Source organism: Acomys minous (genome assembly GCF_964271855.1).
Source record: "Acomys minous genome assembly, chromosome: 20".
NCBI lineage: Eukaryota > Metazoa > Chordata > Mammalia > Rodentia > Muridae > Acomys > Acomys minous.
In genome coordinates, this window is record NC_140502.1 from 21,213,090 (window position 1) to 21,281,576 (window position 68,487).

The following is a 68,487-nucleotide window of genomic DNA, read 5'->3' on the forward strand; positions in this document are numbered from 1 at the left end:
TCTCCTCTGTCTCCCATGTTCACTTAATAAACCGCTCTCTCTACAGTATCTGTTGCGTGACAGCTTATTGTTTAACCATTAAGTTGGTGCCATGGCTCGGATATAAAACCCAAAGGGCCATTCTGTTGTCTTCACAGTGGAATCCCATCGCCTGCCCCTTACTGTCTGCAACAAATCCCTTTCTCTTAAGTACTCTCGCTGCTCTCCTGCTTCCCGCTGCGTCTGGCTGCCCTTTCCAGGCCGACTTGCCTTGTCGTCAAAGCCATCCACAGGGTGATCCAGTCTAACCTCGCAGATCTAGCCCCCTGGGCCTGCATCTTCCCTCAGACCCTGCACAGCGAATTCAACAGCCTGTTCTTCCTGGACCTGGCCAACATTTCAGCCTTTGAACCCTTGTCGCTGCGTCCTACTACTGTCAGCAGGAAGCAGTCAAAGACGTCGATTTCTTCATCCCTTATCCGTTTACAAAAGGCAGAAATAATGTGCTTCAGACCCGGGACAGACAGCTCCAGCTTCTCCCAGGACTCCTCGGTCCCTGGCTGCTGCAGGCCATGGCTGACACACCCTGCCCTCCACCCTGAACTTTCAGGACAGAGCTTTTCCTTCCCTTTCACCACATCATCTGGACACTTTGTTACTTTTGCTTTTTCTCTCTCTTTCCCCCTTACTTACATTTATATAACCTACTTTACCTCAACAACAATCCAATGTCCTCATTTTATTAACTATAGGAAAAGGGAGGATGTTACGATCCTGCCCCAGTCTCCTCCTCAGGGCCCTTTCTCTCCTCTCTCTTCCCCTTGTCCTGTCTCTCTCTGGGGTACCCCTCTCACCTCCCTGCTCTCCCACGCTCATTTAATAAACTTCCACATATCGTATCGGTTGCCTGGCGTCTTATTTTTTTAATCATTAAAGTTTCCTTATCTGAAAAATGTGTGTTAGAGATGGCACAATAGGGGCTCCTCTTCAGCACTGAAACTCCACTTCAAGGCTTGAAACATACACAAATCACACATCTGGGTAGGTGAAATGGATCAGTGGATAAAAGTGCTTGCCGCCAAGCCCAATGACATGAGTTCAATCCCTGGGACCCACATGGTGGAAGGCGAAAACACATTTCTGAAAGTTGTCCTTGGACTCTCACCACTGCTCCATGCGCGCGCGCACGCGCACACACACACACACACACACACACACACACACACACACACGCTCTTAGTAACAAATCACAAATTTTATTACTTATGTAAAATACACACGCATCCTCCTTCTCTCTTCTTCAGCCCCGCCCCCTTCTTCAAGCTGGTGGTCAGCAGACAGAGACCCCCTCAAGCCTCAGAGCCTTCTCAGCAGAAGTGGGTGAGGGGCAGCAGCGCTGCTGGGAGCAGGAGCTCCAGCACCAGCAGTGAGGTGTGCAGCCACGAGGCCCCACTTTCTGCCTTTCGGGGCTGAAGGAATGGGCGGTAGCTACAGGTCTCCTTCACTGCCATGGGGCCCACCGACACCATCCTCGCCATCAGCCTGCAGCCGATGACGGTGGCGCAGCCTTTAACCTGCACGATGGAATCCACGCCTCCTATGCGCCAGAAAGGAATGAAGCAACATGGAGTTTAGGGAAGGGGGGGGGGACCCCTCTCTCCCTCAGCTCTGGAACCCTGAGCACCAGAACCCCGAGGGGCCTTTACCTCCATACAATTCAAGTCTTCCTTGATAGCACTGGGTTGTCCCATTGGCACAGGGCAGAGTGGGGGCGCTGGAACAGGACCCCAGAGCCACACACGTTGGGCAGCGTAAGGCTCCTGACAGACTGGAAGTTGCTGGATGTGGACAAAGAGAGGAAAGTTAAGGCCATACCCAGCACCTGGAGATGCCTGTCCTGGACGCCTTCTCTTCCCCACCTGTGTCCTGTAGAGGCCACACTAACCAAGCCCACATACCCTTTCACTGATTTCTTTTCACCAGAGCCTCAGCCGTATAGCTGTTGAGATGGTGCAGCAGGAAAAAGCACTTATTGTGCAAGCTGGGGGACCCAAGTTCAGGTCTTGGCATCCATACAAAGGTGAAAGGAGAGAATCAACTCTCCAAAGGTGTCTTCTGACATGCGCGCGCACACACACACACACACACACACACACACACACACAAACACAAACACAAACACACACCAAACCAAACAAAACAAAACAACCCAGTGACCACATGGCTTCCACAGTCTGCTTAGACATGGTGAGACTTGTAGGTAATTAGTGGTATTACAAGTCAGGGACTGCATGCAAGGTGTAGTCAAAGAAATGGAGAGACACCTACCAACCGAAGATGACACCTAAGTGCCTTCAAAGAGCAGAACCCAAGTCAAGAAAGAAGCTGTATTTGAACATGGGCTGAGACAGAGATGGTGACAGGATCACTGTTTGGGTGGTAGGCGCAGGAAGGGATGGACTATCTTATTTTATTTTTTAAAATAAAAATAATACCTATACCATCTACATTAAAAAAAAAAAACCTATCACCTTTTAGGTGTCTTACAGTGTGTGCATGTTTGTGTGTGTGCACATGTGGGTGCATGCGTGTGGAGGCTAGAGAGCAGCCTCAGGTGTCATCCTCAGGAATATTGCCACCTCCTTTGAGTCAGGGTCTCTCACAGCTCTGTGCCCCAGTGATTAGATCAGACCCAGTGGCTAGTAAACCCAGTAAACAACTCCTGTCTCCCTCCACCCCCGAGAGCTGGGATTACAAGCTCACGACACTATACTTGACTTTTTGTTTTGTTTTGTTTTTTCGAAACAGGGTGTCTCTGTGTAGCCTTGGCTGTCCTGGACTCACTTTGTAGACCAGGCTGGCCTCGAACTCACAGCGATCCACCTGCCTCTGCCTCCCAAGAGCTGGGATTAAATGCCCGGCTATACCTGGCATTCTTATGTGGGTTCTGAGAAGCAAACACAGGTTCTCAGGCTTGCCAGGCAAGTACTTTACCGACTGACCCATTTCTCCAGGCCCCATTCATTTTAAAAAATGTGAATATGAGTCTAAGAAGGGCGTGGGATTCAAAGGCAACAACTCAGAAAAGGGCTGGGGATTCTTTTGCATTTAGCCCACCGAGGCCTACTTCAAGCAGTAACACTGAGAAGCCAGACTGACATCTTAGTGCTCAGCCCCCATTTCCCAGGTACCTGTGGGATCTGTATTTCGTGGCTTCCAGAAGGAAGATAGACTGTCTTTGTTGTTGCAGAGGGTGCCATTGCAGTAGTTACTGTAGGACAAAGCAACCAGGCCAAACTGTGCAGTATAATGGATGAAAGTCATTGACTCTTCTCCTTGGGTGCAGCTCTTACTGGCCAAAACGACAGTCTTGGTTCCATCTGTGAAACAGGAAGTGGAGAAGGCGGATGACAGTGCCGCCATGCTGAGCGGGGAGAAAGCAAATGGCAGGCCCATCCTCTCTCGCAAGCCCAAGGGATCCGCCCCCCCCCATCTCTGCCCCCCCAGTGTCAGGACTGCAGCTCAGGCTACCATGCCGGGCATTTTTATGTGGGCTCCTGGGAATCGACCGAGAGATCCTTATGTGTTCAAGACAAGCACCTCACTGACTGAGCTGGCTTTCCAGCCACCATCTATATTGCCACAGGGCTGTGACATTAGTGACAGACATCACTCAGTGAGTATGAGAGGGAGCAGGGAGAAAGGAAGCTGAAAAGATGGGGGAGGTCAGGTGGCTTGAGGCCTGGAGATCAAACTGGACACCGGGGCTGCTGTTACCCAGCAATGAGGACCCAGGAAGTGATATCCAGTACTTGGTCCCCACCTTACCTGCTTTGATCAACAGTACAGTCTCCTGGCAAAGTTCTCCAGGATCACACGTCTCAGCCTTTGAAGTCCAGTTAAAGGTTCGGCCTGGATCATCTTCTAAACTCACAACTGTGCCCACCTGACAGCGTAGATTGTGGACCACTGGGAAGATGAGATTTAAAAATTAAAGCAATTGCCCTTCTCCATGGGGTGACCTTTTCCACCCACAAATCCACCCCCTGTGGGCCAGTTGTTCCTCCTATGTATCCCCCACATACAAGTCCAGTGGGAGGCTCCCAGCAGAGAGAGGAGCAGTAAATACTTGATGCGGCAGGCTACCATGGCTTCTCTGAGGTTGGAAAGAGCTGATCAGGACCTGGGAACTGACAGAGAAGAGGAGACAGTTCAACCTGACAGAGAGGGGTTACATCTCAGTTTTCTGTAAGTGTCCTCTTTATGGTAGACTTATGGTATGGCTCTTCAGGACAGACCATGAGGCCATGAGGTCTGTCCTGAAAGAGCTTGTGAGTTAGCAGCAAGGCCACAAGTTTATTGTGGCCTCCGTTTCCATAGCTCTACAGTCAGCCACCTACAGTTAATCAATAAGAATTTGACAACTCTTTCTTCACCCTCTAGACGTAGGATAATGGGCCGAGAGCCCTCTGCTTTAAGCCTCAGAGGTTCAAAGCCATGGCAGAAACCTCTCAAGGGCTCAGTATCTCAGCCCTTAGGACCTGGCTCCACTAGAACTTGAATTCTCAGAGCCCTCACCTGTTCACCCTAGGATTCGGGAGTTCCAGTTCCAGCTACACACTACGCCCCGCCCCTCCACACCCCGCCCTCACCCCCCACATGCTCCAAAGGACATATGATTCTGGGCAGCCAGCCTATCCCCTCAGACTCAAGAGTCTAGGTCAGTTCTGTTCCTAGATACACAAGTATAGACTCCAGGCTCCTCCTTCAGACCCTAAATCCAGAACCCAGCACTCAGAAAAGACCCAGAGGAAGAGGCTCCGGTTCTCCGTCCTCAGACACAGGGGTTCCACTCCCGCCTTCTCTCCCTCAGAATACAGCCAAGGGCCTCGAACTCCGACCCAGCGCTCCAGATTCCCCAGCCCTCCTCCCTCAGACTCAGTCAGCCGGCCTCCCAGCCTCCTCCGTCAGACAAAGTAGCCAGACTGCAGCCTCCTCCCTCAGACCCATGACTTCAGACCCCAGTCCTCCTTCCTCAGACTTGAGAGTCCGGGATCCAGCTTTCCTCTTTCAGACTCGTTGTTCCAGAACCCCAACTTTCTTCCCTCAGGCACAGAATTCCAGATCCTCTCCCTCCCTTCCCCCCCCCCCTCCCTCGGACCCAGGAGTCCGGGCGCCAGCTTCCACCATTGTGACTTAGCGTTAGCGTTCCGGACCCCCAACCTTCCTCCCTCAGACACAAAATTTTAGACACCCCCCCCCAGGCCTCCTCCCTCAGACCCAGGAGTCTGGGCCATCAACCCTCCTCCCTCAGCCCGAGGGGTCCGGTGGTCTGTCTTTCTCCCTCCCTCCCTCCTCATTCCATCTGGCTTCTTTCCTCAGGCTTGAGGAATATGGATCCTCCACCTTTCTTTTTCTTTTTTCCCTTTTACAAGGCAGCAAAATTCTATCGGGCCGCAGCGTGTCCTCCGCGCGCGCCCAGCTTCGATGGCGACCGGTACCTTGTGCTGCGTTCTGGTGGCGGCTGCAGGAGGCACGGAAGGCGGGGCCAGCCCGGCCAGGACACTCGAAACCCCATTGGCCGAAGAGGACTTGTCGCCTAGTCTGATTGGACCAAGCTTGGAGGACCACTGCATCTCATTGGTCCACTGAGAAGCCAATTACAGGCGGCTTTCTGAAGGCGCATGCGCACCGCGCCTCCTGACCCGAGGTGAATGTGGAAGGGGTTTGCTCCAGCCCACAATGCTTCCCTCAGTTTTTGGGGCGTTCCTGTCTCTGCTCCCCCAGCAGCTCTAGGTAGTAAACTTGGCCTTTGCCCATGCAACTAACCGCCTACCGGAAGGGTCTCTCATACTCCTCGCCATGCCCCTGTTCCGGGACCCACCCAGTGGCCCTAGCTACCACGTGTGGACTTGTTCTTCCTCCCTCTCCATGCAGCAATGGAGGCTTTATCCTCTAACCCTGCCCCGGACGGCTGCCTTCCCCGTCGCCGAGGATGCCGCCAGATAGTGCACTCACGCACGAGTGGCAACCGGGTGATGGCGCAGGGTGCCTGCGCATCCAGTGAATCCGCCTCCTCCTTCGTTAGGACTGTGATGGAGACAGACGTTCGGACACAGGGGTTTAAGTTCCTGGATTACACTTCGTTTTGTGTGCATGTGTCTTCGTGTGCATGTGCATGCTTGTGTGTGGGTGTGTCACCATTTATGCAGCACTAGGCGTGGAAGCCATGGCCTTGTGCATGCCAGGCAAGCGCTCCACCAGCTGAGCCCCAGCCCAGGGTTTATGATTATGCCTTCTAGCACCTTCCACCTTCACACCAGCCTTTCACTTTCTTCTCCCTCTCCCCTGTCTGAATACCACACACACACACACACACACACACACACACACACGGGAGGACACGGGAGCCTTTTGTCTTTACGACTCTAGCTGAGTTGGCTTCACACTGTGTCCTCCTGAGGCGGGAGTTGGGGGGGTGGGGGGACAGGAGTTTGTTGGTGATGGCCACCTAGCGCTGCACTCACACCCCGTGCTGTCTTTCTCTGCTGTTGTGGCTGTTGAGGCGTTTCCCTGGCTCACAGAGGGCTGAGGTGTTGCTCTTCGGCCCAGCTGCATTGAATGGGGGCTCAGAAGCGATCATGCTGTTTCACCTGCTGGGACTCGGACTCAAGAAATAATGTGCTAAAAAAGTACATGATATGAACTTCGGAAAACGTCACAAGGACACGAATTACTTTGTAATTTATTGTTGTTGTTGTTGTTGTTGTTGTTGTTGTTATTATTATTATTATTATTATTATTATTATTATTATTATTATTATAATACACAAGAAGTGAGAGCCAGAGAGATGACTCTGAGGGTACAGGCACGTGTTGCCAAGCATGACACCCCGAGTTTGAATCCTGGGACCTGCATGTTGGAAGAAGTAAACTGATTTCCCAAAGTGTTTCTCTGTGCTGTGAATCTTGGCAGACGTCCATCAGCGTACAAGCACACAAAATTCGATATAATAGAAGAATTGACATCTGAGTGTTCATCTTCACAGGACTGAGGAGGGTATCCGTGACAGCAATCTGTGCTGTCGCCTGCTCGCTGCTCATTTGTGCAGCTTGGCAGCATCTCCAGTGACACGACACAGGGCGTTCCTCACTAAAACAAAAAACAAAATACAACAACAACAACAACAAAACAAAACCTTCAAGATACCACGTGACTCCGCAATTGGAGGATGCTCTCAGCAGCAACCGCCAGAGACCGTTACCCAGAACTCACTCTCTGCGCATGCGTGCATTCTGAGGCCGCCAGGCATTGGCTTCTCCGGCGACCAATGAGACGCAGCGATTCTCCAGGGTTGTCCAATGAGGCCATGAGAGGAGTTCTCTCATGGATGGACCAACTTCGACTGTCTGCTCTGGCCAACTTTGCCTCCTTCGCTTGCTTTGGAGCGCGTCTGCAGGCACCTTCCAAGCCCCAGATTCTGGTGAGCACAGTCTGAAGCCAGGAAGATTTTTTTTTCTTTTTTTCTTTTTTTTTTTTTTTGCTGCTTACAAGGAAGAGGAGCAGTGAGGGACCAGATCTCCGAGCCCTGAAGAGGGAATCCAGAAGCAGGGAAAGGAGGAAGAAGCGGCCTGCGGGAGTCTTGAGTCTGAGGGAGGAGGCTATGGCGTGGACGCCTGAGTGTGATGCAGGGTGAACGGGCACTGAAGGAAGTCTCGGGTCTGAGGGAGAACTGGCTCTGGGCACCTTAAGCCGAGGGAGGAGGCCTTTGGTCTTAGGAAGCTGGGTTTACTCCCTGGGTCTTTGAAGAGAGCTCAGCTCTGGACCTTGTGTCTCCGGGAAGCATCTGGGGTCTGGCCACCCAGGACTGAAGGAGGAGGCCGGGCTTGGTTCTCCTTCATGGCAAGGTGCTGGGGACCGGACGCTTCGGCCTGAAAAGGATGCTGGGTGACCAGATCCTGAGGCGTCCTGTGGGGGTGGGGGGTGATGCCACACCTAGGCTAGACACACCAGGGCCCTGAGAATCCGAGGTCTGGTGGAGCTGGTCCAGGGGCCTTGAGAAGGTTCTACCCGGGATCTCAGGTCCCGGAGACTTAACGCACAGGCCTCCTGGAGCCATCACCCTCCTCTGGGCGCTGCAGGGACACAGTCGCTGGGCTCCTGGTGTCAGGGAACCCACAGCTGACTGAGAACTGCAACCAGGGAAGCTGAGGCACGGTAAGCCGCCTGTAACTCCCGAGTACCTCAGGACAGACTGGCTCCAGGGTCTTGTGCACCCTGAAGTTGTCTCTGGCTAGAAACGGAGGATTAAGCCCTCTCTGCCTGGCTGCATTGTCGGCTGTTCTGCACAGTTCCAGGTGCTGAGCAGCTGTCCCCAGCCTCAGAGAAGCCATGGGAGCCTGCCACCTCCAGTGCCTCCTGCTCCTCTCTCTGCTGGCCTTCCCTCCCTGCCCAGGTAAGCGTGCGGAAGAGCAGCCATCGGCACGTCGTGATTTAAGTGTCTCTTAACTGATCGGAAGAGGAGAAAACAGTGTCGGACAAGCGGGGGAGAAAACGTGTGCAAAAGGCCTGGATGGACCGTGGGTCTGTCACACCTAACTCGACCGCCCACTTTTACTCACCAGAGTCCTGCCAAATGTTCCGAGACAAAATCAAACTTTTCTTCAGTAAAGGATGCTACCGTATTGTCCCACTGACCTCCTCTTCTCTTTGCCTCTACCTGAGTAGTCTGGTCACCTTAAAAATGTCTTCCAACTTCCAGTTGTCCCCTGACGATATGTGATGTCCCTCTAGCCTGAGGGACCGTACCTTTCTCATGGAGATGGAGAGGGGTGGATTACGTGAAGAAGAGTTGGATGAGACTGTGAGCCATTCTAAGAAGTGAGAGTTTTTAGATGTATTTTAATACTATTAATTATGTACAGGTGTGCCTGTCTGTCTGTCTGTCTCTGTCTGCCTACATGAGGGTCGGTCCTCACAAGTGCCAGGAACCCCACTCAGCACTTGGAGGAGCAGCAAGGGCTCTAACCACCGAGCCATCTCTACCACCCTTTAAAATCAGAATTTTATTCTGGGGTGAGACGGGAGCCTTCCAGAAGTTTCTGCCATCTCAGGCCTTCTCAATTCCCCAGAGGCCTGACGTGATTGCCCAGCCCTTTAAGAGGACCCCGAGGGCTGCTGGGTGGTAAATAAGGTGGGGGGGGGGAGAAGTGGAGGGGGCTCAGGGAGACCCACAAAGGCTCGGTGAAACACTAGAGGGGGCGCCACAGGGCTCAGGCTCTGCAGAGACCTTACAGTGTGAGCCACAGGGTTTCCTGGGGACTGCAGCACGGGCTGGAGAGAAAGAAAGGCTGAGAATGGGAGCAGCAGTGCAGCTGTGCACCTGGGGGAGAAGGGCAGCTTCCAGCCATGGGGAGGGCGTGGGTGGGGGTGGAGCAGGCAGAGTGCAGGTCGACTCTGCAGGAGGAGGGCAGCCAGAGCTAAGCAGCTGTCACCTGAGAAATGAGGAAATTTGCAGCCTCCCACTGTGGCCTGTGGACACCTTATCCCACCTCCCAGAATTTGTACGTCATGTGGCACACGTGATTCTGTGGTGGCGTTCCTAGGGCAGCCCTAAGTTCAAGGTCTTCAAACTAGACTGTGTTCAAGCCTGACCCTAAGGGGACAGAAAGCCCAGAATCTGAGCCCAGCTCTACCACTCACTGCCTGGTTGACTCAGGGCAAATTCCTCACCACTTCCTGTCTGGGTTTACGTCCCTTGTGGAGAGCCCTTTCCGCGTCCTCGCGCCTAGCAGAGCTCAGTGGTCACTAGGTGTTGAGCGGCTTTGTTCGGACTCTGGGGCTTTGCAGTCAACAGAAAGACGCTGGGCCGTGGAGACGGCTCTGTTGGTAAAGCATCTGCATCCTCAGTGCTGGGAAAGACCCCCGAGCTTACTGATCAGTGTGTCTGGCCAAATAAGTGGTCACTAATTCCAGCAAGAGATCCTGTCTCAAACAGGAGGACACCTGACATTGACCTCTGAGCGTGCGCACGTGTGCGCACACACGCTCCCCGCCAGCACCAACACGAGTACACACGGAAAAATGCAGCCATCAGTGGAGGAGCAAACTTCTTCACAAGGCTGGGACAGGACGTCCCTGCAGGGGTTCAGGCAGGAGCAGGGTGACCCAGGCTGCTGGCTTTGGAGGCTTTGAGTTCTGACAACCCTTCTTCACGCGGACGGGATGTCCCAGGCAAGGCACGGGGACATGGTTCAGACTGATGGGCTCCCCTGGGGTTTTCCTTGCCACACGTGTTCTGACCTGTCGCAACGGGGTCACGTTCAAGTTTGGCCGCCGGTTCTCTAAGACACCAGTTGAATGGAAAACATTTGTGACCAGGCAGGCTGCACTTAAGGAGATCTGTCAGGAGACGCACCTGCTCACCGACGTAGGTGTGTGCGGAGCTGGAGGGGCCACCCTGTGGCACTGGGTCAGGCCCCAGGCCTGTCCTGGATTCTATGTCCTGCAGTTCTGTCCAGCGTCCCTCGTGCCTACAATCTCCTCTTGCTGTGCCACGTCTTCCTAGGACAAGATGTGGGTATAGAAGGTAGCGTTAAGCTAATTAGAAAAACAAAAAAACAAAACCAAAAAACCGCCAGGGTCGATCCCTAGTACCACATGCCCTGGCTGTGGAGGCATGTGCTGTGATGCCAGCATGGGGCGGTGGGTGGAGACAGTCAACTTCATCAGCAGCGATGTAGGGAGTTCAAGAACAGCCTGCACCAGATGAGACTTGGGGACAGGAAGTAGGAGGAAAAGAAGGAAGGAAAAAGAATGGATGCTGAGTGCCGGTCTCGGGCTCTGCTGAGCCACCGAGACCTTTTTTTACAGGGAAGTGGGAGAGGAGAGAGAAACAGGACACACGGAGCCCAGTGTGGGCCTGAAGGGCAGAGTGTAGAGAGGAAGCCAGCAGGATAGAAGAGAAGACCAGAGTGAGGCTGCAGCATGCCCTGTGGTGGTGGGGGGGGGGAGCAAGGGGGGAGGGGGTGTGAGCTCAGGGGACATGTGTGGAGAGGCCCTAGCAAGCAGAGCTGCAAGGGGCAGAGCAGAGGAGTCTGCCAGACTCGGGACAGGGTCTGTCTTCTTGTCACTGGGCACTGTGTTCTGCCTGTGCCCGGGAGGGACCAACAGTTGGGCTCCCAGGTCTTGCCACCCTCCCCTTCTGAGCATGCCTTCCACTCTTGTACCACCCCCCCTTAGGTGAAAAATCTCTCATATTGGGGAGCAAAGGCTGCAGCAATGCCGGGGATGAGGAGATCAAAGATGTCAGGGTGTATTCCAGTGGACCCGAAATAGTGGCTGCCTCCTATGTCAACTTCTGTGACACTGATCTGTGCAACGGAGCTAACAGCAGCAGCGTCCTGCTCGCCTCCCTTTCTCCTTCAGGTATGGGATGTGGGGACACAGAATACCAGCACTTGGTCTGCAGAAGAAGTCGGACCTCTGTCCGTTCGAGGCTAGCCTGGTCTACAGAGTGAGTTCCGGGACGGCCAGGGCTACACTGAGAAACCCTGTTTCAAAGAAAACCGAAAATCAAGCCAAACCAAACAAAGACACCCCGACGCGTGCTCCCCCACCCCCCCAAACCAGGAACTGGAGGGCATACAGGAGGGGCAGGTGTTTTTGAGAGGACTAGGCACAGGAGAAGCTGTGTTTGCACCCCAGTTCGCAGGAGCCTCAAGGGTATTCTGGAGCTTTCGTGCCTTTGCTGAGTCGGTTCGTTGGGTACGATCTTTATGAAGCAGGACAGACTTTGGCAGCAGAAGGCGAGAAAGCAACTTAGAGGAAATGAGAAAAAGGGCAAAGCGGAGGAAGAAGATGTCTGTGTTATTTGAAGACAAACGTGGCGGGATGTTTGTCATGCTGGAGTTCCTAAGGGATGAATTTCTAGAAAGCTAACCTGTGTGCTGATGAACTGCTGGAAGGCCCTAACACCGAAGGAGCTGGTCACAGAAAACACCCTTGTAAGAACAATTGGGCCCCCAGACTGAGAAGGGTTCCTGCCCTCCAGCAAAAGGTTATACTGGGTGGGAGATGGTTTGCCCGGCCAGAAACAACCCCAACAGCCAGATGGGAGAGGCTGAAAGGACTGGTATTGGCACAAGACACCCCAAGTCCAAGTCCTCAGCTCAAAGGGGTTTTATTTTCCCAAGAGGACAGAGGGCAAGGGTGTAAGAGAGAGTAGACAAGGGATGAGGGAGGAGGGGAGAGGGTGGGGGGGGGAGGGGAGAGGGTGGGGGGGTACTTGGGGAGAGGGTTGGGGGAGTATCTGTCCTGAAGGGGGACTAAGGACTGCCTCTGGATAGAGAGGTGACAGATGTGACACATAGACAAATGGCGGCTTATAAAAAGTACGAGGGGAAACCCCATTTTAGGATGAGGTGTTTAATATCTAATTTGGCATGTTAAATAGGTGAGTCAAAGGAGGCTTTTGATTGCTGGACTTCAGTGCTTTGATAGCTGGACCTCGATGGTCAGCGTCAGGAGGAGGAAGTGACCAAATAAGGGAATAGACTTCTATGACTAGCTTTAGGGATGTAACCGGAACACTTTTCTTCTCTCTCTCTCTCTCTCTCTCTCTCTCTCTCTCTCTCTCTCTCTCTCTTCTCTCTCTCTCTCCCTCTCTCCCTCTCTCCCTCCCTCCCTCTCTCTCTCTCTCTCTCTCTCTGTCTCTCTCTCTCTCTCTCTCTCTCTCTCTCTCTGCAGGGTAATAGAAGAGGAGCAAGGTCTGCCAGAGCCGTGCTTGGCATGCTCAGGCTGGCGAAAGGCCCTTCATTCCCACCATGTTGTTTTATTATTGGGCCATTGGGTGCTGGATAAGTGGGCATTATCCGCTGACATTGGGGCATCATTGTTAGAGGACCCAAGGAAGCTGGGTTTCTGGCCAAGGCCGGGAAGAACAGGATGCGCCCGTTGATGCCCAGGTTCTGTGGGACCATCTGAGTCTAGGCAAGTGTAGTCCAGTCTGTGAGGCTGGACCAGCATGTAGATTCTGAGGAAACAGCTGGGGCTGGCGCTGGAGTTGCTGGAGCATCTGTAGTTGATTTGAAATCTGTTGAGACAGAGAGACTAGGGTCAAGGTAAAGTTGAGTTTAAGGGGGAAATTATCTTGGATGTACATGTGAAACTTGTAGGTTCATGGTCCTGGTAGTTGGGGAGAGCAGTCCCAAGACCAGGGAAAGGGGGAGATCCCAGGGAAAGGGGGGGGTCCCAGGGAAAGGGGCATGGAATCCCACCCTTAGGAATAGGGAATAGACTGGAAAACTCAGGCTGTTGATTCAGTAGTACTGGTCTGGAATAGAGCTTGAGAGCTCTTGAGAGGATTCTGGGAAATTTAGTTTGTCTAAGGTTAATTGGGGAACTGTTACTGTTAAGAGTTCTTCAGTCGGCCTACCTATGATGTCTTTGCTTACCTGCCATAGGGGCGTGGCTCTGACAAACAGTCCACCTGGCCCCTTCTCGACCCATGGGGGCGGGCGGTGTCTCATTTTCTCACTGTCCTTGTCTCTGTCTCTCTGGGGTACCCCTCCCCCCATGCCCACTTAATAAACTCCTATACAACATACCTTCTGCTGCCTGGTCCCTTATTACCTTATATCTTATCTTACCTTATATCTAATTATTAATCATAACAGTTATCGGACAGCAGGGTCTGGTGGTGTTGGGGAGCAAGCAATTTGAGAGGCTTCCGTTTCACGAGAATAGTGCTTCCTGGGGGTTCTGAAACTCAGATTATTTGGGAACGTGGGTGGTTGAGGAGGCTCACGGTCTATAACAGGTTCTGAGGTTGCTATGGGAAGGTTGAGACAACTTGCTTTGGTTCCCAAAGGGGGGACTTGGACGGTCAAGGGGACAGGCAGTCAGTAGTGGAGTTGAGGCATTGGCAACTGGAGGGAGAGGCTCACAGCCATCTATAATGTGATCTGGCGCCCCCTTCTGGCCTGCAGGTGTACATGCAGGCAGAGCACTGTATACATAATAATAAATAAATGTTTTTTGTTTTTTTTTTTTAAAAAGACCTGATAGATTGAGGAGAAAGGTGTGGGGGAGGGGTAACCTTAAGGGAGGGGTCGGGAGGAGAGGCGGGGGTCAAGGGTCACATGTAGGAGCACGGCCTGTGTCAGGCTGCAGAGGAGCTGAGAAGGATTTTTCAGACTTGAACCCTTTCTTGGATTTACATACCTTTCTCAGACCCGTAAATCACTTAACCGTGCATATTTTCAGACTTTAAAATTACATAATTACACCACCACGGACCTATTGGAGTCTCTGTATCCTTAGGCCTGCATAGCTTGTACCGTCCATTTTCCCTTGACCTGCATAGTTTGTCTGTTTCTCATAACCTTTAGACGCTCCGGTCTTTGTTAGTGGAAGCCGGTCAGCGAGGCCAACTGAACACGTGAGAGGGACTGAGCAGGCAGCTCACTGTGGATGAGAAACTTGAAGAGGGAGTGTACAACTTTAGTGGTTCTTGTATAATTAAAGTGGCAGACACTGACTTAGTCTTCTGAGGCTGCAGCAGCTTCTCGGGTCTTTGGGCCATCAGACAAGCGTAGCATTTAACCTTCAGCTGTCACGCAGGGCAGCGGGCCTTTAGCTGTCAGACGGAGGACTCTTTTCCTGGAAAGGAAGAACGTGGGGAAACTGGCCTTACTTTTGACCAGGGAGAGTACAGCAGGTTCCTGACAACAGATGAGGCCTGGGGCAGGTTCGCCAAGTGGTTATTGTCACCCCGGTTCAGGTGGAGTCATCAGTGTGGTGGTGTTCAGTCTGTTTTCTTTGGAGACTTTACTTTTGTTTTTGTTTTGTTTTTGATTTTGAGGAGGTCTCTGTTTATGGTGGGAAGTCCTTATTTGTTGAACATTTAAAATGCCATATTCAGCAGATCTCTGAGGAGTTTGAGGACCAAGTATTTATTAAGTATAGCCAATGTTAGGCTTAACCTTGAAAAGCACATATAGCGCGGTCCGTCCATTCGCCAGAAAAAAAAAAGAAAAGAAAAGAAAAGCACATATAGGAGGCTAAATAAAGTTTCTCTTTGCAATTGATAAGTATAGATCTGAACATATTAAGGAATTTTATTATAAGGTACCTGACTATTAGCTAGCAAGTCTTAACTACCTTTAACAGTTTATAATAAGTTAGTACAGCTTTATTCCCGTTAAGTTGGAGCCTTACAGTTTGAGTTGAAGATTTAATTGGAGATCCTGTAGCATCAAAATAAACCATACATGCAGTCAGTAAAATTTTGCCATTACAGAATAGCACACCTTTTGTGTGACTCAGCTTAAGCTGTAGGCAGTGTCAGGACAAGAAGGGTTAACCTGGGAACGCGCCATTGGGCCTCGGTGGCCCATTAAATGGGGAGGGGAGGGGGGGATGCCGGGCTGGCAAAGGAGCCGGTGTGACCAGGGCTGTGGGTGACAAGCCGGGTAATTTGGTTTCAAGATGGGGAGGAGGGACTTTGGGAACTGTGAGGGTGGGGTGGGGTGGGGTGGGGTGGGGTGGGGTGGGGTGGGGTAGGTGGGGTAAGCAGTAGTTCAGACACTGGCCTAAGGAAGCCGCAGTTCCTAGAGGGAGAAAAGGTGTGAGTTTGTTTGGAATTTGGTTGCTGGAAAGGGAAAATATGAAGTCAAACTTGGGGCTGCTAGTGCTTGGGCGCCCTAGAGCATTGACTCCTCCCCGCCCTACAGGGCTGGACTAGGCAGTGCAGAGTGGGCGGGGCTGATTGGCGGTGGGGGCTGGAGGAGGGGATCTGGAGAAGCCTGGGACTTCGGGTGGTAGCAGGAGGAAAAACCGGGTGCCTGCTGTTCCTTTTGCCTGCAGTAAAAAACAGCGGCTGGGGGGGCGTGATCACGGCAGCGACGATGGGCACAGTGGGCGTGGTCGGTGGCGGTAGCCTGAGGGGCGTGGCCTGCAGCATCATTGTCTGTGGCGCGGATGCAGTGATGGCGAAGGGTGAGTGTGTAGCCGCGCAGCTGTACAGCAATGGTGGCTGTTGGGAACTTTGAGGTGGCTCGGGCTGTAAGGACAGCAAGGCTGGCTGCATGGGTAGCGTGCTACTGCGGTGGAGGCGGGTCTGTGCCGGCCGATTGGACACAGGGCAGGATTTTGTTGTTGTGACTCCTACCCATGCCAGGGCGCAGGCATCGCAGCTGATGGGCACAGAAGGCTGGGCTGTCAGTATTCCTGCAGTTCGCAGAGCTTTCTGGATCTGTCATGAAACAGATTGTATATGAGACAACCGGGTGTAGAAAAGTTCAGCGGGTGTAGGAGTCACGCAGAGGGCTTGGAGCAGACAGAAGAGAAAGCAGACGCGTTCAGGTGCCAGAGCTATTCTTAGGTGCTAAGGTGCACAGTTAATATTGAGTATGACTTTCCTGGGTGGAGGAAGCTATTCCATCACCGGCAGAGGCTGGTGGGCCGAGAGGCGATAGGGAGATTTGTGGGAACGAGGGGTTATCACCAAGAGAAAGGACATAGTTGTCCCCTGAAGAAGTCCGGGACCTGTCAGTGTCATTTTTGGATAGAGGAGGGGCTCCAGACTCTGGCAGTGCGGCCAGCAACGGTGAAAGGACAGCTCGGCAACCAAGCAGAACTGAAGAGTGTGTGCTCATCAGAAGCGCAGGGCTGCGAGGAGTTTAGGGGAAAACTCACCCATCAGCCGCCGTTGGGGTGCCTGGAGGTCCCAATGTACAAGGACTGGGCTAAGGAAGAGGTGGGTCCTGTGGGCTAACCCCAAGCTATGGCGTTGGCGAAAGGAGCAATACTGGCTCAGGACACCCCCTAGACCAAGTTCTCAGCACAAAGGGGATTTATTTGTCCCAGACGGGCAGGGGACAGGGAATAAGAGACAAAGACTGGAGACAGAGGACAAAGGAGAAAGAGAAGAGAACAAAGGAGTATTTCTCCCAGAGGCGGAGAGGGGAAAGGACTGCCTCTGGAAAGAGGAGACAGACATGGCCCATAGGAAAATGCTCATTTATAAAGGTACCAGGGGGGAAACCCTGGGTTAAGAGAAGGTGTTTAATTTTAATTGGGCATGCTAATTGGGTGAACCATAGGGGATTTTTTCTTTTTTTGATTTTTCCAGACAGGGTTTCTCTGTGTAGCTTTGGCTGCCCTGGACTAGCTTTGTAGACCAGGCTGGCCTCGAACTCACAGCGATCCGCCTGCCTGTGCCTCCTGAGTAGTGCTGGGATTAAAGGCGTGCGCCACCACGCCCAGCTACCAAAGGGGACTTTTGATTGCTGGACTTCAATATTTTGACAGCTGGACCTTGGCAGTCAGCCTCAGGAGGAGGGAAGCGGCCAGATATGGGAATAGACCTTGGTGGGTAGCTTTAGGCATGTCATCTAAATGGTTTGTAGCAAGGCGGGGAGGGGCAAGGTCTGCCTGAGCCATGTCTGCCGTGCTCCCGTCCTGGTAGAGTTCCTTCAGCAGCTACAACAGGCTCCGGGGCAAGTACGCCATCCATTTCACAGAGGGAGCGTGTAAGGGTTGGAGAATTATGCGATGCTGGGGAAACACACAAAGGAGCCCACAGAGGACGAGGTACTGAACCTAAGCAATAAGAAGACACTATTGCTCAAGACGCTGTGGACTGCAGGACGCGAAGAGCTTAAGCTGGCTGGCTTCCTCGGTGCAGGCTGCTGGTGGAGAGCCTTGGCCAACCTTTCTTCTTGGCTGTGAGCCCTGTGGGCTGAAATACCAGCATGGCATGCAGAATGTGCCTGCCTGTGCAGTCGTGCCTTGGTGATCACGGGTAAAGCCTTCTGAGTGAATTTAAGACCGGTCCCACAAAAGGAAGGTCACATCTGCTGCTGTAAGCCAGGAAAAAACCTGTAGCTTGGGGGGGGGGCCGGGGGGAGACCATAGTTCCTGTGGGGAAGCAGCAACTCTGGTTTTCCTAGGTGGGTATGATTGATGGGTAGGCCCATCAGACCGCCTTCTCAAGGCGTGTTTATACATGCTGGCCTATTTCTTAGCCATAGGTGAACATCTATAGTCACCCCCTCTAAAGCTCTGGAATCATTGCGGAAGAGGAGATTTAAAAAAAAAAAAGCTAGAGAAAAGGGTGGAGCGCTGTGTAACAGATTCTCCAAGATTGAAACATCCCACCATGCCGGGAAGCTCCTTAAGCTGAAAGATGAACAAAGATGAACACTCAAACTACCTTCAGGAAGTCCCTGAAACCCAGCAGACTCAAAAGACCCCTCTCTGCCTGGCTTAACAGGAAAAGGCTCCTCTCAGACAAGGCAAGGTGTAAAGGAAACGCTAACAGCAGACCTGCTGCTTCCTCGAGGAAGTAGAACCCCCCAGCTGAGCTGCAAGAGGCTTCCACCAACTGAGGCACCAGACACAAAAAACAAAACAAAACAAAACAAACAAACAAAAAACAAAAACAAAAAACCCCAAAACAAAACAAAACAGAAACACCCTCCAGTCTCTTGACCTGCCTGCAGGCTGTGCGGTGTTCCAGGTTTCTAGCTTTCTGATTTGTCACTCAGGCTGGCGTTGGCTGCGGTGATACAGCTGCGTTTGAGGCATTTCTGCTCCTGTAAGTAAGCCCTCCCCCATACGGATATGAAACTCATTAGTTTGAGACACCCAAGCACGTGCCATGGGCACCACTACAATGGGATGGACGTGTGGTGGGGAGATGGGAAAGATGAAGCAGGAAAGAGAAAGTGAATGCTGAGGGGTTGGAGAGCAGCCGAACTGGAGACTATGGCAGTAGGGAACAAGGCAGACGTGAGGGCGTCTCGGTGAGGTCCTGGCCTGGGCTGCTGCCAGGGGGACATGTCTGGGTGCGTGGCCCTATGGCAGCCTGGGTCTGTGTTGATGTCCCAGGCCCATGTCACCACCAAAAAAAACCATGCACATGTCCCTGGTCTGCACTGCTGCCTGAGGCACTGTATCGAGCTGGCCCTGCCCCTGGCCAGCCACCACCCACAGGAGAACTGGCTGAGCTTAAGGCCCTGAGTGTGGGAGATGTGTCCCTAACCCCTAGTCTGCCAAGGGGTGGTTTTAGGCAAAGGAGAGATGCCCCTGCCTCTTCCTGCCTGCAGCAGGTGGGAGAGCAGGTCTTGTATCTCTCCTGGGCAGCACAGTAGAGCTGGCCCTTGTGGTGAAGGCTCCGGTGAGCTGGGCTTGAGGACTTGAGAGCAGGAGAGCTGACCCTGCTCTTCTCCGGCTGCGGCACTGGGTGGGCTCCCTGAGGCAGTGCTGCAGAGGTTGCTCTTGTGGTGGGGACACAGGAAAGCTCACCAGCTGACCAGCTATCTCCCAGACCCAGATCCAGGGCTTGGAGTTGTTCCACCCCAACATCTGCCCCATCTATGATCTGTAGGAGCATGTGAAGTGTGTGTGCTGCAGATCCAAAGCTTCAGGGTCTCCATGACTCAGGGCAACAACAGGATGTCCAAGAGAGGTCCCTGTGAGGATGCAGTCTTGACAGTGAGGCAGGAACCAGAGGCCTCAAAACAGACCGCATTGCAATGAACAACTGCACGTAAAGATATGCACACAAAAGGGTAAACTGTGTGACACACTGGAACACACTACAGCTTCCACGACAAGGTGTTTTTTTTTTTTTTAATTCGATCTTATTTTATATTCTTTTGTGGGGGAGGTGCAAGGGCGGTGGGCAGATATGACAGGATGAGGGAGATGAGTGGGATTTGGGTGCATGATGTGAGGTTCACAAAGAATCAAAGAAAAAATTTAAAAAATTAAAACAATGAAAAATCAAAACAAAAAACAGACAAACAAACCAAACAAAGACAAACACAGGGGCTGAAGCGATGTCTCAGGGGTTAAGAGCACTGGCTGCTCTTCCAGAGGACCCAGGTTCAATACCTAGCACCCACATGGTAGTTCAAAACCATCTGTAGCTTCCTCCCCGGGGGATCTGACTCCCACTTCTGGCTCCCACCAGGCACATATGTGGCACACAGACATACATGCAGGCAAAAGATGTATATATAATTTCAAAAATTAAAAAAAACAAACCAACTCACTGTTTCACCAAGTTTGATTTGGGTGGCATCTGTACTTGGGTCCTAATATGGGGTGAGCAAATGTGTGTGTTGTCACACAACACCATGGAGGCCAGGCTATACTTACTTGAGGGGCCAAGGTCCCCTGATATGACCACAAGGACTTAAACTGGGCCGGTAGGCGGGGCCACAGCAGGACTTAAGCTGGGACAACTTTATTGAGAGCAATCAGACTTTGTAGACCTTTATCAGAAACAGAACATAATGGCAATTGCCAGGGCAAACACATTTGTAGTTGCTAGGATACAATGATGTTTGCAGGCTACACAGGGCATAAAAGAGTATTGTCTAACACCAACTGCCTGAGGGAGTGCACCAGCCTTTCAAGAACTAGAAGGCATCTTGTGCCCCAGGAGCCAGGGACCTCTCAAGGCAGATAGGTCAGGCCAACTCCATGGATCCCTCACAGGCCTTGGCAGCTGGTCTCTCAAAGAATCCTACCGAGTACCCTCATGTCCTCACAGAGAAACCAGAATGTGGAGAAACAACAGTGACTTTATTATTGCGCGTCTGTGGCCGATGTGTGGTGTCCGCCCTGGAGCAGGGTGACTTCAGAGGCTCCCGGATACAAACAACAGGAGGCGGAGGTGTGAGGGGGAGGGGTGACTGAGGGATGACAATGGCACCCGGACAGCGCGGGCTGACAGTTCCGAGTCTTCGGTCCTTAGGTTATGAAGCCAGGGGAGCGCTGGGTAGGGGTGGCCAACAAGCAAAGAATGGCAGGGAGAGGGGTTCAGCAGAGAGGACAAAGCCCTCCAGACAAAGGGAGGAGAGGAGCCCCAGCCCTAACATCAACGCCCGGGAGGTGCGAGGGACAAGGATATGGGACACGGAATCTCCAGTCAGTAAATCAGGGGCTTCCGTCACGGTGAAAATCCCAATTGGATTTTGGTGTTCGAATAAATTGTTGGCAGGAAAGACCAGGCATCCGTCAATGCTAAAAATGGCATTGAGCCCACCTGGAATAGGAAGATCCAGTCAGGGGCTGGGGGCAGCAGGGAGGTATATAGTTTAGTCAACCTAAGAAAGGACCCAGGAGTCTGAGGACCCAGGAGCCTAGGTCCAAGTCCTGAACCCCTCCTCAGACCCAGGGTTCTAGACTCCAGCCACACCTTGTCTGCCACAGCAGTGCAGGCCTCTGCCCTCCCTCCTGAGACCCAGGACTCGGTCCCCGTCCCTCCTGCTGACCCCTGGAGTCATGGTCACATGACCCTCACCCTGGAGATGCAGCCTTCAGCACTCACCTCCCTGAACCTTGAGCTCACTTGTGTAGCAACCAGTGCCCTTAGGGCAGAAGACAATGTTGGACTCGTGGGAGCAGGAACTCTGAAGCTCCAAGCAGACTGGACACTTGGTGGTTCCTGGCTCAAAAGTGGCTGAGGAGAGAGGAGGACGGGACGGTCCAGCGCTGCCCTCAGCTGCAGCCACAGGCAGCTCCCTGAGCTCCTGTGTCCCCACATCCCATACCTGAAGGAGAAAGGGAGGCGAGCAGGACGCTGCTGCTGTTAGCTCCGTTGCACAGATCAGTGTCACAGAAGTTGACATAGGAGGCAGCCACTATTTCGGGTCCACTGGAATACACCCTGACATCTTTGATCTCCTCATCCCCAGCATTGCTGCAGCCTTTGCTCCCCAATATGAGAGATTTTTCACCTAAGGGGGGGTGGTACAAGAGTGGAAGGCATGCTCAGAAGGGGAGGGTGGGGAAGCCCAGATGTTGGTCCCTCCCGGGCACAGGCAGAACACAGTGCCCAGTGACAAGAAGACAGACCCTGTCCCGAGTCTGACAGGCTGGCTCCTCTCCTCTGCCTCTTGCAGCTCTGCTTGCTAGGGCCTCTCCACACATGTCCCCTGAGCGCCCCCCGCCCCCCAACGCGGCATGCTGCAGCCTCACTCTGGTCTTCTCTTCTATCCTGCTGGCTTCCTCTCCACACTCTGCCCTTCAGGCCCACACTGGGCTCCGTGTGGCCTGTTTCTCTCTCCTCTCCCACTTCCCTGTAAGGTTACAGGGCCCCAAACAGGCACTCAGCATCCATCCTTCCTCCATCCCTCCCTCCTTCCCTTTTCCCTCACTCTTCCTCCCCTTCCCCCCCTCCCTACCCCCCCCTCATCTAGTGCAGGCTGCTCTTGAACTCCCTACATTGCTGCAGACGTAGATGACCGTGCCCACGCACAGCCCCATGCTGGCATCACAGCACATACCTCCCAAGGCTTGCCCCCTAATTAGCAAAGGGCCTCCCTTCTGTACCCTCACTGTAGGGCAGCAGAACAAGGCATAGAGAGAGGCGGCCCCGGGCACTAGGGAAGCTGGGCAGAACTGCAGGGTATAGAATCCAGGCCAGCGCTGGGATGGGCCGACTTAGGAGGGTGGCCCTCCAGCTCCGCCCACACACCTACGCCTATGAGCAGAAGCGTCTCCTGACAGATCTCCCCAGGTGCACTCTGTGTGGTCCCAAATGGCTTCCATTCAATCGGCGTCTTCAGAAAGTTACTGCCTGATTTCAACATGATTCCTTTGTGACAGGTCAGCGCATCTGTGGAGAGGAAAACCCAGGGTGGCAGAGAGTCAGGGAGCCCACCATGTCTGTCGCCTGCAGTTTCTGGGCTAGGGGAGGGCACCAGTCTGAACCGCGTCCCCGTGGCCTGGCTGGGACATCCTGTCTGCGTGAAGGAGGGACTCAGAGCTGAAAGCCTCCAAGCACTCCCACTCCTCACAGTGGGCGCAGTGGGGGGCGGGGCTTGGTCATTTCCTCATTTCTCAGCTGCCCTCCTCCTGCAAAGCAGACCTGCACTGTCTGCTCCACCCCCACCCACGCCCTCCCCATGGCTGGAAGCTGCCCTTCTCCCCCAGGCGCACAGCTGCAATGCTGCCCCCAATCTTAGCCTTTCTTTCTCTCCAGCCCATGCTGCAGTCCCCAGGAAACCCTGTGGCTCAGACCCCGCTGCAGACCCCAGGAAACCCTGTGGCTCACGCTGTAAGGTCTCTGCAGAGCCTGAGCCCTGTGGCGCCCCCTCTAGTGTTTCACAGGGCCTTTTGCCCGCCTGTCGTGGGTCTCCCTGAGCCCACTCCACTTCTCCCCCGACCTTAGTTACCACCCAGCAGCCCTCGGGTTCTCTTAAAGGGTTAGGCAACCATGTCAGGCCTCTGGGGGAATTGAGAAGGCCTGAGATGGCAGAAACTTCTGGTAGGCTCCCGTCTCCCCCAGAATAAAATTCTGATTTTAAAGGGTGGTAGAGATGGCTCAGTGGTTAAAGCCCTTGCTGTTCCTCCAAGTGCTGAGTTGGGTTCCTGGCACTTGTAAGGACCGACCCTCATGTAGGCACACACACACACACACACACACACACACACACACACACACACACACCCCTATACATAATTAAAAACATTAAAATACATCTAAAAACTTCTCACTTCTTAGAAAGTCCCATAGGCTCCCGTGTGACTTGGCCTCTCTGTCACTATGAGAAAGGTGCAGAGCCTCGGGCTAGGGGGCATCACAGTGTCAGGGAAGAAATGGAGGATGAAGGACATTCGAGGGTAACAGAAAAACTCAGCAGAAGGGGATGAGAAAAGAAACTCAGGGAGACAATATGGCGGCAGCCACTGTTGATGATGACCCAAGGGACATGTCATCTTTTGATTTCCTCTCTAAATATTTGGCAGGACTCTAGTGAGTAAAAGTGGGCGGTTGAGTTAGGTGTGACAGACCCACGGTCCGTCCAGGCCCTTTGCACACGTTTTCTCCCCCGCTTGTCCGACACCGTTTTCTCCTCATCCGATCAGTTAAGAGACACTTAACTCACGACGTGCCGATGGCTGCTCTTCCGCACGCTTACCTGGGCAGGGAGGGAAGGCCAGCAGAGAGAGGAGCAGGAGGCACTGGAGGTGGCAGGCTCCCATGGCTTCTCTGAGGCTGGGGACAGCTGCTCAGCACCTGGAACTGTGCAGAACAGCCGACAATGCAGCCAGGCAGAGAGGGCTTAATCCTCCGTTTCTAGCCAGAGACAACTTCAGGGTGCACAAGACCCTGGAGCCAGTCTGTCCTGAGGTACTTGGGAGTTACAGCTGGCTTACCGTGCCTCAGCTTCCCTGGTTGCAGCTCTCAGTCAGCTGTGGGTTCCCTGACACCAGGAGCCCAGCGACTGTGTCCCTGCAGCGCCCAGAGGAGGGTGATGGCTCCAGGAGGCCTGTGCGTTAAGTCTCCGGGACCTGAGATCCCGGGCGGAACCTTCTCAAGGCCCCTGGACCAGCTCCACCAGATCTCGGATTCTCAGGGCCCTGGTGTGTCTAGCCTAGGTGTGGCATCACCCCCCACCCCCACAGGACGCCTCAGGATCTGGTCACCCAGCATCCTTTTCAGGCCGAAGCGTCCGGTCCCCAGCACCGTGCCATGAAGGAGAACCAAGCCCGGCCTCCTCCTTCAGTCCTGGGTGGCCAGACCCCAGATGCTTCCCGGAGACACAAGGTCCAGAGCTGAGCTCTCTTCAAAGACCCAGGGAGTAAACCCAGCTTCCTAAGACCAAAGGCCTCCTCCCTCGGCTTAAGGTGCCCAGAGCCAGTTCTCCCTCAGACCCGAGACTTCCTTCAGTGCCCGTTCACCCTGCATCACACTCAGGCGTCCACGCCATAGCCTCCTCCCTCAGACTCAAGACTCCCGCAGGCCGCTTCTTCCTCCTTTCCCTGCTTCTGGATTCCCTCTTCAGGGCTCGGAGATCTGGTCCCTCACTGCTCCTCTTCCTTGTAAGCAGCAAACAAACAAACAAACAAACAAACAAAACAAAACTTCCTGGCTTCAGACTGTGCTCACCGGAATCTGGGGCTTGGAAGGTGCCTGCAGACGCGCTCCAAAGCAAGCGAAGGAGGCAAAGTTGGCCAGAGCAGACAGTCGAAGTTGGTCCATCCATGAAAGAACTCATCTCATGGCCTCATTGGACAACCCTGGAGAATCGCTGCGTCTCATTGGTCGCCGGAGAAGCCAATGCCTGGCGGCCTCAGAATGCACGCATGCGCAGAGAGTGATTTCTGGGTAACGGTCTCTGGCGGTTGCTGCTGAGAGCATCCTCCAATTGCGGAGTCACGTGGTATCTTGAAGGTTTTGTTTTGTTGTTGTTGTTGTATTTTGGTTTTTTTTGTTTTTTGTTTTAGTGAGGAACGCCCTGTGTCGTGTCACTGGAGATGCTGCCAAGCTGCACAAATGAGCAGCGAGCAGGCGACAGCACAGATTGCTGTCACGGATACCCTCCTCAGTCCTGTGAAGATGACCACTCAATTAGACATAGATATCAATTCTCCTTTTTTTTTAAATTTTATTTTAATTTTTATCGTTTTTCGAGACAGGGTCTCTCTGTGTATCCCTGGCTGTCCTGCACTCACTTTGTAGACCAGGCTGGCTTCCGAACTCACAGAGATCCGCCTGCCTCTGCCTCCCAAGTGCTGGGGTTACAGGCTTTTTTTAAATTAGCATAAAAACACATCAGACCATCCCCCAACAATGCCGCCTTTCCCCTAGAAGTGTGCGTTGGTTTGTGTGTACGCGTGTAGCCGTCATATGTTGACATGGCTGCCTCCCATTATTGCTATTATTGGTCTCCCCTTTATTTCTGGAGACAGAATCTCTCACTGGGTCTGGAGCTCAACCAATTCTGTCTCATTCCCTTCGAGCTGGGGTTACAGGTGCGGCTTGCTGTGCACGGCTTTTACCTGGGAGCTGGAGATCCGAACACCCGTCCTTCTCCTTGTTCAACAGGCGGTTTACTCACCAAGTCAACTCCACAGAGCCATCAGGATATTATATATAGGTGTGTGTGTGTGTGTGTGTGTGTGTGTGTGTGTATGAGACTGGGGAGGGCTCAGTGGTTTAGAGCTCTCGCTGATTCTGTAGAGGACCTGGGCTCTGTTCTCAGCACTTACACGGTGGCTCACAACCATCCCAAATTTCTCTTCTACTGGATCCGACACCCTCTTCGCAAATCTCTGAGGACTGGGTGAGAACGTGGTGCATAGATGCACATTCACGTAAACCATTTGTACATAGCGTAAAATAAAAGAATCTTTAAAAAATGTTTTTTTTTGTTGTTGTTTTTTTAAAAAACAGTGGTTACATTATATAGTGGTCCTAAATACTGTTTGGCATCATAGAACTCAATGATCTTTAGGCAAGTTTGATTAGTATTTCCTGGAGGGGATGAGGAAGGCCTTGGCCAGTTTTTTTGTTTGTTTGTTTGTTTTTTGTTTTTTTTTTTTTGTCCTGGAAAAATAGGATAGGTCTTCACGCATCTGAGAAAACTGCACCCCTTAATTCCTGTTCTATCTGGTTCTTTCTCTTAGAGGTGTGGGCAGCGTGTGCTGGAGATAACTTCAATTCATAAGAGTTGATATTAAAATTTTCAGAGACATGCAAGCTAATTTCTAAACACACATTATTTAAGAATGAGGCACACGGGGCTGGAGAGATGGCTCAGTGGTTAAGGGCACCAGCTGCTCTTCCAGAGGTCCTGAGTTCAATTCCCCGCAACCACATGGTGGCTCACAGCCATCTGTGATGTGATGTCATCATACTGTATACATATGAAATAAATTTTAAAAAAAGAATGAAGCACATTTCCTTTTTTATTTAAAAATTATTTATTTATTTATTACATATAAAGTGTTCTGCCCACATGTGTGCCTGCACACCAGGAGAGGGCACCAGATCTCATTATAGATGGTTGTGAGCCCAGGCTGGGTACCAAGGTTCAGCTATCAAAGCGTTGAAGTCCAGCAATCAAAAGCTCCCTTTGGCTCAACTAATTAACATGCCCAATTAAAATTAAGCACCTTATCCCCCTTGGGTTTCCCCCTTTCATCTTTATAAACTGCCATTTGCCACATCTGTCTCTTCTCTTTCCAGAGACAGTCCTTGGTCTTCTGGGACAAATATCCCTCTACTCTCTCCCTCAGCCCCTTTCTTCCTTCTTTCTTGTCCACTTACCTTTCTCTCCCTTTCTTTATCTCTTGTCTTTGTCCTTTGTCCCTTATCCCCTGCCCTCTGTTTCTTCTGGGGCAAGTAAATCTTCTTCTTTTTTTTTTTTTTTGGTTTTTCTAGACAGGGTTTTGTTGGTTCAGTTTTCTTTTCTTTTCTTTTTTTTTTTTAAAGATTTATTTATTTATTACATATACAGTGTTCTGCCTGCATGTACACCTGCACACCAGAAGAGGGAACCAGATCTCATGATAGATGGTTGTGAGCCACCGTGTGGTTGCTGGGGATTGAACTCAGGACCTCTGGAAGAGCAGCTGGTGCTCTTAACCACTGAGCCATCTCTCCAGCCCCCCGGTTCAGTTTTCTTAACCAAAATATTTTATTACGAACTTATTAACCGAGCGTATGTCACTTACAACCCAACTAAGCGAAACAATGGGAAAAGAGGATTAAAGAATAACAAAACTGTGAGGCTATCAGTTCTGAGGAATGATTCTCCTGGTGTTGCCAGCAGGATTTCTTCTGCTGGAACCTGGAGTAACCAGAACCCAGAACCTTCCCTTGAGCGGTTCTCTCTAAGAGCGTTTCGAAGTGCAGCGTTCAACAGCCAAATCTATCCCAAGTCTCCAAAGGCCCCGCCTCCAGTTCTGGGCTCATTTACATATCTCCTCCCAGAGTCCGCTCACAGGATCTTTTCAGCTGACAACAATCAAGCTCCTAAACGAGGTGGTTTGTTTTCTAGTGGATTAACCTCACCTGTTCTCACAAGACCTTTCTGATCCCACACTTGGGGTCATAACAAAAACAGGTTTATCTCTCCTTCAGGGTTTCTCTGTGTAGCCTTGGCTGTCCTGGACTCACTTTGTAGACCAGGCTGTCCTTGAACTCACAGCGATCCACCTGCCTCTGCCTCCTGAGTGCTGTACCACACCTGGCTTATGCTGAGCCCTTTGTCTTGGGGTGTTCTGAGCTGACTCTGAGGTCCCTACACATAACAAAGAGCTGTTTTGTCCTGAATTTATTGAACTGCACAAAAAACATGGTATGAGAAATGAACAGGGAATTATTTTCTTTTTTCCTTTTCTTTGCTTTATTTTCTTTCTTTCTTTCTTTTTTCTTTTCTTTTCTTTCTTTTTTTTTGAAACAGGGTTTTTCTGTGTTGCCCTGGCTGTCCTGGAACTCGCTTTGTAGACCAGGCTGGTCTCGAACTCGTAGAGCTCCACCTGCCTCTGCCTCCTGAGTGCTGCGATTAAAGGGGTGTGCCACCACTGCTCAGCTTGAGGAAGTATTTTCTACAGGAAAGTTTTAACAGGTTTTTGAAAGGGAAGAGGTAGCTCTGTTGAGCCCAGTTGACAGAACAGTCATTGAGGCGGCACACAGATGGTGGTACAACCCATGTCCACTGTTGCTTCCAGCATCTTTGGTGGATAAGGTCCTTTTTCAAGGTCCTTTCAACCTAAAGGCTGCTTTCAACAATTTCAAAAGTGCTTGTACCCCAGCCCCTTCATACACACCCCCCATACCCCCCACCCTGACCCCATACCCACCTCTTGGGAGACAGAGGCAGGCGGATCTCTGTGAGTTCGAGGCCAGCCTGGTCTACAAGGCGAGTCCAGGCCAGCCAGGGCTTGTTACATAGAGAGCCGTATTCAGCCCATGTGGGGTCCCAAGAGGACTGTGACGCCGCAACATGGACACTGTGCCCTTCTCATGGAGCCGCTGTTGGGCAACGTAGGTTTCAGCCTGGGATGAAAAATGACTGACTCTGTGTGTGTGTGGTGTGTATGTGTTTCAGTGTGTGTTGTGAGTGTATATGTGTGTGGTGTGTGTGTGTGTGTTTCAGTACGTGTTATGAATGTGTGTTTCAGTGTGTGTTTTGAGTATGTGTGAGTGTATGTGTGTCCAAGTGTATGTGTGTTGTTTCAGTGTTCTTGTGTTTCGGTGTGTTGTGAGTATATGTGTGTGTTTCAGTGTGTTGTGAGTGTGTATATGTGTGTATTTCAGTGTGTGCTGTGAGTGTATGTGTCCATGTGTATGTGTGTTGTTTCAGTGTGTTGTGTGTGTGTTGTTTCAGTGTTCTTGTGTTTCAGTGTGTTGTGAGTATATGTGTGTGTTTCAGTGTGTTGTGTGTATATGTGTGTTTCAGTGTGTTGTGTGTATATGTGTGTGTGTCAGTGTGTTGTGAGTGTGTATATGTGTGTGTTTCAGTGTGTTGTGTGTATATGTGTGTGTTTCAGTGTGTTGTGTGTATATGTGTGTGTGTCAGTGTGTTGTGAGTGTGTATATGTGTGTGTGTCAGTGTGTTGTGAGTGTGTATGTGTGTGTTTCAGTGTGTTGTATGTATGCTCTCATCCTCGCTTTTTCAAGCCTACCATGGCAGCACTCACCTGGTGTAATGGCCCTAAGAAACCATGCCCAGCCTTTTCTCAACTCATCTCCCCCCCCCCATGTCAATTAGCCTGATTTTTGTGTTCCTCACAGCCTTTGCCCAGCCGCTCAGGTGAGGCAAAGCCCTTTGTTGTGGCCCTGACTAGTGAGGAAGCTGAGAGACTCAGCCTCCTGCCCTTCTAGGTCACAGGGAAGCCCAGGGACTGACTGCAGCACCCCAGGAGGGCTCCCTGAAGCCAAGGGTTGTCAAGAAGATGTGGGGTGGACACAGAGGGGGCGGGGCAGACACAGGGGGGGCGGGGCAGACACGGGGGGGGGGGGGCGGGCCCTGGCAGCGAGTCTCTCACGAACCCCACTGAGCCATCATTTCCACACACAGAGAAACCCAGTCCTTGGAGAAACAACAGTGACTTTATTTAGCGCATGTGTGGGGTCCGCTTGCAGCAGGGTGAGTTCAGAGGCTCCCCGATATAAACAACAGTAGGCGGAGGTGTGAGGGGGAGGGATGACTGAGGGATGGAAGCACCCCGACAGCACGGTCCTTAGGTTATGAAGTTGAGGGAGCGCTGGGTAGGGGTGGCCAACACAGAACACGGAAGTGGGTTCAGCAGAGAGTTCAAAGCCCTCTAAGCAAAGATATAAGAAGAGCCGTGAGGCCTAACACCCAAGCCGGGGAAGAGGCCAGGTCACCTCCATCGGTAAGATTCCCGTGACTTTCATCACTGTACTCATCCCCGTCCTCAGAGACTTCATTTGCGGAGAAGATCCCGATGGTTTTGGAGTCACCCAGTAAGGATTTGGTGGGTGAGGCCATGCAGCCCTGAATGCTCACCGTGGAAGACAGTCCACCTGGAGGGGGGGGACGGCCAGTCAGGGTGGCACAGATGGGCAGTGCCGGGAAGCCCAGGCCCTAGTCCTCAGACCCAGGAACTGCGGACCCCTGCCTTCCCCCTGGAACCCGGAATCTAAATCCCGCGCCTTCTTTCCTCCAATCGGGATCCAGGTTCCCAGCACCTCCCCCCTCAGACCCAGGGGTCCAGGCCCTCCGCCCCTGCGGTCCCACCATCTGTACTCACCTCCCTGGAGCCTAAGGTCACCTTTATAACAGTGAGTGGTACCCTGAGGGCAGGTGACAAAGTCGGTGTCCTGAGAGCAGGACCCTATTTGCGCGCACACAGGACACCGCAGGTCTCCGGGGGGAGGGGTAGCTGAGGACAGAGAGAAAAGTTGGGGAGTGCACTGCATACTCTCCACTACGGCCACCCCAAGTGTCTAGGGTCCCTCCGCATCCCTGGATCCCATACCTGGACGGGGGAGGGAGGTTAGCAGGACGCTGCTGCTGCTGGCTCCATTACACAGTCTGGTGGAACAGAAACGGGTATAGGAAGCGACCAGCATTCCAGGGGGTCGGGAGTATATGGAGACCCCAGCGTTGCTCTGGGCCCCAGGATGGCTGCAGCCTTTGCTCCCTATTAGGAGTGATTTTTGTCCTGGGGAGGGGGGGTACAAGAGTGGAAGGCATGCTCAGAAGGGGAGGGTGGCAAGACCTGGGGGCCCAACTGTTGGTCCCTCCCAGGCACAGGCAGAACACAGTCCCCAGTGACAAGAAGACAGACCCTGTCCCGAGTCTGGCAGACTGGCTCCTCTGCTCTGCCCCTTGCAGCTCTGCTTGCTAGGGCCTCTCCACACATGTCCCCTGAGCTCAACCCCCCTGCGGCATGCTGCAGCCTCACTCTGGTCATCTATCTATTCTACCCTGCTGGCTTCCTCTCTACACTCTGCCCATCAGGCCCACACTGGGCTCCTCTCCCACTTCCCTGTAAGGTTACAAAAGGTCTTGGTGGCTCAGCAGAGCCCCCAGACAGGCACTCGGCATCCTCCCTTCCTCCCACCCATCCTCCCTTCCCTCCCTCCCTCCCTCCTTCACTCCCTTTTCTAGCTCTGCTTCTCTCACTAGTTTTTTCTTCTGTTCTCTCGGTTAGTCTCAGATAGCCCAGTCTGGGGTCAGTCTCAGATAGCCCAGTCTAGGGTCAGTCTCAGATAGCCCAGTCTGGGGTCAGTCCCAGATAGCCCAGTCTGGGGTCAGTCCCAGATAGCCCAGTCTGGGGTCAGTCTCAGATAGCCCAGTCTAGGGGGGACAGTCTCAGATAGCCCAGTCTGGGGTCAGTCTCAGATAGCCCAGTCTAGGGGGGACAGTCTCAGATAGCCCAGTCTGGTTTTGAAGTCACTATACAGGTGAGAATGGCACTGAATTTATTTTTTTCTTTTCTTTTCTTTCTTTCTTTCTTTCTTTTTTTTCCTGAGATAGGGTTTCTCTGTGTAGCCTTGGCTGTCCTGGACTCGCTTTGTAGACCAGGCTGGCCTCGAACTCACAGAGATCCACCTGCCTCTGCCTCCCTAGTGCTGGGATTAAAGGCGTGCTCCCCCATGCCCGGCTGGCACTGAATTTCAATGTAACTGTCTCTTTCTTGCCCGCATTGGTGTCTCAGGCACGTCTGGTGCTGGGATCAAGCTCAGGGCTTTATGCAGGCTACACAGGCACTGCACCAACTGAGTCACATGCCCAGCTCAAGTCACAGAGGTCATCGGGGTCCCTGCATTCCATCACCGGTCTGTCTCCTCTCTGGGCGTGGGGCTACCATGTGTCACCACCCAGCAAGACAAGGGCAGAGAGGGCAGTCAGAGAGACCCCAGGCTCGAGGGAGCCAGGCAGTAATTGTAGGGCATAGAATCCAGGGCATGGCCAGGCCTGGAGCAGTGCCAGGGGAGGGGAGTGGGGGATGGGGGGATGGGAGGTGGGGGATGGGGTGAGGGTTGGGGGTTGGGGGTGGGAGGGCAGTGGGGTGGGGGGTTGGGTGGTGTCATGGGGGGTGTGGGGGATGGGGGATGGGAGGCTGGGGGGTGGGGGATGGGGGTGAGAGGATAGTGGGGTGGGGGGTTGGGTGGTGTCATGGGGGGTGTGGGGGATGGGGGGATGGGAGGGTGGGGGATGGGGGTGGGGTGGGAGGATAGTGGGGTGGGGGGTTGGGTGGTGTCATGGGGGGTGTGGGGGATGGGGGATGGGAGGCTGGGGGGTGGGGGATGGGGGTGAGAGGATAGTGGGGTGGGGGGTTGGGTGGTGTCATGGGGGGTGTGGGGGATGGGGGGATGGGAGGGTGGGGGATGGGGGTGGGGTGGGAGGATAGTGGGGTGGGGGTTGGGTGGTGTCATGGGGGGTGTGGGGTGTGGGGGGATGGGTTGTGGGGTGGGGGGATGGGGGTGGGGGGGTAAGGGAGTGAGGGGTTGGGGGGCTAGGGGGTTGAGATATTGGGAGGGTAAGGGAGTGAGGGGGTGAGGAGATGGGGGGGGTGGGGGATGGGGGGGTGGGTTGTGAGGGATAGGAGGGTGTGAGTGGAGAGGTGAGGGCAGTGGGGTGGGGGATGGGCGGTGTTGTGGAGGGTAGGGGTGGGGAGATGGGGGGGATGGGTGGGGGAAGAGGGTTGGCCCTCCATCTCAGCACACACCTACGTCTACGAGCAGCAGCGTCTCCTGACAGATCTCCTGAGGCTCACACACCTGGGAGTAGTATGAACTCCACTCGACAGCTTCCTTAGCGAAGCTGCTGCCAAACTTCAACATGATCCCCCTGTGACAGCTCAGCGCACCTGTGGAGAGGAAAACCCAGGGTGGCTGAGAGTCAGGGAGCCCACCATGTCTGTCGCCAGCAGCTTCTGGGCTAGGGGAGGGCACCAGTCTGAACCATGTCCCCCAGGGCCTGGCTGTGTGGAGGAGGGACTGTGAACTCAAAGCCTCCAAGCACTCCCACACCTCACAGTGGGCACAGTTGGGGGGGGGGGGCTTGGTCATTTCCTCATTTCTCAGCTGCCCTCCTCCTACAAAGCAGACCTGGACTCTGCCTGCTCCACCCCTACCCGCGCCTTCCCCATGGCTGGAAGCTGCCCTTCTCCCCCAGGTGCACAGCTGCACTGCTGCCCCCATTCTCAGCCTTTCTTTCTCTCCAGCCCATGCTGCAGTCCCCAGGAAACCCTGTGGCTCACGCTGTAAGGTCTCTGCAGAGCCTGAGCCCTGTGGCGCCCCCTCTAGTGTTTCACAGGGCCTTTGCCCGCCTGTCGTGGGTCTCCCTGAGCCCCCTCCACTTCTCCCCCCACCTTATTTACCACCCAGCAGCCCTCGGGGTTCTCTTAAAGGGTTAGGCAACCACGTCAGGCCTCTGGGGGAATTGAGAAGGCCTGAGATGGCAGAAACTTCTGATAGGCTCCCATCTCCCTCCAGAATAAAATTCTGACTTCTTTAATCTGGCCCACAAGGGCCCCGTGTGACTTGGCCTTCCTACCTCATCATGGACACATCCCCATCCTTTCCCTGGTGGCTACTGTGCCACAGATACAGTCCTTCAAGCTACGAGTATGACACAGTGTCAGGGACCAGAGGAAGATGGATCGATGTGCCAAGGTGGGGGAGCTGCTCAGGTGACCGCACCCGGAAGGGGGGGCCATAAAGTGACACTGTTAATAAGGACAATGGCCTCCCATAGGAACTGAGCTAGGTTCTGTTGACCAATGGAGGGCCGGCACAGACAGGGAATGTGGCAGGAACATGGCCCACCTCCTGGTCATACAGCATTCCCTTCACCTCCCTCAACCTGGAAAGGGGTTCAGTGAAACGTGCAGTTTTGACATTCAAACGGCTGCGCTTCTCTCTGAGGTAGACTAGAGGCTCTTAACTGCCGGGCTCTGGCCTTCTCCTCCCGTGACCACTGCCCAGTTCCTCGGAGAGCCAAACAGTGGCTTCCATGATCTAATTCTTTGGTTCATCTTCAAAAAACGGTTTGCTGTGGGCATTCGGAATGCTGGCGCCTAGCCGCCCTCTCACCCCTGAGCCTTTGCAAGTGCTGTTGCGTCCCCAATCCTGACTCCGGCTCGCTCCCTCCCCGCCATCCTGTATCCTCGGCAGCTGCCACGGGGGAGGGGGGGGGCCCAGGGGGTCTTGCGGATTCTCAATAAATAGTCACTGAACTGCACAAGTGAACCTGGCCAGGGCTGGCGATGCCCCCCACCCCCACCCCCAAAGGCTTGGTCCCAATGCCGAGAGTTCATTACCTGCGGAAGAATAGCTGTGTTTCATGCAGCCTGCATGGGGCTCGTATGGAAGCTGTGTGGGAATGTGAGGTGTGTGCACGCGGTGTGAGCAGATGCGTGACGTGTGGGATATGGCTCTGTATGTATGCTGGGCATGGGGGATGTCCTGTTTTATCTGTGTTTAGTTTGTATGTGGCTTACACCATGTGCTGTGTATAATGTGTACCATGGGTTCTGTGTGTGTGTGTGTGTGCGTGGGGTGTATGGCGTCTGGGGTTCTCATGTAAATGAGGAACATAGGATCCAAGACTGTGGGATGGGATGTATGGCATGTATGAACCACAGTGTGACGCATGTTTGTGGCTGTTGTATGCATTGTGTGCACATTGTTGTATGCACAGTATATGTGGAATATGCGTTCTCTTCTAAAACAATGTACTCTTAACGTGTATGGTATTTTTCCAGTTGTGTGTGTGTGTGTGTGTGTGTGTGTGTGTGTGTGTGTGTGTGTGCAGTCCCTGTAGTGGCCAGTAGGGGGCACTGGATCCCTAGAACTAGAGCTACAGACTAACTAGTTACCACGTGGCTGCTGGGAATTGCAGCAAGTGCTCTTAACTGCCGAGCCATCTCTCTAGCCCCTGGCATATATGTTTAAAGCACACTGCAGATTGTCAGTGTTTCATTGTCCCAGCAATGAAAGTCAGACTTAATTAATCTGCATTCATTAAAAGGAAGGGGGAAATGGCCCGGTCTCCGCCTCCCTCTGTCTTTTGCAGCCTCCCATGGCTCCCCGCCCTTGGGAGAAAGTCCATCCTCAGCTGGGTCTTGCCAGGGGCCCTAGCCTGGGGGGGGTGGGGGGTGGGGTGAGGGGTGGGGTGGTAGTGGGGCCCCAGCCTCATGAATAAAGACAAATGAAGGTGGCTGAGAGAATCCCGGCTTCACCTAAGTGAAATGGGAGATCTGGGGGTGACCAAAGGTCAAGTTGTAGGGAAACGGAATCATAAACAAACCCTTGTGTTCCTGAATGAGCCCCGTGCCGGCATACTTGTAGTGCTCACACACTGACGTACGCCAGGTGACCGCTTTGCACTTCAGGTGTTTTTCCTCTTATATCTCACCTCCTACATGGGCAGGTCACTCAGGCTCACTTTTCTCAAAATTATTTAAAAACGCCCCCGCCCCCGCCAGCCCACTTCCCCTTTCTCTTTCAACTGGACCCCTCTCTTTGGCCCTCTACCTCCCAAACACCTCTAACCTCCTTGGGGGAGTCCCTTTGCTTGTGTAACGGCTGAGTGGGTGATGCTCATTTGAATGGCAAGGGCGACCCGCCTCAGAACTGATAACTTTGGGCATCCCACACCCCACAAGGATCATTTTTGCCTTGAGGCTGCAGTGAAAGGTGTGACCTGAGTCTTCCCCTGCACACACCCCCCCACACACTTCACCCCCCCCCCCATGTAACTCACTTGGTAGAGGACTACAATCCTCGCTCACGTCCATGGGTCCGATTTTCTGTGTGCCGTTGAGCAGGTTGCAGCCTGGCTGGGACAGGCACCCCTGCACCTTCGTGTTGGAGGTGATCTCCCCTGAGAGACGGAGACGCTCACAGTCACAGGGCATTGGGAGCCTCAGAGGCAAGGCCAGCTCTGGGAGGCTGGCTCCACAATCATTTCATTCTTCCACTCGGTTTTGTTTTTTTCCTCCCCGGAGGCCCAGATCTCCACCGCCCCCCCCCCCCCCGCCCAAGCCCACCACGTTCAGCCCCCGCCCCCTCCCCCACCCCTGCCGCCGCCGCTGCCGGGTCCCCCGCGTCCAAGCTCACCTCCTGTGAGGCTGAGGACTCCACTGTAGCAGTGTGTGCTGCCTGCGGGGCAGAGCTGCTCAGGGGCATTCTCACAGGCACGCGCAGAAAGGCAGACTGGGCAGCGCAGGGTCCCTGGGGCTGGGAAACAATAGGCTGTAGTGAGGGGGCAGTGGGAGTCTCCGGGTTTAAGATCAGACAGCCATCTGAGGTCCCTAAGACGCTCTCCTGGGATCCTTTCATGCAGGCCCAACCCCAGGGGCCTGCCTGCGGCTGCGGTTAGAGTACCGGGAAGCCTGCAGAGGCTAGGAGCAGAAGGAGCAGGTGGTGACCTTTGCGGCTAGCCTCAGGCCTGGGTAAACACGGGAAGGCGGCGGAAGGCCGGAAGGAGGAAGCAGGGGGCTTTGCTCACGACTTTTACTAAATAGCCGAGGAAAACACCCGAAGCCTGCCAGTTTAATGGGAGAGTGGAGAGTTCCAGGCCGAATTGGGATGTGAGTGAACCAAACCCAGCCTTATGGAAAGAGGAGAAACAGAGTCGGTAGGGTCAGAGTATGGGGCCGGGGGTTCATCAGCGAACCCACCCAGAGGGCCAGGGAGATGGCTTAGCATGGGGGCAGGAGGGGGGGAGGGAAGCACCTGCCACCATGCCAGACTGAGTTCAGTCTCTGAGACCCATATGTTGGAGGACAAGGACAGACTCACAAAGGTCGTACTCCACGTACTAACTGGTACACACGGGCAGTCCCCACGCACAATTAAAATAAAGGCAGAGACCGAAGCCGGGCGTGGTGGCGCAGGCCTGTAATCCCAGCACTCGGGAGGCAGAGGTAGGTGGATTTCTGTGAGTTCGAGGCCAGCCTGGTCTACAAAGCGAGTCTAGGACAGTCAAGGCTAACACAGCGAAACCCTGTTTCAAAAAGCAAAAAAAAACCCCAAAACCAACCAACCAAACAAAACTGAAAAAGAAAGAAAGAAAAGAGAGAGAGAAAAAAAAGAGACCAAAAGGGGGGGGGGGAAGGGGGGCTGAGAGATGGCTGAGCAGTTAAAAATGGGTAATGCTCTTGCAGAGGACCCAAGTAGTTTGACTCCTAGCACCCATGCTGGGAAGCTAACAACAACCTATATATATATAACCTGTTATTTCCAGGGGATCCAGTGTCCTTGTCAGGCCTCTGTGGGTATCTGCCCACACATGCGCAACACACACACACACACACACACACACACACACACACACACAAAGTAAAATCTTTAAAATTAAAAAAAAAAAAATCCGCTTCATTCATTATCGCCAGAAGAGGTTAGTCAGGGGAGTGTGGAGTTGTTGAGGCTCTCAGGAAAGTGCAGATGGAGAGGAGAGACCGCGGGCAGTGGGCTTTAAAGAGACACTGGGAAAGTAGGGGGTGGGGGGTGGGGAGCTGGCTGGCTGTTCTCCGACAAGGGAGAGTCTGTAAAAGTTACAATGTTAAAGGAACTTCTTCTGAGCCACTTCAGTGGGAACCCTGGCTTCCCCCCTCCCCCCTCTCCCTCCCCCCTCCCCGCAGGGGGCTTCCTTCTAATGCCTTCAGGTACCTGTCACAGAGGGTGGAGCCCAGAGAGGGGCTGTGGTAGACAGGCCGTTGCAGAGGTCTTCTAGGCGGCATACTCGAGTGTAGGAGGTGACAGACAGCCCCGGGCCAGTCCTGTGCTCCGTGACCTTGGCCTCTTGGTCCTCAGCGGTGGTACAGCCCTTTGTGAGAATCAATTTCACCTGCTCTCCTGGACAGAAAAAAAAAGTCATCGGGCTTGGGTGGAGGTCAGGACTGTTTGCCCAACTGATATAAGGGAGCAGGGGCTGAGTAAACGGGGCGGGTCCCTGCGCAGAGGGGGACCGGTCTCACCGTTCTCTACCATCATCAGCGTGTCTCGGCAGCCTTCACCTACACCGCAGGTTATCTGTCCAGCTGTCCAGCTGAGAGGCAGCTGTGATACATCCTTTATGGTCTCCAGTGTACCGTGCTGGCATTTCAGGGGCTCTGCAGCAGGAGAGAGGCGAACAAATCCCTTTCAGTAAGGACCCCTTCCAGAATCTTCTTCTCCCAGCTGCAGCACAGGGCAGGAAAAGCCTTGGAGCTGATGACAGCCTTCTCATGCGCTTAGGTCTCTGGGGGGGGGGGGGGGGAACGAGCTGACTCAATAATGTTGGCCGCCCAGGATGCTCAGTCCTGTGCATAACAGGCAATGCACTTTAGTTCCGCGTGGGGGCGCCCTAGAGTTCCCACTGAGCTCTTGCCTTCTGCACCGTACCTAAAGGACCCTTTGAGTCTCTCTGACTTTATTTCTACCAAGCAAGGCCACTGGGGTCTCCAGTCCTAGGGGTGTGGATGGCTGAAGATGGAGGACAGAGTGGGAGTGGGTCAAATAGAAGTCGGAAGACCCAAGGTTACCCAGAGTCCGGCCTGTGGAGACGCACATGCTATACACACACTGTGGAGTTGTTTTTCTTTGACTCAGGTCTCATGTAGCCCAGGATGGTCTCAGATTTGCTGTATGGCCAGGGATGACCTTCAACTTCTGATCCCCCTGCCTCTGCCTCTACCTCAGGGTTGACAGGTCATTATACCGTCATTGCCGGTTTACTCTGGGCTGCGGGGGGTGGGGGGAGGGGGCTTGGTGGAGCTCAGCGCTTCAAGCATGCATGAGTGCTTACTGTAAAAGAGGACCTGAGTTCAAATCCCAGCATTCGTAAGTGGAGATAGGTGAATGTTGGGGGATTGGGTTAGCCAGCCTGGCGTGCATATGCCATACACACGTCACACTCACAAGCATGTAGGAATGTATTGCAATAATAGTAATGAAATGTGTTAATAAATGTTAATAAATGTAAAAGATCAAGAAAGAAATGTCTTTCACAAACAAACAAAAAAAACCCCAAAACGGATAGAGCCGGGGATCATTACGTTAAATGAAATAAGCCTGACTCAGAAAGACAAACATTTCATATGTTCTCTCATGTGAACACACATACATACATGCACACATGTTCACACACATAAATATGTATGTTTATGGCATAAAAGAAGAAAGGGGGGCTGCTTGGGGAAAAAGGGGGACTAGCAAAAGAGGAAAGAGAGGACAGGAGGGTAATGGGGCCTCAAGGTACATGACAAAGTTGAGTGAAAATGCCGTTCTAAAACCCATCAGCCAGCCGGGCTTGGTGGCGCACGCCTTTAATCCCAGCACTCGGGGAGGCAGAAGCGGGCGGATCGCTGTGAGTTCGAGGCCAGCCTGGTCTACAAAGTGAGTCCAGGACAGCCAGGGCTACACAGAGAGACCCTGTCTTCAAAAACAAAAACAAAAACAAAAAAGCCATCAGGCCATACGACGAATATATGATAATGACAAATTGAAAAGGAATGCGACCAGAAAGAAGCACCTGCCCTCAGAATAAACAATGCTGAGTGTCACAGCACGGCCACCAGCGTGGAATCCCGTGCAGAGCGACCAACTTGCATCCCGGCTTTCCTCCCACTGACCACTCATCTCCACCAAAGACAGGCTCACCTGGGCCAGGATCATGTTTTGGTCTTATTACGTTTACCCACTTGTATGCTGTTGGGTGTGTGCACATGAGGGCACACAAGTGGGGGGTCAGTGGACAACTTAGGGCAGACTCTCTCCTTCTACTATGTGGGTCTCAGGGACAGAACTCAGGACACTAAGCCACCTCACCAATCACTGGACTGGGATCATTTAGCGTTCCTCTCAATGGCTTCTTTTTTTTTTTTTTTTTTTTTTTTTTTTTTTTTTTTTGCTTTTTCGAGACAGGGTTTCTCTGTGTAGCCTTGGCTGTCCTGGACTCGCTTTGTAGACCAGGCTGGCCTCGAACTTACAGTGATTCGCCTGCCTCTGCCTCCCGAGTGCTGGGATTAAAGGCGTGCGCCACCACCACCCGGCCTCTCAATGGCTTCTTATTCCCTGGGTCACAGTCTCTCCTTGGTCCTCAACCTCCCAACCTCCAGCAGGCTTTTCAGAGAATCTCCGCATGTGCACACATTTGAGTGGGTGATGCTCACTTAAAATGGCTGCTGTGCATACCACCCCACAAGTATCAGTGTGCTTGGAGGCTGCAGCGTATGTTCTCCCACATGAGACTCACCAGTCGGAAGACTGCAGTCCTCGCTCACACCTAGGGACCCGATTTTCTGGGTGCCGTTGAGCAGGTTGCAGTCTGACTGGGACACGCATCCCCGTACCTTCAGATCGGAGACGATCCCTTCCGGGAGAGGGAGAGAAGAGAGAGACAGATGCTCACACACACATGCCCCCTCCCCCCCGCCCCACACCCACACAGCACGAGATCCTCAGAGGCAAGCCCAGCTCTGGGAGGCTGGCTCCACACTTTTTACTCAGTTTACCTCTCCTCCCCGGACTCCCAGATCTCCACCGTGTTCAGCGCCCCCCCCCCTCCCCCAGGGTCCCCGCGTCCAAGCTCACCTCCTCTGAGGCTGAGGACTCCACTGTAGCAGTGTGTGCTGCCTGCGGGGCAGAGCTGCTCCGGCGCATTCTGAGGACAGCTATTTTTAGAAAGGCAGAGTGGACAGCTCAGGTTCCCTGGGCCTGGGAGATGAGAGACACGGTGAGGGGCGGCGGGCAGTAGGGCCTTGGTGACCGTAAGAGCGAAGTTACTTAGTGGGCCCCCTGGATCTCTTGAGGGCTCAATGACAAGAATTCAGTGTCCTAAGGGCGTGTCATGCTTGAAGGCAAGGAAGACCTGGAGTGACCCCAGGGCTGGCTGAGTGCCAGAACCTGCCAGACCCCCCAGTTTCTTTTCTGTGTGATTGCACAGTGTGGACTTGGCCAACGACAGGCAGGGGCGTCCCGGAAGGTGTACCAGTGACTTCAAAGTCTAATCAACGATCTAAGAGGACAATGTGCCAGTATTTCCAAGAAGAAGGTCTCACATACTCTGCGTGGCAAACACTAGGTAAGGAAAGCGAGACGTTCTAGGCCAGTGTCCTTTAGGGAGAAGAGAAGGTGACAAATGCAAAGGAGCCTGTTAGTGGGGCAACAGCAGCATAGAGAAATGGGCTATTTGGGATGGGCAGGGTCAGACTAGGGCCAGAGTCTGAGTGATTTAACATCAGAAAAGCCACTCAGTGGGCTGGGAAGAGGCTCTGTGGGCAAAGTGCTTGCTGCGGAGCCCACCCTCACCCCCACCCCACCCCACCCCGCACCCAAAAGCCACCTGGAGTGGTGTCCTCCCATAATGCCAAAGCTTGGGAGGCAGAGAGAGGCTGGTGCCTGGAGCTCACTAGCCAGCTGGTCTACTTTCATTGGCGAGCTCAAGGCCAAGGAAAGACCCTGCCTCAAAAATTAAGGTGAATGTTTTCTGAGCAATGTCACCTGAGGTTGTCCTTTGGCCTCCACACGTGTGCGTGTATGCACTTGTGTGTACACACACACACACACACACACACACACACACACACGAAAAGCCACGCAGTTCACTGCTCTGTGGCTGTGAGAAGCGGGCTGAGGTGTAGATTACACAGGACGTGTGGGAGTAGAAAGGGGCAGCCTGCGTGCAAGTCTGTAAATGAACAGCTCTTTTTGTTTTGTTTTTCGGAGACAGGGTCTCTCTGTGTGTGTAGCCTTGGCTGTCCTGGACTCGCTTTGTAGACCAGGCTGGCCTCAAACTCACAGCGATCCGCCTGCCTCTGCCTCCCGAGTGCTGGGATTAAAGGCGTGCGCCACCGCGCCCCCAGCCTCTCTTTGAAACCACAGTTGGTCCTTCTATTGCCCTCCTTCATCCCTTCCCCTACTCCTGCGGCCCCACCTGCGGCAGGGGGTGGGACCCCTAGAGGCTCAGTGGAGGACAGGTCGTTGCAGAAGTCAAAGCGGCACACGTGGGTGTAGGAGACCACGGAGAGGCCGGGGTCCATGCGGTGCCGAGTGATTCTGGGCTCGTGGTCTTCGTCCGTGGTGCAGCCTTTGTGTAACACCAGGTTCACATCGGGTCCTGGAAGGAGAGAGGGGAGGGGGGCGTGGCTGATGTTGGTGAGATGCTGGCTGGGGGCTGGGCGCTGGAAGCACCCTGAGTCTTGGCACTGGGGGGGGGGTGGTGGTGGGTGTGGCTTCGGGACTTCCAAGGAGAACTGGGGGTGGTGGGGCGCCCAACCGCAAGGGGCGGGTCTCACACCCGATGTTCTCTTCTCACCGTTCTGTATGAGCAGGACAGTTTCCTGGCACCCCTCGCCGACTTTACAGGTCGCCCACCTGGTCGTCCTCCAGTCCAGGGGCAATGAGGCCGCTTTCCTTAGGGCGTCTGCGTACCCACTCCTGCATTCTAGTGCCTGAGGGCCTGGAATAGGAGGAGCGAGCTCATCGTAGCCGGGCTTCCCGCTTGACTCCCACCTGCTAGCCACCCTAAGCCGCCTCTGTGCTACACGAAGCAGTGAACACCCAGCTCAAGTCCTCAAGTCAACGTGAGCCGGCGTATTAAAACTCAAACAAGGCTTATGACACTTGTCGAGAAGCTCGCTGACCCGAGTTCCATCTCCAGAACTTACATGGTGGAAGGAGAAAACCAGCTCTGACCTCCACTTGCACAGCATGGCCATGTGTGTGCACACTAACACACACACACACACACACACACAAGCAAATGTACTAAAACATAAATAAAACACAAACAGGAGCCCTTGAGGAAACACTCAACACTCTCTCTAAAGTTTTTATTTTTGTGCGCATGCATGTGTTTGTGTGCAGGTGTGTGTGCACAGGTGTGTGGGTAGGTGTGTGTGTGCAGGTGTGTGTGTGCAGGTGTGTATGTGCAGGTGTGTGTGTGTGCGTATGCAGGTGTGTGTGTGCAGGTGTGTATGTGCTGGTGTGTGGGCAGGTGTGTGCGTACAGGTGTGTGTGTGTGTGCAGGTGTGCATGTGCAGGTGTGTGTGTGCAGGTGTGCATGTGCAGGTGTGTGTGCAGATGTGTATGTGCAGGTGTGTGTGTGTGTGAGCATGCGTGTGTGTCATGTATAGAATGGGGACAACCAAGCACTGAAGACAACCAGCACGTGGCTGTGTACCTGGCACTTCCCCACTGAGCCCACCCCTCCACAAGGACAGGCCATCCAAGCTCACTTGTTCCAGAATTATTTAAAGCTCTCCTCAATGCTTTTGTTTCCTGGGCTATACTCCCTCTCTTCTTTACCTCACTGAGTGAGTGCTGCTCCTTTAAATGCCTGGGCCGGCTAGCCAAGATAGGATGGCTTTGGGTGTTTCACACCCCACAGGCTCACCTTGATCCAGGCTGCAGTGCGGGGGGAGGTGGGGGGGTGAGGGGGGTGGGGGGTTGGAGGGTGGGGGGGTGGGAGTGGGGGTGGGGGGTGGGGGCGGCCTCCTTTTCCTATGTGAAACTCACCTGACTGGGAGGCGCAGTTCTCGCTCACATCTAAGGTTCCGATCGCCTTGGCGCCACTGAGCAGGTTGCAGCCTGGCTGTGGCATGCAGCCCTGCACTCTCAGATTGATGAGAATGGCTCCTGGGAAAGGAGGGCATGGGGTGAGGAGGGGAGAGAGAGAGAGGGAGAGGGAGAGGGAGAGGGAGAGAGAGAGAGAGAGAGAGAGAGAGAGAGAGAGAGACAGACAGAGAGAGAGACAGAGACAGAGACAGACAGAGACAGAGAGAGAGAGAGAGACTGATGTAAGGATCATGCAAGCCTCAGAGGCAAGCCCAGCTCCAGGAGGCCAGCCCTACTCCCCTCCCCCGCCTGGCCCGCCCCCGCCCCCTGGCCCCACGCTGGGTCTTCTGCTCTGTCTCAGTTTACCCTCCCTTCCCAGGCACTAGATCTCGACTTCCTCACCCACAGCCCCAGGGTCTCCATGTCCAGGCTCACCTCCCCTGAACCTGAGGACTCCGTTGTAGCAGTGTGTGCTGCCTGCAGGGCAGACCTGCTCTGGCGCACTCTCACAGCCACGTGTTGAGAGGCAGTGTGGGCAGCGCAGGGTCCCTGTGACTGGAAGCAACACAAACAGTGAGGAACAGTGGGGGGGTTCTGGATTTGGCTCAGAGAATCCCTAACTTATGCGCCCCCCTCCCCCAGCCCCTAGCCTCCCCACCCCACCTCTGAATATGCAGGGAATTTGGGCTGTGGCCAGCCAGCTAAGGTAGCAGAGGTAGAGAGAGGGTGGGGGGAGGCCTTGGGGCCAGAAAGCATAAAAGGTGCTATTTTCCCAAGTGGAGTCTGGAGCCCAGCGAGGTGGAGGTGCACGCCTTTAATCCCAGTGGAGTCTGGGAGAGCCTACCAAGGCTGGACAGAGCCACGAACTTAGCTAAGGAAGAATGGAGGTATCCCAGAGGGAACACCGACTTTATTTCCAACTTAAAAAAAAAAAAAGATTTATTTTTATTCTTTTTAGTTACGTGTATGTGTGTGTAGGTAGGGAGGTGGGGCGGGGTGTGGTGTGGGCTTGCATATGCGTGTTACAGGCAGTTGTGAGCCACCCAAAGTGAGTGCTGGGGACTGAACTCCGGACCTTTTCTTAAATGCTGAGCCATCTTTCCGCCAACCGTTCACTTCTGAATTCTACTAAAGTAACCCAGGGAAAGAAAGTTGTCCTTTCTCAACCTATTCTGAATAAAGAACTCGTTTTTAATGCCGGGCAACAGAAAAGGAACGTTTTTAGACTAACTATTCAATGGAAAGTGGAAATGCAGAATACAGTACATGTGAGGCCAGGGATCCAAATCAGCCTTAGAGGAGAGAGAGAGAGAGAGAGAGAGAGCAGGGTGGGGGCGTGGCCTCTCTGAGGTTGGTGGTTCAGCATCAGAAAACCTACCAGGTTTCCCGTGCCAGAGCTGTTGGGAGAAGAGTCCAGGGGCAGAGGAACAAAACCAGCCAGCGGGATGGGGGATAAAGGAAGGAACCACAGAAGAGACACACAGTGAGGGAGGGACCAGGGAGGAGCCTGAAGGGTATACAAGTATTCAAGCTCAAGGGGGAGGGAGCTAAAAATGATAGTTGGTGGTGGTGATTTTGAATTGTGCTTGCCTAGAATCCCCCAGTGAGGGGCTGCGGGCGTGGCTCAGAGGTAGAGCGCCTGCCTAGAATCCCCCAGTGAGGGGCTGGGGGTGTGGCTCAGTGGTAGAGCCCCTGCCTAGAATCCCCCAGTGAGAGGCTGGGGTGTGGCTCAATGGTAGAGCCCCTGCCTAGAATCCCCCAGTGAGGGGCTGAGGTGTGACTCAGTGGTAGAGCCCCTGCCTAGAATCCCCCAGTGAGGGGCTGGGGTGTGGCTCAGTGGTAGAGCCCCTGCCTAGAATCCCCCAGTGAGGGGCTGGGGGCGTGGCTCAGTGGTAGAGCCCCTGCCTAGAATCCCCCAGTGAGGGGCTGGGGGTGTGGCTCAGAGGTAGAGCCCCTGCCTAGAATCCCCCAGTGTGGGCTGGAGGTGTGGCTCAGTGGTAGAACCCCTGCCTAGAATCCCCCAGTGAGGGGCTGGGGGCGTGGCTCAGTGGTAGAGCCCCTGCCTAGAATCCCCCAGTGAGGGGCTGGGGGCGTGGCTCAGTGGTAGAGCCCCTGCCTAGAATCCCTCAGTGAGGGGCTGGGGGCGTGGCTCTGTGGTAGAGCCCCTGCTTAGACTCCCCCAGTGAGGGGCTGGGGTGTGGCTCAGTGGTAGAGCCCCTGCCTAGAATCCCCCAGTGAGGGGCTGGGGCGTGGCTCAGTGGTAGAGCCCCTGCCTAGAATCCCCCAGTGAGGGGCTGAGGGCGTGGCTCAGTGGTAGAGCCCCTGCCTAGAATACCCCAGTGAGGGCTGGGGTGTGGCTCAGTGGTAGAGCCCCTGCCTAGAATCCCCCAGTGAGGGGCTGGGGGTGTGGCTCAGTGGTAGAGCCCCTGCCTAGAATACCCCAGTGAGGGCTGGGGTGTGGCTCAGTGGTAGAGCCCCTGCCTAGAATCCCCCAGTGAGGGGCTGGGGGTGTGGCTCAGTGGTAGAGCCCCTGCCTAGAATACCCCAGTGAGGGCTGGGGTGTGGCTCAGTGGTAGAGCCCCTGCCTAGAATCCCCCAGTGAGGGGCTGGGGGTGTGGCTCAGTGGTAGAGCCCCTGCCTAGAATCCCCCAGTGAGGGGCTGGGGGCGTGGCTCAGTGGTAGAGCCCCTGCCTAGAATCCCCCAGTGAGGGGCTGGGGGTGTGGCTCAGTGGTAGAGCCCCTGCCTAGAATCCCCCAGTGAGGAGCTGGGGGCATGGCTTAGAGGTAGAGTCCCTGCCTAGACTCCCCCAGTGAGGGGCTGGGGGTGTGGCTCAGTGGTAGAGCCCCTGCCTAGAATTCCCCAGTGAGGGGCTGGGGTGTGGCTCAGTGGTAGAGCTCCTGCCTAGAATCCCCCAGTGAGGGGCTGGGAGTGTGGCTCAGTGGTAGAGCCCCTGCCTAGAATCCCCCAGTAAGGAACTGGGGACGGGGCTCAGTGGTAGAGCCCCTGCCTAGAATCCCCCAGTGAGGGGCTGGGGGCGTGGCTCAGGGGTAGAGCTCCTGCCTAGAATCCCCCAGTGAGGAGCTGGGGGCGTGGCTCAGTGGTAGAGCCCATGCCTAGGATCCCCCAGTGAGGGGCTGGGGGTGTGGCTCAGTGGTAGAGCCCCTGCCTAGAATCCCCCAGTGAGGGGCTGGGGGTGTGGCTCAGTGGTAGAGCTCCTGCCTAGGATCCCCCAGTGAGGGGCTGGGGTGTGGCTCAGTGGTAGAGCCCCTGCCTAGAATCCCCCAGTGAGGGGCTGGGGTGTGGCTCAGTGGTAGAGCCCCTGCCTAGAATCCCCCAGTGAGGGGCTGGGGGTGTGGCTCAGTGGTAGAGCTCCTGCCTAGGATCCCCCAGTGAGGGGCTGGGGTGTGGCTCAGTGGTAGAGCCCCTGCCTAGAATCCCCCAGTGAGGGGCTGGGGTGTGGCTCAGTGGTAGAGCCCCTGCCTAGAATCCCCCAGTGAGGGGCTGGGGGTGTGGCTCAGTGGTAGAGCCTTTGCCTAGAATCCCCCAGTGAGGGGCTGGGGGCGTAGCTCAGTGGTAGAGCCCCTGCCTAGAATCCCCCAGTGAGGGGCTGAGGTGTGGCTCAGTGGTAGAGCCCCTGCCTAGAATTCCCCAGTGAGGGGCTGGGGGTGTGGCTCAGTGGTAGAGCCCCTGCCTAGAATCCCCCAGTGAGGGGCTGGGGGCGTGGCTCAGTGATAGAGCCCCTGCCTAGAATCCCCCAGTGAGGGGCTGGGGGTGTGGCTCAGTGGTAGAGCCCCTGCCTAGAATCTCCCAGTGAGGGGCTGGGGGCGTGGCTCAGTGGTAGAGAGCACTTACCTACCGTATAGAAGGCCCTAGATTCCATCTCCAGTACCATCAAAAAATAAAGAATTAGAATAAAATAAATAGCCCCCGCATGCTTACTTGTACCCCCACAGCCTGGCAGTTCCTCCCACAGCCCCTTCCCTTCTCTAGGGATCTGCCAACTCCGGTACCTGTGACAGGGGGTGGGGTCCAAAAGGCTCCAGTTGTAGACAGGTTGTTACAGAAGTCCTCTTGGCGACACACATGCACATAGGACATGATGGAGATTCCGGGGCCTGTTCTGTGCCTGGTGACTCGAGCCTCTTGGTCTACAGCGCTAGTGCACCCCTTAGTGAGAACCATGTGAAATTCCTGTCCTGGGGAAGAGGGGGAGGTCGATGAGATTGGGGCGGTGGGCGAAGGCAGGAGGGGAGCGCGGCAGGAGGCTGGCTGCATCCGCTCACTCACGGGGTGCAGGGAGGGGAAGGGGGGAGGGAGGGAGTCCTAGATGCTCACGGGGTGCAGGGCGGGGAAGGGGGGAGGGAGGGAGTCCTAGATGCTCACGGGGTGCAGGGCGGGGAAGCGGGGGGGGGGCGGGGGGGGAGTCCTAGATGCCACTGCCGTGTGGGGGCGGGTTATAGATTCTGTCCCATGATGCTGCAGGAGCGCCTGGTGAGAAGGGCGGGGCCTTTTCTTACCATTCTGTACCATAGTCACTGTTTCGTAGCATCCCTCGCCTGCCCCACAGGTTTTCCAGCCAGTGGTCCAGGTCAGGTGCAGATCCGATACATTCCGTACAGTGTCCAGAGCCCCGCTGTTGCAGTCCAGGGTCTGCGGACCTGGACAGGGAGATCAAATCCACCTTAGGGGCCTCCCCCGGTTCCATGTCCCAGGACACTCCCTTCCGATCACAAACACTAACAGGCTGGCCCCTCTCGTGGGACATCTCTCGTGATGTCCAAGGCAGGAGTCCTTGGCGCGAGTGACATCCAGCCCGCATCCCCAGGTTTTTCCACGTAGGTGGGTTAAAAAGACCAACACCAAGGCGGAGAGATGTGGTTCGGTGGATGAAGTGCTTGCTACGGAAGTGTAAGTCTGTATCCCCAACGCTCATGTAAAAACTGGTGCATGTTGGGGCCGGATAGGTCGCTGCTCTTGCAGAGGCCATGAGTCCGAATCCCAGCACCCACATCAGACAGTTCATGACCACCTATACCATCAGCTCCAGGGCACCCTTTCCTGGCCTCTCTGAGAAAGAACCTGCACACATAAAGACAAACATTTTTTAAAAACTTATTATTTTTTTTTCCTCCAAAAAGCTGTGTGCGTGGCGCACGCCAGCAATCCTCATGCTGGGGAGGCAGAGACAGGTAAATTCTTGGAGTTCGCTGACCAGCGCATCTAGCTTAAAGCTCCAGACCCTCAAGGGACCACGTCTCAAAGGAGGTAGGTGAGTCTCGTTTTCTGACCTCTACACATATGTGTATCATACGTGCACACGGACATTAGACATGCACATGCACCCACTCACATAGGAACACACCGACACATGCAACCCCACACAGCCATTAAAGCGAAACAGCCAGGAGACCTAGGGTCCCCCAGGGCCATGCTGAGAAGTAATTCATCAGGAGGGCGCAGTGGCACACACCTGTGATCCCAGCACTCGGGAGGCAGATGAGGGCAGATCTCTGTGAGTTCGAGGCCAGCCTGGTCTACACAGAGAGTCCAGGACAGCCAGGGCTACACTGTCTCAAAACACACACACACACACACACACACACACACACACACACACACACACACACACACACACATCACTCTCATAGAAACACCAGCACGCGCTTCTGAACTGACTGTGGCAAAATATGACAGGAATTTACCTCTTCCTTAACCTTTCTGCTCCTCACCCCATCTTTTTCAGTTAGAGAACCCACATTTGGTTCAACATTAGCTGAGACTCCTGTTGGTTTAACTCTGTCCTTTAATTCTGAGCATGATCTCTTTCTTTCTTTCTTTTTTTTTTTTTTTTTTTTTTTTTTTTTTTTGGTTTTTCGAGACAGGGTCTCTCTGTGTAGCTTTGGCTGTCCTGGACTCGCTGTGTAGACCAGGCTGGCCTCGAACTCACAGCGACCTGGCTGCCTCTGCCTCCCGAGTGCTGGGATTAAAGGCGTGCGCCACCACACCGGGGGGCCCATGATCCCTTCCTTTCTTTTTTCTTCTAGCAGGACACCTCTTGCAGGCACACATTCTCCAACCCTCTCCCCGCACCCCGACCCCCCACAGCCTCCCTCCTGCTCTAACAGCGAGTACTAAGGATCTGGAATTTCTTGCCTGGCCTCGGTTGGTGGCTTTGGCTGTTCCACACTTTCCAAGGACCGTCCTGTCCCTGGGCTCAGCCTTGTTTTCCTACTCACCTGACTGGGGACCACAGACTTCACTTGTATCCAAGGGTCCAATTTCTTTGGTGCCATTGAGCAGGTTGCATCCCAGCTGGGGCATGCAGCCCTGCACCCTGAGGTTGGTGGCGATGCCTCCTAGGAAAAGGAGAGAGGAAGAGAGAAAAGCAGGAAGGGAGGGAGGGAGGGAGGGAGAGGGAGAGAGAGAGAGAGAGAGGGAGGGAGGGAGGGAGAGAGAGGGAGAGAGCACGAGCTGATGAGCTACCCAGGTCTCAGGCAAATCCAGCTGTAGGAGACCATCCCTACTTTCTAGTGCGTTTCTATCCGACCTCATTTTAACCCTTCTTCTCCAGAGTCTCGTACATCCGTGCCCAGCCCACACTCTCCCAGGGTGCCCATGTGCAAGCTCACCTCCTCTGAGCCTGAGGACTCCGCTGTAGCAGTGTGTGCTGCCCGCGGGGCAGACTTGTTCTGGCGCATTCTCACAGTCTCTTTTAGAAAGGCAGAGTGGGCAGCGCAGGGTCCCTGGGACTAGAGGTGACAGCTACAGTGAGGGGCAGAGGGAAGATGCCGCCTTCCCACTTAGCTCCCCCAACATGCCCTCCTGAGGTTTCCCTTCATCCAGGTAGCTGCAAGGAACTCAGCCTATGATCTAGTTGGGACGGGAGGGGGGGGCGGGGGCGGGGGGGGCAGATCAAGGATGGAGGGAGTGGGGAGACCAGCAGAGACTTTGGCTTGGAGAAGGGGCTTTTGAGACGGGGCACAGATATAGACTAGCCAAAGGGAGACACAGAAACTCTGTATGAGAGCCACCGATAAGCCGATCCTAGGTACCCAGACAGAGGGGCTATGCCAGAAGAGGCGTCAAGTGCCAAAGTTAAAGGCCGGTGGTTTGGCGTCGGAAAATATAGCCAGAGCGTGGCTCCAAACCCTGTTGGAAAAGGCTGGCAGAGGTGTTCTGAGGCAGGATGGAGGAAGGGGAGGGTGAGGAGAGACGGAGGCCGAGCGAACTGGAAGAGGGACTAGGCCAAAGTTGCAATCAAGAGTGGGACAGAGCCAGGGAGCTGGCCAAAGCTCCTTTGGTAAATGAATGTCTGTAAACCAGTACACCCCGCCCCTCCCCCCAGCCCCCCCTCCCACGCCCCTCCCCCCCCACGCCGTGAGCTCATTTCTGTCCCACAGCCCCTCCCCTTCATTATGATAGTCCTTCCCCCACCCCTCTTGTCATTCTTTCTCCCCGTGGCACCTGTGGGTGTGCGTCGGCCCCCAAGAACCTTAGTGCTGGACGCGTCGTTGCAGAAGTCCCTGTGGCGGCACACGTGGGTGTAGGAGACGATGGAGAGGCCAGGCCCCGTCCTGAGCCAGGTAATCCGTGGCTCTTGGTCCTCGGCCTTAACGCAGTCCTTGACGACGATCAAGTTTAGCTGGGGTCCTGGATGGAGAAGAGAAGGCGGATAGAGGTGGAGATTGAGATTTCAGGGTTCTGGGCATCCTGAGGCAGGTGAGCGGCTAAGCCGCTAAGGAAGAGTTCCTCCCAGGGATGCAGGATGCCTGGGGGCGGGGCGGGGCGGGGCAGGTCCTTACAGGGAGATTCCTTCTTCTTACCGTTCTCCAGGAGCAACACCAAGTCTTGGCACCCCTCGCCGGCCTCGCAAGTCTCCGTATCGCTTTCCCACTCAAGGGGCATCTCTGATGCGTTCCTCACTGTCTCAATTACGACCCGTTGACAGGTCAGAGCCGGTACACCTGGGATGCATGGGAAAGAAGGCCAGTTCCGTTTCAGTTGCTAGTTGGTTACCTTGTGCCATTTCCTGGGGGCAGAGATTTCCCACCCACCCCCGCCCCCCTTCCAGGCTGGATTTCTCACGCACAGGGTAGCAAGGCGGTGACCCCCAGGAGGGCCAGCACTGGCACAAGGCTCATGACTCCAATCAGGTGGCTGGAAATGTCTCCAGTGCTTTTAAAGCAGGAAACGGAACGCTTTTATATAACCCCCGCATGTTACCCAAGGCAGCCCAGGAAACGGGGAGGGCTGTCTTGCAAATATGCGCCAGGCAGGTGCCCCACCCTTAATCTACTTCTGAGAAAAGGCTAGGCTATTTGGATAACCATCCTCACCCAAGATCAAAGAGTCCAGCCTCCGTCCCTCAGAACCAGGGCTCTGGCTCCCAGACCCTTTCCCTTTAGGCTCAAAGGTCCTGCTCTCAGCCTTCTGGCCACTAGCCCTGGTTCTAGATCCTTCAGAACTGGATGTGGAACTTAGGAGTCCACACCGCAGCCCCCCTCCTTCAGACCCACAGCTCCCGGCCCCAGCTCTCCTTCCTCAGACTCAGTTACCCGGGGCAGGAGTGAGGGGGATCCCATGGCTCTTTCTTCTTGAGGCACCTGCATGGGGTGGGGGCGGGGGGGGGGAGCGCCCTACCCCATTTTTCCAAGTACTACTGGGTCCCTGTTATTTCATCTCAGGGCTACTTAACTACCTTGTAGGCAGGTGCGGAAATGGCCCAACTGTCTCTGAGGAGATTGTGAAGTGTGCCTCGGCCCTTCCGGCCCTACTGGCCCATCTATTTCTCCCTCGCTCTTCCTGACCTTTCTACATGCTTTTTCTATTTACTCTCCCCACCTTCCGGGCGGTTGCTTTTGCTCTTTTCTTCACAGAATGACATCGCGCTGCCCCCTGCCTCCCCCCCCCCCCACTTCCCTCCTACCGGGGAAGGAGCTGACTAAAGTGGTGGTGGGGACATCTACGGTGAAGGGGCTGGAGAGATGTTGGCTCGGCAGTAATGAACACCGGCTGCTCTTATGGGAACCCCAGGTTCGATACCTAGCACCCACATCGAGGCTCACAGTCACCTCTAACTCCAATCACAAGGCATTTGACAGGTTCTTCGGCCTCTTCTGAAACTATGTATGCCTCTGTCTGTCTCTGCCTCTGTCTGTCTGTCTCTGCCTCTGTCTGTCTCTGTCTGTCTGTCTCTGCCTCTGTCTGCCTGTCTCTGCCTCTGTCTGTCTGTCTCTCTGTCTCTTTGTCTCTGCCTCTGTCTGTCTTTCTGTCTGTCTCTGTCTCTGTCTCTGTCTCTGCCCTCCCTGGAGGAAGACATACCACCTGCTCCTCCTGCAAAGGTCCCAGTGACAATCCAGGCTACATCTCTGCCCAGCTCACCCTCAGGAACCAACGACTTCATTAGGCTTACTGACAGAGCAATGGAGGTCACAGGCAAGAGCGCAGGTGGCTGCCAACTCCCCTGCGGCCCCATAGCTGGAGCTCCCTCCCTAGCCTTTCCCCGACTATATACTTCCGCCCTGTCCCTGAGGCCATCTGCAATTAGGGCAGAATTGCACACACCTGTTGGGAGACTGGACCACATACGTGGGTGAGGGTTCCACTAACCCGCGCCTATCCCCCTCCCCTTCCCCCCTTCCCCCCTGGCTCCTGGCCCCCGACCCCCTACCCTGCCTTCCTCTCCACAGGAAATGATCAATAGTTAATAAGCCCAGCTAGGCCTGGACAACAGGTGCAAAGATGGCAAACCTGCCAGTTCTTTGTCTTAGAGGGTCCTGAAGCCGCAGCTGTGTGTGTGTGTGTGTATGTGTGTGTCTGTCTGTCTGTGTCTCTGTGTCTCCCTCTTTCTGTGTGTGTGTGTATCTGTTTGTCTGTGTCTCTGTGTGTGTGTGTCTGTCTGTCTCTCTCTTTCTCTGTGTGTGTGTGTGTCTGTCTGTCTGTGTGTGTGTGTTTGTCTGTCTGTGTCTGTGTGTGTGTATGTGTGTCTGCGTGTGTGTGTCTGTCTGTGTCTCTGTCTCTGTCTCTCTCTCTCTGTGTATGTGTGTGTCTGTCTGTCTGTGTCTCTGTCTCTGTGTGTGTGTGTGTGTGTTGCTCCTGGAGGTCAATTGTTCTGCTTGATCTTAGAAGCAGTTGTGGGTCCTCAGCTCACAGTCTGGCTGGACCATTTGCTTCATTTCTCCTTCTGGGTTGGCAGAGGGGCTCATCAGCTCTACGAAAAGGCCAGATCATGCTAGAACTTGCACAGGATTATTTGCCTAGAGTTTTGAGCCGGACTCCTGAGGACTTGAATGGTGCTTTGAACACTCTTCCTTAGTGATAGCGATGGCACAAAACACCTCCCCTGACTTCCTTACTAACCTGGGAAGGAAGTACTTTCCTCTGGGTTTCCCCCAGTTTCAACCTTGGCACCAGTCAGCCCATAATCTTCCTGGCTTGTGACTGTCCCTTGCTCTGTAATTCCCAGATAGGGCCCTGTGTGAGACTTCTCTGTGCACAAGGTCAGTGGAGGGATAAGGCACGGTTCTTCTTTCTCCTACCACTGTCGTCGTCATTGTCGTCATCACTATTATTGGATGCTGGAGGCTGAACCCAGAGCTTTACAGGTGCTTGTCAAAGTGCTCTACGGACGAGCTACAGCCCCCATGCCTATTTTATTGAAACGGTTGGCACACTGGAAACGCCACAGCAGCGGGTTGCCTTCTAGCTGTTGAATTCTTGGCTGACTAAAGCATTCTGGGGGCTTTGGGTGGTTGGACAAAGGCTTCTCTAGGGTGAACAAAAGCCCAGTTTTGATCCTCAGCTGCAGCCGAGACCCTGGCTCACTCCTGTAATCCCAGCGCTCTGCGGGCTGGAGCAGGAGGGTCTGAAGTTCAAGGCCAGCCTAAGTTACCTAGGGGGACTTGAGTCTTAACAAGACAAGAAGAGAAGAAGAAAGAAAAAGAGGGGCTGGTGAGATGGTTCGGTATTCAGAGGGCTGGCTGCTCTTGCAGAGGACTGGGGTTCACTTCTCTGCAGCCTTGTTGGACACTTCCCAACTGTCTGTAACTCCAACCCCAGAGATGATGTCTGACAACCCTCTTTTGGCTTCCGAAGACACTTACACAGGTCTTACATAGCCACATAGACATATGAACATATTATGTGTGTGTATATATATATATATAATTTTTTTTTAAAGAAAGAAAAAGAAGTGAACCAAGCTTGGTTCACAAAGCCAGAAAATAGTGGTCATGAGTGGGAAGGCGGCCTTTTAACACCCTTTCCCTCTGCTCAAATGTCCAAGTTACTCCAAAGACCCATTCATTCTAAATCTGATCACGTGCCAAGCGCCCCAGGGTTCTCTGTCAGATAAAAGTTATGTGCTTGGCGTTTGGGTAGAAGGACTACATACAGTAAAGAAGAAAGCTGGGACTGGGCAGATACTTCCATCAGTACTTGGCGTGAAAGCCAAGGGGTCTGAGTTTGATTTAAAAAAAAAAAATCCACCCAAGGGCTGGAGAGGTGGCTCAGAGGTTAAGAGCACTACCTGCTCTTCCAGAGGTCCTGAGTTCAATTCCCAGCAACCACATGGTGGCTCACAGCCAACTGTAATGTGATCTCGCGCCCTCTTCTGGTGTGTTGGCGCACATGCAGGCAGAATGCTATATATGTAATAAACAAATAATTCAAAAACAAAACAAAACAAAATTGTAAGCAGGAGCTGGCCTGTGCTGGGGAGATGACTCAAGGGGTAGAAGTGATTTCTGTGCAAGCTCAGTGGCTTGAGTTTTAATTCCTAGGGATTAAACAGGAGGAACAGTTGGCACACTTCCTGGACCACCTCACATGACCTCAAGGATGCTTTGATACACACATTTCTGGGGATCATGGGGACCTCCCTGGAATATCTGTGTTGTATGTATTTATAAAGATCAATGAAATTCAGCATCGAAGCGTTCTCCTGACAGAAAGTAAAGATACTTTCTGTTCTTCTCAGCTCCCATTTGTTCGAATAAAATAGAGTCAAGGTAAGATCACCTTTCAAGCAGGACCCAGTGGCAGGGCCAATAACAACAGCTAACAACTGGGAGGTCGGTGCAGGCAGATGTTAAGTTCGAGGCCAAGTAGGGAAACTTGATGAGACCCTGTCTCAAAGTGAAACCTTTTTTTTTTTTAATACAAATGCTTTATTTAACAGTTGCAGGTCATCCCATGGGTTAAGTGGTGGATATCCAGGACCCAGCAGCAGGGTCAGCGCAACCTCCGAGCCTCTCTTTCTGACTCTAATAGGGCGAGCACGTCACCCTCTCGAACGGGGCCTTTGACGTTTCGGATGACAGAGCAGCTGGCGTCATCCATAAATTCCCCACGTACCCGCGCGCACTGTCCCTGCGAACCGGTCCTGACCAGCACTTTGGTTACCCTAGCACGCGGCTCGTGTCTATGATGGCGGCAATCTGGCCGAGATGAAACTTTTTTAAAAATTATTTTTGATTTCTAACGTTTTCTTTTTTCTTTTAAAAATAATGCACTTGCCTAGAATCTGCCCGTGACAGGCTGGAAGTGTGGCTCATTGATAGAGTGCTCGCTTAGCGTGCAGAAGATTGGGGAGGTCAATGCCTTGGTTAAAAGGGGGACACAAACAAGCAAGCAAAAAGGGGCCGGCAAAATGGTTCAGTGGGTAAAGGCACTGGAGTGGGTAAAATCCTGAGGACCTGAGTTCAATCCCTGGGACCCACATGGTGGAAAGGTGACAAGGGAACCCTGCAACTTGTCCTCCACAGGTATGCTGTGGCACATGCAGGCATGAACATACAGGGAAGCAAAAATAATGTATATATAATTTAAATTCGTTTTTAAAAGAGGAAGAAAAAAGAATAAGGGAAGAAAAGAGATGGCTCTTACCTTGGTGGTTTGGTCCCTTTCTGAGAGGATGGAGAGTCAGGGTGAGGCACAAGCACGGGGGTGGGGGGTGGGGTGGGGGAGGGGGGATGGGGGGTGCAGGCTGAGGTGGGGGTGGGGGGTGGGGGGTGGGGGCTGAGGTGGGGGTGGGGGGAAGGGGAGGACACAGGAGTCAGCAGGTGCTCTTAGACTTCCGGTCCCTGGCGTGAGAAAGTTTCTTTCTTTCTTTTCTTTTCTTTCTTTCTTTCTTTCTTTCTTTCTTTCTTTCTTTCTTTCTTTCTTTCTCTTTTGGTTTTTCAAGACAGGGTTTCTCTGTGTGGCCTTGGCTGTGCTGGACTCACTCTGTAGACCAGGCTGGCCTCGAACTCACAACGATCCGCCTGCCTCTGCCTCCCGAGGGCTGGCATTAAAGGCGTGCGCCACCACCGCCCTGCTGAGAAGGTTTCCTTTTTTAAGCCACCCAGTCTGTGGCATTTTGTTACAGCAGTTGGAAGAAGCTAATGCAAGGACTTGTGGAGGTGTGTACCTTGGGAGTTGGTGTCGTTTATCTCTGCTGTTCCCCCTGGGGCAGAGCCCCTAAAATAATGACACAGCCTGCGTCTGACAAGTCAGACTGGCTAGGGAAAAAAAAAAAAAGGCCACACCATTTCCAAAGAAGATCTTGAAGCTCACAGGGGGGCAAAGGGAACCATTTTAGGAAGGCTAAGAGATACATAGTCTCTAGTCCTCAGCCCAATTCTACGGTAGCCAGACTGTCGCCTTGAGAGTCAATCTTGGGGCATCTTCCTCTTCACCACCCAGGGAAGCCTCTCTCTAACGTGACTTGATGAGTTCTGAGACAGCGCCTTCCTGAGGATCAATGCAGTGTGACAAAGGGTGGCCCCCTGTCTGGTGGCGTGCCTTCTCTGCATGTCTGGGAAGCTGTTGACTGACACTGTCCCACTCAACTCCGAGGGCCTCCTCTTCAGCACATGGACTCTCGGGGGCTCGTGTGTGGAGCCCGCTGGCTCCCCGCTCTGTGGCCATCTCCAGGCGGCCAGCCACGTGCCTCTCTGCTCCCATTTATTTATTTTTTTTCAAAAAAAAATATATATTTTATTAATTTATTCATATTACATCTCAATTGTTCTGCTCCCATTTATGTTTTGATTTTTTTTGTCAAGCCCTCAGCTCAGCATAGGTCCCCACCAAAGCGGACATAAGGCCACGCTTGGACTCCCGGAGTTCTGCCTACTGGAAAGATTTTCTCAATATGTAAGGCTCTGAGTAGGAGCTTAAGGCAGCCGACATCCACCTGTGCCTGTAGATAGGGCAGTGGAAGACGCAGGAGGAGCAGCCGCCCTAGGAGGCTGAGACACATACTAGGCACTTACAGGAGCCCTCCAGGTTGCTAGATTTTAATCTGTAACGTGTGCCCCTGGGGGATGGGTTCTGCCTCACTCACACAATGTCAGGGCTCTGTGACCTAGACTGCACCTGGGCCAGGATGTTCGGGGTCAAGTCATGATGCTCTTCAGTATCTTGTAGCCCAGGATATCAATTCCACTGGGCCCAGTGAGAGCCAGGAACTACTTTCCAGACAATCTGGTTTTTCAGAACATTTTCTTTTTCCTCTAAGACTCACAGTTCAGCACTGTGACCCTCCCGTCATTGTTGGAGCGGAGCGTCTAAGAGGCGTTAAAAAAAAAAAAGTGCTGTGTTTCCCACACGTGTGCTCCTCCCCCTGCTGGCTGGCCCCCAGCTGGAGAGCCTACCAAGGGCTAGACTTGCAGAGGCCTGCCAGCACACCCGGCTGCCATTCGGGTCTCTAAACACACTGAGCCAAGCATTAGTTACAAGAGTACTTCACCACCACAGTGGGAAGCGCTGCAGTCTCTCGTGACTGCCCTCCGTGCAATCTCCTGTTCCTTACCCGCAGGGCCCCGGTTGCCATCTCTAGTCTGATGTTGCAGGTGTCCACATTTTACCAACATCTGATTCTACTTCGGGGGCCGGCCGACTCTGATTTCCTCTTGCAAGAAGGTAGAGTTTGCTCCACTCTGCTTGCACAACTACCTTGCAGGGTAGAGAGATCTATTGCAAACGATTAACCCATTGCTGAATAAATTAGTAAATTCCGGGCTGCTCTGGGGGGGGGGGAAGGTATTAGGGTGTAGATTTGATGTGTTTATTTGTAGAATCATGGAACTAGCTCAACAGCACGCATGCGCGTACACACACACACACACACACAACCACACACCAGGATTGAATACAGACTTGCACACACCCCACTTTTTTTTTTTTTTTTTTTTTTGGTTTTTCCAGACAGGGTTTCTCCATGTAGCCTTGACTGTCTTGGACTCACTTTGTAGACCAGGCTGGCCTCGAACTCACAGCGATCCGCCTGCCTCTGCCTCCCGAGTGCTGGGATTAAAGGTGTGCGCCACCACACCCGGCGCCCCACCATTCTTTGTCTGCTTCTTCTTCTCCCCTCCCCCCCCCCATTTCGTATTCGGGTCCTAGGGCGTCCACTCGGCTCATCAAACTTCCTGGCAACACCTTTACTCCCTTAGCTATCTTCTGTCAATCTGAGCCGAATCGTACCATCTCCTCCCTGACTCCTGACCTCAAACCAAAAACCCTGCCTCCTCTGTGCACTTTTGCACTTGAGTTTAAAAGAGTCTAATGCCATGATTCACCAAGAGGCTCGATGTATCCTGAAAAGACGGCACTTCACACAAGCCAGCGACGCCAGGAAAGCAGCCCGCTGCTGACTGCACCTAAAGCCCACCGTTCCGTACCCACCCCCCCCCGAATCAGTGTATAGAAATCAGCATACAAAAGAGATACCCACATGGCCACAGCATCGAGAAATCAGCTTGAGTGCGGAATATTACTCAGCCATGAAGATCAACGGACTCCTGCCATTTGCAGTAAGATGGCGGGAGCTGGAAGGCAGGGCGTGTGTTAAGGAAACAAGCCGAGCTCAGAAAGACAACATCACGTGTTGGTCTGTCATATATGAAACTCAAATCCTCTCTCCCCCTATCTGAGACAGGGGTCTTATTATTATGTAGCCCTGGCTGTCCTGGAACTCACTATTATAGACCAGCAGGCTGGCCTCGGATTTAGAGAGAGAGAGATCCAGCCTATCGCTCTGGATGCCCCGCCTTTAACCCCTCTCCTCCACTGAGCTCACTGTGTCGGGTAACAGAAAAACGTATTTTGCTTTGACTCTCAGCGGCTTCCACCCATCGTGGGCGGAGAGGAGTAGATGGAGCCGCCCAAGCCACAGTGGACAGGACAACCGAAAACGGCGCAAGGCATCAAGGCCAGAGCTAGCCCCCCAAGGACACGGCCCTTCCAGGAACTGGCTTCCGGCATTCCTCTGCTAGTGGCCAAGACTCTGTCAGGATTTGGAATCCGTGCATGAGTGGCCTTGCCGACTTCCAGACCCTCCCCCCCTCACAGACCCACCCAGAGGCGCACTCCACGAATCGAGATGTTTTGCAATCAAATTGAGATTAATAACCAGTCAATCTCTTCCCCCCTCTTTTCCCAGGCCCCCCCTCCCGGTCCCCACCCCCAGCCTAGGATGGTTTTGAACTCACAACATAGCCCAAGATGACTCTGCTCTAGTCTCCTCAGCGCTAGGATCACAGGTGTGCACTCTGGTGCCCGGTGGATCCGAACTGTATTGTAAATTGTCCGTTTTTAAACTTTACATGAATGAGTGCTTTGTCTGAGTGTATGTAAGTTTACTGCCTGCATCAGAGGCCAGAAGAGGGTGGCAGACCTCCCGGAACTGGAGTTAAGGACAGTTATAACACAACGCGTGAGCCGGGTGTGGTGGCTGCGCACGCCTTTAATCCCAGCACTGGGGAGGCAGAGGCAGGTGGATTGCTGTGAGTTCGAGGCTAGCCTGGTCTACAAAGTGAGTTCAGGACAGCCAAGGCTACACAGAGAGACCCTGTTTCAAAAAACAAAAACAAACAAACAAACAAACAAAAAGACAACGTGTGGGTGCTGGGAATCAAACCCACGTGTCCTCTAAAACAACAAGGATGCTGCTTCCCCGGCAGCATCAATATTTTAGCGCTAACGCTTCCTTGGGTGTCTTGTTCTGTTTTTGTACCACTTGGCACCATGAACTGCTTTTCTCCTCAGGAACAACCCCTCCAAGGGTAAATCCAAAATAATGAAACATTTTCATCCAGGTGGAAAAGGAAGAGCGAGACCCTCCTTTTACCTGGGAGCATTTTTTTTTTTTTTAAGAAAAGCTGTACAGCCACCCTCAAGAGAAGACACTGAGTTGAGACAGTTCCTCCCGACCCAACAACCCCAAATCCATAGAGTCCGAGTCCTTAGTGAAAGTGCTGTAGTACACATGGGGCTGAAGGGAAGGCTCACTGGCTAGGAGCCCTGGCTGCTCTTGCAGAGGGCCTGGGGTTTGATTCCCAGCCACCCACGTGATGGTTCACAGCCATCTGTAACTCCAGTTCCAGGGTATCTGACGCCCTCTTATGACCTCCGTGGGCACCAGACAAAACATCCACACACACAAAACATGATAGTAATAGTAGTAATAGTAGTAGTAGTAGTAGTAGTAGTAGTAGTAGTAGTAGTAGTAGTAGTAATAATAATAATAATAATAATAATAATAATAATAATAGCGCTCTCTGTTCCCTCCAGCAGACCCAGTCTCTTAGGCTCCTCTAGCACTGCAACAGAACACCAGCAGCAGCCTTCCCGGCCCCATTGTCCACTCCTTCTGTGGATCCCACAGATCATCTCCTTCTGACCTTCCTCCTCCCCCCACCCCACGCCCCATCACTGCATCCCAGCCCCCACCTCCAGCAGGCATTCCCTGTGAACGCACCATCCCAGCGAGCCAGTAAAACAGGCACACAAGACAGGACACTCTCTGAAAACCCAGAGAGGAAACAGAAACGAAAGAACAAAATACCCACCCAACAAAGACAAACCCAGAAACCAGCGCCTGGCTCTCTCATCACCCCAAACCCAGACGCACAGATGTTTAGCTTGAGAACGCAGCCGATAGCAGCCGGGATAGTATGTCGCCGCTAGAGCCCAGCTATCTATCCAACCACAGCAGCCCCTGAATATTCCAACATAGCTGAAGCACAAGAAAAAGACCTCAAAGCCAGCTTTATGAAGATGGTAGAGGTCCTTAAAGAGGAAAAGAATAAGTCCCTTAAAGAAATCCAGGAAAGATGGGCGTGATGGCACTCACCTTTAATCCCAGCACTCGGGAGGCAGAGGCAGGCGGATCACTGTGAGTTCGAGGCCAGCCTGGTCTACAAAGTGAGTCCAGGACAGCCAAGGCTACACAGAGAGACCCTGTCTCAAAAAAAAAAAAAAAAAAAAAGAAAAAAAAGAAAAAGAAATCCAGGAAAACACAAACAAACCATCGGAGGAAACACATCAGTCCCTTAAAGAGGTGATGGTGGGAGACAGATGAAGGAAGTGAACAAAACATCCAAGACCTAAAAATGGAAATAGAAACAATAAAGAAAACATAAACGAAGGGAATTCTGGAAAAGAGACACTTAGGAATTTGGAAGGGAACAACACAGGCAAGCATCACCGACACAACGCAAGAGATAGACAAGAGAATCTCGGGGATTGAAGAGTTGGTAAAAGAGATAGATACATTGGTCAAAGAAGCTGTTAAATCTGAAAAGGTCCTGTCACCAAACATCCATGAAGTCTGGTACACTATAAAAAGACCAAACCTGAGAATTATACGAATAAAGGAAGGAGAAGAATCTCTTCTCAAAGGCCCAGAAAGTATTTTTAGCAATATTATAAAAAAAGTTTCCTAACCTGAAGAAGGACTTGCCTATAAAGGTACAAGAAGCTTATGAAACACCAAATAGATTACAGCAGAAAAAAAATCCCCTTGGGCTGGAGAGATGCCTCAGAGGATAAGAGCACTGGCTGCTCTCCCAGAGGTCCTGAGTTCAATTCCCAGCAACCATATGGTGGCTCACAACCACCTATAATGAGATCTGGTGCCCTCTTCTGGTGTTCAGGTGTACACGCAGGCAAAACACGGTATACATAATAAATAAATAAATACATTAAAAAAGTCCCCTCAACACATAATAATAAAAACATTAAACACATAAGCAAAGAAATAATATTAAAAGCTGCAGGGAGAAAAGGCCAAGTAGCAGAAAAGCAAACCTATTAAAGGGCTGAACAGATGTGCTACAGACTCTAAAGACACCACAGATACCAGCCAAGACTACTATACCCAGCAAAACTTTCAATCACCATAGATGGAAAAAAATAAGATAGTCCATGATAAAGTCAAACTTAAACAATATCAATCTACAAACCCAACCCTACAGAAGGTGCTAGAAAGAAAACTCCAATTTAAGACTAACTGCACCCATGATAACAAGTTAATAAATAATATCACACCAAAAAGGGAGGGGGAACACACACACACACACACACACACACACACACACACACACACAAATTAACAGTCATTGGCCATCACTATTTCTCAATATCAATTTGTCTCAGTTCCCTAATAACAAGGCACAGACTAAGAGAATGTTTGTGAAAACAGGATCTTTCCTTCTTCTGTGTCCAAGAAACGCACCTCAACATCAAGGAGAAACATTGCCTCAGGGTAAAGGGTTGAAAAAAGAGATTCCAAACAAAGTGATCTAAGCAGCGAGCCTGTGTAGCCATTTTAATATCTAACAAAATAGACTTCAAACCAAAAATTAAAAAGAGAGAGAGAGAGAGAGAGAGAGAGAGAGAGAGAGAGAAGAACATTATATACTCATCAAAGGAAAAATCCACCAGAATTGAACTTTCAACTCTTACCATCTATTCCCAAAATGCAAGGGCACCCACTTTACTAAAGCTTAAATCGCACATAGGACCCTGTACATTAACCGTGGGAGACTTTAACACCCACTCTCACCAACACCCAGATTAAAAACTAAACATGGAGAATATTGGAGCTCACAGACACTATGAACGAAATGGGCCCAATAGATAGCTACAGAACATTTACACCCAAATGCAAAAGAATAAACCTCCTTCTCAGCACTTGATAGAACTTCCTCCAAAAGGGATCCCACATTCAGACACAAGTCTCCACCAGACACAAGCAATTTGGAGTAACCTCCTGTCTCCTGTCAGGCCACCGTGGACCACAGCTGGACTTCAACAACAACAAGGAACAACAGGAAGCTCATGGAGACTGAAAAACTCTTTACTGAAAGAGAAATGTATCAGAACAGAAAGAAAAAGAAATGAAAGACTTTCTATAATTCGGTGAAACGAGTGCAAAAACATACCCAAACTTACGGAACACAGCGAGAAGCGGTGCTAAGAGGAAAGCGCATCACACTAAGTGCCTTCGTAAAGAAATTGGAGAGATCTCACACTAGGAACTGAACAGCACACCTGAGAGCTCCAGAGCAGAAAGAAGCAGACACACCCAGGATGAATAGACAACCAGGAATAATCAAACCGGGACCTGAAATCAACAAACTAGAAACAGAAAGAACGGTGGTACAAGGAATCAATGAAATAAAGAGCTGGTTCTTTGAGAAAAATCAACGAGATAGACAAACCTTTATTCAAACTAGCTAAAAGGCAGAGAAATGTTAACCAAAATTAACGAAATCAGAAGTGAAGAGGGAGACAAGAACAGCAGGCACCGGGGAAATCCAGAGAATTGTAAGGACACACTTTAAAAACCTGTATCCCACAAAACTGGACAATCTCAGGGGCAGGGGGAGGAGGCGGGGAAAGCATCATTTTCCCAATACGTTCTACTTCCCTGCCCCGGCCCCGCCCGGGGTTCGACTAACGCTCGGGAGGAAAATTTTCCTGTATGGAGACAGAACACTAGACACGAAGAAGGGGGCAAGTCTGCATTCTGACCAAACCCCGTTTATTGAAAAATTTCACAGAGTTTATATAGGCACAGAGGCATGGGTATTTGCGTAAGCAAGGGTTGCTATGGATACCTAACTCTGGAATGCTCCAGCAGGTAGGTATCTACCTTTACAGCTGCTATAATTGCAGGAGAGAAATCCCAGGAAAGTCATGAAGGATCTGGTTAGTCAGGAAAAAGCTCCCGGGACTGCTGCTCACAGGCAGCTGGCCCTTAATCTGATCTTATCAGTAGTTCCACCAGAAAAGGAGTAGCTTGGGGGTCTGGAATGACCAGCCCCCCACAATAAACCACAACAGGTGTCTAACTGCCAACCTACGACAAGGTCAGCTGGTTTCTGGTGAATGCCAGACTTCTGGAGAAATAGGAACCTAGGTTCTGACAAGATGGCTGAACATTGGCCTACATGTAGCCCGTCCCCTACACTTACCGAAGTTAAATCAAGATCAAATTTAAATAGAACAATAGAAATACTGAAATAGAAGCAGCCATTAAAAATATACCTATCAAAAAACCCCAGGACCAGATGGTTTTAGTGCCGAATTCTACCAGACTTTCAAAGCACAGTTAATGCCAATACTCCTCAAATTAGTCCGTAAAATAGAAACAGAAGGAGCATTACCCAACTCATTTTATGAGGCCACAGTTAGTTACCCTGATACCCAAACTACATAAAGACTCAACAAAAAAAGAGAATTACAGACCATTTTCCCTTATGAACATAGATGCAAAAATACTCAAATAAAATACTTGCAAACCAAATCCGAGAACACATTAAAAAAGATCATTCATGGGCCTGGAGAGATGGCTCAGAGGTTAAGAGCACCGGCTGCTCTTCCAAAGGTCCTGAGTTCAATTCCCAGCAACCATATGGTGGCTCACAGCCATCTACAGTGAGATCTGGCGCCCTCTTCTGGACTGCAGGTGTACATGCAGGCAAAAAGATCGTCCACAATGATCAAGTAGGCTTCACCCCAGAGGCACAGGAGTAAGTGTAATCCACCATATAAACTAACTGAGAGGAGAGGGGAAAAAGCGTCATCTCATTAGATGCAAAAAAAAAAAAGCCTTTGACAAAATTCAGCAGCCCTTCATGATAAAAGTTCTGGAGAGATGAAGAACAGAAGAGGCATGCCTGGTTATAATAAAGGCAACTGACAGCACACCTATAACCAACATCCAGTTAAACGGAGAGAAACTCAGCGTGGTTCCACTAGACAAGGCTGCCCACTCTTTCCATATCTGTTCCACCAAGTATTTGAAGTTTCAGCTACAGCAATAAGACAACCAAACCACACGGAGGGCATACGATTTGGAAAGGAAGAAGTCAAAGTATCCTTACATGCAAATGAAATGATTTTATATATAAAGGGCCCTAAAAGTTCTACCAGGGAACCCCTACTGCTGATAAACACATTCAGAAGATTAACAGCGGCAGCCCTCCTATATACAGAGGACAAACAGGCTGAGAAAGGAGGTCAGAGAAACAACAATCCTTTACCATAGCCTCAGACAATAATATAAAATACCCTGGGGGTAACGGTCGCCAAGCAAGTGAAAGCCCTGGGTGACAAAAAAAACTTCAAGCCTTCGAAGAAAGAAGTTGAAGAAGTTATCAGGAGAAACGGAAAGATCTTCCGTGCTCGTGGATCGGCAGGATTAGCATAGTAGAAATGGCCATCTTACCAAAACCGACCTGCAGAGTCAATGCAATGCCCACCAAAATGCCAACACGATTATTTGTGCACCATGAAAGGTCGATTCCTAACTTCAAGTGGGAAAACAGTAAACCTAGGATAGCTAAAGAATAATCTTGAAAAGTAAAAGAAACTGCTGGGGCTCTCATCGTCCATCCCTTATTTATTACTATGGAGCTATAGTAATAAAAACCACACAATAGGGGTTGGAGAGATGGCTCAGCGGTTAAGAGCACTGACTGCTCTTCCAAAGGACCCAGGTTCAATTCCCAGCACCCACATGGCAGCTCACAACTGTCTGTAACTCCAAGATCTGACACCCTCACACAGACAGACATGCAGGCAAAACACCAATGCATATACAATAAAAGTAATAAATAGATTTTTTTTAAAAAAGCATCTTGTTAAAAAAAAAACCCACACAATATTGGCATAAAAATAGACACGTTGGTGGGTGGAATTGAAGACCCAGGCATAAATCCATACACCTATCGACACCTGCTTTTGGATAAAGAAGCCAGAAAGATAAAACAACAACAACAACAACAAAAGAAAGCACCTTCAACAAATGGTGCTGGCCAAATTGAATGGCTCCATGAAGGAAAATGCAAATAGATCCGTATCGCCCTGAAAGCACCTGTGTGGCCTTTCCCACAAGACTAAGTTCTGTTGAGTGATAAACACTGCTCCGGACAGGGGCCTAGGGAGGGTTAGGGTTTGTAATAGGCAGAAGGCTGAGCTTTATTGACCAAGAGCCGATGCTCAGGATTCTAAGGGATTCCGTGGTTGGCTCCACAGCTGACACCCACTCCAGCCTTCTGTGTAGACAAGTGTCAAGTTCTTCCATTGAGGAAAAAGCTGATGTGTTTAACAATTCTGGTTTCTCTAACGCCGTCTGTAAGTATGGGCCCTCTACACATTCTGCACTGAAATCACCTGGCCCTGGGCTTTTGTGATTGAGAGACTTTCACTTACTGCTTCTCTTTCACTGGGCATTTTGGGTTTAATTGCCTGATTTTTAAACGTTTATTCTGCTTTATTTTATTTTATTTTGTGGGTGCTTAGCCGGCATGCGTGTCTGTGCAGCATGTGCACGCAGTGCCCGCAGAGACCAGAAAAGGGCACCAGATACCCTGGAACTGGAGTTATAAAAACAGTTGTTAGCTGTCATGTGGGGGCTGGGAATTGAACCAGGGTCCTCTAGAACAGCAACCAGTGCTCTTAACCCCTGAGCCATCTCTCACCCCTACTAATTTGACCTTGACTTAACCTTATCATATATATCAAGAAATTCATTCATCTCTAAGGAAAAAAAAAGATTTATTTATCATTTATACAGTGCTCTGCCTGCATGTATACTGGCCAGCCAGAAGAGGGCACCAGATCTCATTATAGATGGCTGTGAGCCACCATGTGGTTGCTGGGAATCGAACTCAGGACCTCTGGAAGAGCAGCCAGTACCCTTAACCTCTGAGCCACCTCTCCAGGCCCTCATTCATCTCTTTTAGGTTTTCCAGTTTGGTAGAATACAAATTATAAAAGTATGTCATTTTCTCTAGATTCTCTAGATTTCCTTGGTGACTGTTTCAGGTCCCCCTTTTTGTCTCTAATTTGATTAGTTTGCATACTCTCTCCTGTGTGTTTTAATTAATGTGGCTAAGGGTTTCTCAATCTTGATTGTCTCAAAGAACCAGCTCTTTGGTTTTTTTTTTCCTTTGCATTGTTTTTTGTTATTGTTGTTGTGTTGTTTCTATCTCACTACCTTCAGCCCTGAATTTAATTATTTCTTGCCATCTATTTTTTATGGTTTTTATTTCTTCTTGTCATTGTGGGGCAATTAGGTGTGCTACTAAGTTACTAATATAGGATCTCTCCTTTTTATTCATTATTTATGTATTTATATATTTGTTTATGTATTTATTTATGTGCAGGCACTTAGTTCTGTGACCTTGCCTCTTAGAATTTACTTCATCGTTTCCCATAGGTTTGGGTATATTGTGTTTTTGTTTTCGTTCAATTCTAAAAAAAAGTTTTTCGCTTCCCTTTTTGATTTCTGTCTTGCCTCATTTTATAATCATCAGCAAGTTGTTCAGTTTTCAGGAGTTTGTAAAACTTTCTGCTGTTGTTGATATCCAGATTAAATCCTGGCTGTCAGATAGGATGCCGTGGGACATTTCAGCTTTCTCATATCTGTTGAGACTTGTCTTGTGGCCAAGT

The 68,487-nt window shown here is 52.5% G+C and overlaps 4 protein-coding genes and 1 long non-coding RNA gene across 7 annotated transcripts; 2 read left to right on the top strand and 3 right to left on the bottom strand.

Moving 5' to 3' along the window:
• Positions 1 to 1,247: 1,247 nt before the first annotated feature.
• On the bottom strand, positions 1,248 to 5,596 carry TEX101 (testis expressed 101). Of its 2 annotated transcripts, none has more exons than XM_084770916.1 (6): positions 5,481 to 5,596; positions 4,065 to 4,169; positions 3,808 to 3,948; positions 3,171 to 3,359; positions 1,686 to 1,817; positions 1,248 to 1,576 (listed from the first exon to the last, which is right to left on the bottom strand). In XM_084770916.1, exons 2-6 carry the CDS (start codon positions 4,126 to 4,128, stop codon positions 1,347 to 1,349), a joined length of 756 nt encoding a protein of 251 aa, XP_084627042.1. In that variant the 5' UTR covers positions 4,129 to 4,169; positions 5,481 to 5,596; the 3' UTR covers positions 1,248 to 1,346. The 2 variants fall into 2 exon arrangements, with proteins under 2 accessions (XP_084627042.1, XP_084627041.1); XM_084770915.1 differs by having other exon boundaries at positions 5,386 to 5,520.
• A 1,696-nt stretch (positions 5,597 to 7,292) lies between these two features.
• Positions 7,293 to 11,733, top strand: LOC311590817 (CD177 antigen-like; the record flags this gene model as incomplete). The annotated part of the gene is made up of 5 exons (XM_084770085.1): positions 7,293 to 7,463; positions 8,332 to 8,435; positions 10,491 to 10,568; positions 11,189 to 11,407; positions 11,687 to 11,733. The coding sequence occupies exons 2-5, from the start codon at positions 8,372 to 8,374 to the stop codon at positions 11,731 to 11,733; spliced, it is 408 nt and encodes a 135-aa protein (XP_084626211.1). The 5' UTR covers positions 7,293 to 7,463; positions 8,332 to 8,371.
• A 4,194-nt stretch (positions 11,734 to 15,927) lies between these two features.
• Positions 15,928 to 30,061, top strand: LOC311591363. Its single transcript, XR_014777085.1, has 3 exons — positions 15,928 to 15,979; positions 18,010 to 20,750; positions 29,982 to 30,061. It is a non-coding gene; the product is annotated as an uncharacterized lncRNA (long non-coding RNA).
• LOC311591359 (CD177 antigen-like) lies at positions 20,816 to 25,915 on the bottom strand (the record flags this gene model as incomplete). The annotated part of the gene is given in 7 exon segments (XM_084770893.1): positions 20,816 to 20,845; positions 20,848 to 21,041; positions 21,327 to 21,458; positions 21,550 to 21,735; positions 22,476 to 22,616; positions 23,923 to 24,026; positions 24,894 to 25,915. Coding segments are annotated over 6 exon segments (747 nt in total). The 5' UTR covers positions 23,987 to 24,026; positions 24,894 to 25,915.
• Positions 29,828 to 51,927, bottom strand: LOC311591347 (CD177 antigen-like). 2 transcript variants are annotated; one of them, XM_084770861.1, is made up of 21 exons: positions 51,848 to 51,927; positions 51,582 to 51,722; positions 51,223 to 51,408; positions 50,388 to 50,507; positions 49,995 to 50,114; positions 48,276 to 48,416; positions 47,769 to 47,954; positions 44,193 to 44,312; positions 43,719 to 43,838; positions 42,517 to 42,660; positions 42,136 to 42,318; positions 40,794 to 40,916; positions 40,456 to 40,572; positions 38,198 to 38,332; positions 37,890 to 38,075; positions 36,336 to 36,455; positions 35,980 to 36,099; positions 32,939 to 33,079; positions 30,740 to 30,925; positions 30,512 to 30,643; positions 29,828 to 30,284 (listed from the first exon to the last, which is right to left on the bottom strand). In XM_084770861.1, exons 1-21 carry the CDS (start codon positions 51,897 to 51,899, stop codon positions 30,052 to 30,054), a joined length of 3,006 nt encoding a protein of 1,001 aa, XP_084626987.1. In that variant the 5' UTR covers positions 51,900 to 51,927; the 3' UTR covers positions 29,828 to 30,051. The 2 variants fall into 2 exon arrangements, with proteins under 2 accessions (XP_084626987.1, XP_084626986.1); XM_084770860.1 differs by lacking the exons at positions 36,336 to 36,455; positions 37,890 to 38,075; positions 38,198 to 38,332; positions 40,456 to 40,572.
• Between the last annotated feature and the right edge of the window lie 16,560 nt (positions 51,928 to 68,487).

What these genes read in the sequence shown, in the direction of transcription:
- TEX101 (XM_084770916.1), bottom strand. Translation starts at nt 4,128, where the DNA reads ATGGTAGCCTGCCGCATCAAGTATTTACTGCTCCTCTCTCTGCTGGGA. An exon ending in ACGAAATACAGATCCCACAG is followed by an intron (nt 1,818 to 3,170) that starts GTACCTGGGAAA and finishes GTCCACATCCAG; the next exon opens with CAACTTCCAGTCTGTCAGGA. An exon ending in AAGACTTGAATTGTATGGAG is followed by an intron (nt 1,577 to 1,685) that starts GTAAAGGCCCCT and finishes TCTGGCGCATAG; the next exon opens with GAGGCGTGGATTCCATCGTG.
- LOC311591347 (XM_084770861.1), bottom strand. Translation starts at nt 51,899, where the DNA reads ATGAGCCTTGTGCCAGTGCTGGCCCTCCTGGGGGTCACCGCCTTGCTA. An exon ending in AGTCCTCAGGTTCAGGGGAG is followed by an intron (nt 43,839 to 44,192) that starts GTGAGCCTGGAC and finishes CTCCTTTCCCAG; the next exon opens with GAGCCATTCTCATCAATCTG. An exon ending in TGACCTTAGGCTCCAGGGAG is followed by an intron (nt 30,285 to 30,511) that starts GTGAGTACAGAT and finishes CCCCCCCTCCAG; the next exon opens with GTGGACTGTCTTCCACGGTG.